Source organism: Achroia grisella, unplaced genomic scaffold (genome assembly GCF_030625045.1).
Source record: "Achroia grisella isolate CSIRO2021 unplaced genomic scaffold, CSIRO_AGI_Agris_v1 utg8677, whole genome shotgun sequence".
Lineage (NCBI taxonomy): Eukaryota > Metazoa > Arthropoda > Insecta > Lepidoptera > Pyralidae > Achroia > Achroia grisella.
In genome coordinates this window covers 2635-74723 of record NW_026713048.1, presented here as the reverse complement: position 1 = coordinate 74723, position 72089 = coordinate 2635, and the positions used below count along the sequence as shown (strand labels likewise).

At 34.6% G+C, this 72089-nt stretch overlaps 3 protein-coding genes across 3 annotated transcripts; 1 reads left to right on the top strand and 2 right to left on the bottom strand.

Moving 5' to 3' along the window:
* The first annotated feature begins 34292 nt into the window (after window positions 1-34292).
* On the top strand, window positions 34293-35789 carry LOC131852836 (uncharacterized). The gene has a single exon (XM_059203570.1). The coding sequence runs from the start codon at window positions 34293-34295 to the stop codon at window positions 35787-35789; it is 1497 nt and encodes a 498-aa protein (XP_059059553.1).
* A 441-nt stretch (window positions 35790-36230) lies between these two features.
* Window positions 36231-36749, bottom strand: LOC131852835 (uncharacterized). The gene has a single exon (XM_059203569.1). The coding sequence runs from the start codon at window positions 36747-36749 to the stop codon at window positions 36231-36233; it is 519 nt and encodes a 172-aa protein (XP_059059552.1).
* Window positions 36750-59751: 23002 nt separating this feature from the next.
* Window positions 59752-71074, bottom strand: LOC131852834 (eukaryotic translation initiation factor 4 gamma 3-like). Its single transcript, XM_059203568.1, has 8 exons — window positions 71065-71074; window positions 70858-70942; window positions 70090-70373; window positions 66743-66896; window positions 64519-64702; window positions 64152-64338; window positions 63523-63698; window positions 59752-59821 (listed from the first exon to the last, which is right to left on the bottom strand). Exons 2-8 carry the CDS (start codon window positions 70916-70918, stop codon window positions 59752-59754), a joined length of 1116 nt encoding a protein of 371 aa, XP_059059551.1. The 5' UTR covers window positions 70919-70942; window positions 71065-71074.
* Window positions 71075-72089: the final 1015 nt, after the last annotated feature.

The window sequence follows — 72089 nt, the reverse complement described above, 5'->3', positions numbered from 1 at the left end:
AAGGAGTCTGGCCCTAGATACAGGTGCATCTATCCCACTCGAATTCCCGTCCGTGGGCGCAGAAGGGGGTCAGAAAATGTCTGTTTAATTGAACAAAACAAATCTTCAATTGAGTCATTTACATGAAAATTAGGTACGGCAGAAGGATTTTCATCAAGCATCTTCTCATTATATTCATCGAGTACGTCTTGAAACTTATTACGAACGTCATTGATGGTTATACATGAACTAAGAAACATACATCTTATTTCTTCCCTTAGCCAACTTCGACTTATCGTAAATACTTTGTATTCGTTGAAAACATCAAGCATCTTCTCATTATATTCATCGAATTCGTTTCGCGAAAATATAGTTTTTGACAATTTTTTATGATAAAAGAGTATACAGTTATGTGTTTTTTCTTTAAATTGGCCAATTGCGAGACAAATTTGACAATATTTTTTTTATTCATTTGTTTCACGGCTCTGGATACAATCCTTTTTAGCCCAACTTAAAGTTTTACAATATAAATTACAAAAATTAAAGTCATTGTCCAATATCAAATAATAATAAATATCAAATGTTGTTTCTCTGTTCTGACGAACTTATTAAAAAAAAACTTAATAACAATCACAATTTCTTCACATTTCATTATTTACATTTTTTAAATAATGTTGTGGTGTGGCACTATCCGAAATTAAATTATTTACCCATTTGTGTAGGTTATACAGATATAATGTGTGGGTGTTTATTTAAAAACCATTAACACAAAATTTTTATAGAATAAATGACCTTTTCTTTTTTATATTATGAAACTATTTAAATTATTTAGCTGATTGTAAGAAACAAAAGAGTGGTAGTAAGATAAAATAAGGAACGAAAGTTATTGTGGAAATAATAATAGATAAACTAGATACTGAGAAAGGACATAGGTTACTTTTTAATGTGAAAAAGGGTTGCAAGAGGATTGAAAGGGTAGATCCAAGGTTATATAGATGTATCGTCACGTTTATTTATTTTTTAGCCTATTGATTAAATATTTATTTTTATTTTTTATCTATTTTGAAGCTAAAACGATGAAACTTATTTATTTGACTTATATTGTGTTAATTGAGTTAAATATTTTTTCATTATTTACGCCGATGAAGTCGCGGGTACAGCTAGTGGTATTATAAAGCCTTATATAATAAATATATTTTTAAATAATAAACTACTACACATATAGGTGCTTAGTTGCGGTATAATATAAAGAAGTAACATGGCAATCCTATAGGGCTGCGCGGCTATGTCTGAGAAACAAATGAGTAATATAAGACTAAATAAGCGGATTTTATATTGGACCTTGCGAATAAATAGCAAAAGGGGTACGTTATTAAGTGTAACTCAATTTAAAGATAGTAAAATATCCGGTTCGTAATGGGCCAAAAAATGTTAAAGCGGTTCTCTGGGGATATGTATCCCGAGAGATATTTTCTTCGACAAGACTATGACAGTCTTGACTATCACAGCTCACGGGCAAAAGTAAGGAGTTACGAGCATACCTGGCTTTCTGCTATGGTGTCTTTGTGCGGGAATCGATGATCGACGATGATGACGATCGATGTACCGATCACACACACAACACGCGCGGCAGAAATTAGTGTATATACACCTTGAATATTGCACACTATCTATATACACCTTGACAATTCAATAGTATATTAAATCTTAGTGATTCAATTATTATAAAACGTAATTATGTGCAAGCGGCATTTCTCAGACAACGGGCGGGGACGAACAGACATCGCCATCTTTTTTCCCAGTGGTGGCGCGGGTGTGCTCGGCTCCTTTCCGCCCTAGATCATGAGTATGTCTGTCCTTGTCTATTTCACGAGATGTGCATTTAAACTAGTTGTGGCGCAAACATAAGCTTTAGCTAGCTTAACTTGGGTCTGAGATGGCGCTGTGTGAATTGTCCTGAGATTATTATTATTATACAATTAGGGACATGTAATAAAAATAAATCAGTATTTATAATTGCAGAAGAAACTGGAAAATAATTTTGACGATTGAACTTGTTTTTGTAACGGAAAATGGAACTATATCTTTACATAGAGAGACTAGACGATCGATAGCGTTGATGCATTAGTAGTTATACATTTTTAGTTAACCGTCAGTTTCTAGGTATAAACCTAATCGAAACGAGTTAATTCAAAATTTATTATGCTTTTCATACGACCCGTTTCACTGATAACATTATTTCAATGATTATTAGAATTTTGTTAATACCATACCAAATTTGAAACTCAGTTTCAAACTTGAACAAAAATTAAAAATTAACCCTATAAAAGCCTTTTTACAAAGGCGTTACATATATTACAACACTATTATCACGTCTCTAATACAAGATGGGGTAGCTTGAAACACTCAGTTATGGACCTGGTAATGAATGTGACTATCTTAATACATATGTACCAACATTTACAGGAATTGAACAAGTCAGAGCTCGATCTTAACCTAACTGCTGCCGCGTCGTTGCAATATTTGTGTTGGTTAAATATCGATTACTTCCATGAGCAAATAGTTAATTACAATAATATTATTATTATATGTATGTATTTTACTAATAACCTCACGATACGTCAAATACGTTTCGGTAATTTCCTTCTGTTGTCTAGTATTCGCCTGCTATTTTACAAATCTCATCTAACCTGTCCTTTGGTGTTCCTCTATTTCTTTTATTAAGCGATCCTAACCTGAACAAGTAGTATCCTTCTTTGTCTATTTATTACCGTTCATACACGCTACGTGATCGGCCGACTTCCATTTTAGTTACAAATATATACCTTTATTAAATATTTCTTTTATAAGATTAGAACACTAGCTGACGGCATAATCGTTGTGTTTGTAACCGTCGCTTATATCAATTGTCGTCACAAAGTCTGCTGCCACATTGGTTATACCGAGATCTTCGTACCCAGTAATTTAAATACCATATTACATCTTCACTTGATACCTACATACAGTGACAACATATGTAGGGTTGCGTGTAATAACTTGACTAGAACAGCTGAAGATCGTGCCCAGTATCGTGCCTTGGGAGAGCACCAGGCCCAGCAGACTGCAGTGGGCTGATAATGATGATAATTCTCCCTAAGGACTTTAGACCTATTTCAATCCTGCCCTTCCTCTCAAAAATTTTAGAAGCTGTTGTCCACAAACAATTATCTGCTTTTGTATTGACTAACAAACTGTTGAGTCCTTACCAATCAGGGTTTCGTCCTGGACACAGCACTACTACTGCTCTACTGAAAATCACCGAGGATGTGAGGGAGGGCATGGAACAATCCAAACTAACTGTTCTGGTCTTGGTTGATTTTTCCAACGCATTTAACACGGTTGATCACGACATCCTACTCGCCATCCTTGCACATCTTGGGATTTCATCATCAGTCGTGAAATGGTTTGCCTCTTATCTTCGTGGTCGTCAGCAAGCAGTCCGTGTAAACCAGTCTTTTTCTGACTGGTGTGAGCTTGTCGCTGGCGTTCCGCAAGGCGGAATTTTGTCTCCTTTACTTTTTTCTATCTTTATTGATTTTATCACTACAAATCTCAAATGCTCTTACCATCTATATGCGGATGATCTTCAGGTATACTCTCAAGCTGTAGCTTCTGAGCTTGGTGAGGCCATCGATCATCTGAATATTGATCTCGATCATATTCTCAAATGGTCCAAAAAGTTTGGTGTTTCTATTAATCCTTCCAAGTGTCAGGCTATAATCCTTGGAAGCAAACAACAACTTAGCAAAATTGAGTTTGGCACTTTGCCTCCAGTTCTCTTCGGCAATCAAACTATTACCTACAGTGCGCATGTTAAAAATCTCGGCTTGTTGATGGACAGTACTCTTAGCTGGAACAAACATGTTAACGAGATCAGTCGTAAAACTACAGTGACACTACGTAACTTATACAGGCTTAAAAATTTCCTCCCCATAAGTACCAAAATCCTGCTTATCCAATCCTTAGTCCTTCCCACCATTGATTACGCCGATGTGTGTTGCTCTGACATGAATGTAGATCTTTTAAACAAATTGGATCGTCTTATCAACAACTCTATCCGGTTTATTTTTAATCTCCGCAAATTCGATCATATCTCTTCTTATCGTTCTCAGCTTAAATGGCTACCTATCCGCTATCGTAGGAATGTCCGTATGCTTTGTACTCTCTATTCCATTCTATACGATCCAAATTCTCCTGATTATATTAAGAATAAATTTCATTTCCATGGGGACAACACCAATCACTGTATTCGTACATCCAGAAAATTTTTACTTCATATCCCGGCTCATTTGTCCGGTTTCGTCCACTATTCTTTCGCCATTCAGGCAATCAAACTTTGGAATGACTTACCTCTTGATATCAAAACTACTACGAATAAATTTTCTTTTAAACGTAAACTACGGGAATATTATTTGAATTTATAACTTTCTCTCTTCTCTGAATTCACTTTTTTTCCATTTAACTCTCTTTAGTTCTGTGACTGTCAGACTATTTGGTATTTATTTAAGTTTATTGCATATATATGTGTGTATTTGTGTATATAGGTATCATATTTGTATATATTTATGTTATATATTATTGTATCTCTTAAGTATATATATATATATTGTATATATATTTATATTTTGTTGCATTTTGTTTATGTTTATAATTTTGCACCGCCAACAATTATTCTCTGCACCACCAATGGTTGACTGGTAGAAAATGCCGCATGGTGTTAAGTCCGCCAAATGTACTATACTATATTTAATATTGTGTGCATTAAAGTTAAATAAAATAAATAAAAAAAATAAAATAATTACACCTTCCATTGCGAAACAAACCAAACTGCTGGGGGCATGACACAGACAACGTTGTACAAAGTCTTATTCCGCTAATAATGGTGTTTACTTAATGATTTTACAATGATGATAAAAATGATCGCCGTTTCTAGCATTTGAAACTATTTTTGACTAGTTTTATACATTCTGACATGATCACAAAGATAAAATATCAATAATGTTGAATACTTACTCCGTTTCTCATAATCCGGTTTTTCTTGGCACGTTATTTTCTTGTAGCTTGATGTCGGAAAAATAAGGTATCAGTAAATGTATTTAATATCAAATTATATACAATCAAAGTATATATAAATAATATAAATAAAACAAAAACTATCTAATGTATGAAGTATATCAATAACACAATGTGACAGGTAGGTACAGTCAGTTTCTTAAATTCAGTATTACTTAATATTTTGAGATTAATTATGTTTTTTTAAAGTTGTCAATACATTTTATAATTTTAAGTAAAGCGCTAGAATACATTTTTTTAAATCGATGTGTTCGAAGAATTTAAGTATTACTGACTCTAATTCATGTCAATAGTGAAATATTTTTGCTAGATCGTATCACCATATTATTGGCAACTAATATAGTGTATTTTTCAGAAGAAGTTGTACTAGAAGTTGATAAGACGCTTATATTAATGCCATAAATTAAAGTATGGTATGATCAAACTGAAATACGCACAAACATGCTTGTATTCTTTCACAAAATACTTCCTATAGTTTATTCAAGAAATATAAATTACAAATAATAAGACTGTTGAAAATAGTAAAACAAAAACAAGTAGATAAGCTGTTTAAAAATTGAAAACAAATTTACTTAAACAGAAGACTAATTAAAAATAGAATATAACTTTCATAGAATATAATGTATTATTAACAATTTGTACAAATGTGTCAGTGCTTAAGAATATGAGTATATATACCTATGAATCTGACGTTTTACTTGTATTACATATAAAAAACATAAATGAAAGAATATTTATGACAAAATAATATTTAATTTAATATGATCAAATTTATAAATTTGAATTTGTTTTGAAAATTAAAACTAATGTCATGGAAAAGCTCCTAGTGATTGCAAAGAGAATCTTTATTTTTTTAGGGAATATTGCATAATACAATACTTGTCAAAATACGATCGAATTGGAGTTTTCACTACAATCGAATTAAATATTTTCTTCTATTCGGTTGGGTGAAAAATAGTTACTTCCGGCATTGGAAACTATTTACGAAATTTAGTTATTAATTAACTGAATCCTGTTTATTTTTTTGAATGATGGAAACTAAAAAAACAATTTTATTTTTATAGAAAAATATCTGGATTAATATAAAAAATATAAGAAAAAGATTAAATTTTTTGCGCCATATATTATTCAAATTTAATTTGTCACTTATCACATATTTTTTGTTTATCTCTAACAATCCGAATGAAATAATAAAAATAATATCTCTAACACTTTGAATGAAATAATAAAAATAATATGAAATTGTAGTTCAATTATTTAGAAAGTAGATTCTATTTTTTTGGTCTTTTATAAAATAATCTACATTCTTTGTGTTTATACTGCACTTTGTATTTTTGCAAAAATAAAATGTAAACAGTTCGCCACCGGCGCTGCAGTGCTGTGGATTAATTTGTCTTATTAATGCATTACTTATTTAAATACATAGGTATAATTCGGCGGCTGAGCCAGTACCCAGAACAGATTATAATGATAATTTATTTTAAACAAATCAAAATTATTTTTTTCTGCACTTTACCTCGAACGAGGCGTAAAAAAACTGTATGGAGTAGAATGATGAGTTTTACAAGAAATTTAACTAGAATATATACCTACAACAAAAAAAATATGTCATTTTTTAAAATGCATAAAAATTTAATAATAACCAGTTTGTAATAAATATTAAGTTTAACGATATTTTTACGAAAAATAGTTTATAAATATTTTTATTGCTGAACTACTTACTTTATTAGTGTTCGTACGACCCTTTTGAGACTTGGCTTAGATAATAATCCATAGCTACCTTTTTAGTTTTATTCACAAAAACTATTAACTTTTTATTGTAGATAATATTTACTACTCACTACAATTTATATTACTGATTTTTATAATTTTTAAGTATCACAAAAATTTGACGCGTAAAAATATCAAAATCGCACGTAAACATCACAACTGATTGATAAATTTCTCATTTTATAATTTAAAAAACCAAAAAATATTTTATGGTATGATCGTGAAAAATGGAAAATTAAATTATAGATAAATATTTGTGCAGTATATATTACATGAAATAATATTATATAAATATATTATACGAAAATTAATTAATAAATCAATTTACAGTGTAACGCAGCAATCCGGGCAAGAAGCCCTCTCCACTGGCTGTTTAGGCTTCATGATTTATTTTTTTAAGAACCACAATATAAGTTTATATTAACGCGGCTAGAGTTGAAGTGTCGACAGCGGGAAGCGAGTTACGTTGTGTCTCAACCGCATGTCAACTAGTTATAAAGGTAACAGGTACAGGCAGTGTTCGACAGATGTAGTTGCCGTGCGACGGGACTGGACTGGATGGGACGGGGGCGACACGACGCATAGTGGGCAAATATCGAAAATTAGCGGACAGAGGCAACAAAGTTCTAATATCGATGCGATTTTTTTTATATGACGTGTTATGACATTCCTGACAACTTTTACTCTAGTAAAATTTCTTATAAAGTTGATAGTTTGTCTGAAAAAAAAAAAATTTTTTTTGTATGGAGCGAATCACGTTTTATTTTTTTTCAATTGTACAAATACGTTAGGTATATGACGTGAGTATATGATAGTTAGGGTCATTCTCTATCCACGAAAAAATAAATCAGCGCCGGCCATCCGCAGCCGCGCGAGTAATCATTCGGTAAAAAAATAATATTTTGTATGAAATTTTTTGCCATTTAAAATAAATTCAAAGCATATTTTTTGTCTCATTTGGCTGTTTTCACCTTCTTTTTAATTAAATATATAGTTTTAATAGCACATAGGTACTTACAACTAGTAATTCTGGTAGAGGTTTAGTTATTATAGCATGTTATCGGTGGCACCTGCATTGTGATTGATGACCCATTTGTTTGTGCGCTAGGATAAGCGCATAACAAACGAGTCACTGAAAAATAATTGTCTCTGATTGACTGAATAATTTTCAGTCACTGTTATGTCCACTACTTGAGTAATTAACACTGACTATAAATAAAAAGACATTCATTAAGTCCATTTAGTTTCGCTCTTGTCGCTTATTTGTGAACACAGTGAAATACTTTTATTTTTATATTTATATTAGAACTATGGCTGGATTTTGTACCAACCTAGATCTTTTTGTGAAATTAAGAAGTAACGGTGATCTGAAAAATTATATATTTCTATATGAATGTATAATTTCTGTTGTGAATACCGCAGTTTCTGTAGAAGACAAGAACGTAATCAAGGAGTTCTGTCGACTTTTTTGTGTCTAAATCTAAATAAAAAGTGGACAGAGTTTAATAGAACTGTAAGAAAGAAAGTTAAGAAGTGTAAGTAATGGCAAGTGGTTGAAAAAAATATCAACTGGCATGTTTGTGACAGTGTTGATCTGAGAAATGAATTGGGCTTTTCGGACGCAGCCTTATTTGAGCCAGTAGATACGGATTCCCATGTTTCTAATCTTGCAGTATATACTACGGAAGCGGGAACATCTACAGAAAAGGAGCACAGGAAACCGTTCCAAGACTTAAGTAATAAGCAAAAAAAAGACGTTCTACTCCCATAGTAGAAGAAAGTTCGTAGGAAGAGTTGCAGCACTGATACTTAACAATATTGAAAGACAACGGGAAAACGAATTTGGCAAAAGTGGTCGAATACCTTACCAGTATTCGACCACTTTTGCCTAGAAACGCTATCTGAAGTACACGAGCGACTATTCAAAAAACAGAGCTTAAGTACTGTCTCTGAAGATAAGTGTTTAGCTCTTTATGCATCGCTTGCGCTCTCGAAATGGAAGTATGGAAGTAGCTTTTCAACAATTTCTGATAGAAGAAAACCTTGCTGCTTTTTCATCATATCCAAAGCTCGTAAATTCCAAGAAAAGATGTTCATCGATGTTCATCCACTACAAGAGAGTATAGAGATTACCGAAAAAGGAACTCAAATTAAATTGTAAGCGCTTTTGGAGCACACTGTGGAGAAGATTTTATTAGATGTGAATTCTGTGAATAGGTCTCAAAATGAAGAACTCAAGTTGACCTGGACCATCAAGCCCCCATTGGCTTGATGGTTCTTCGTCGCAGAATAACTATAAACAGAAAACGTCAAACACAGCTACAGAGTTCGACTAGTGTCTGGAAATGAAAATATAGTTTGGGAGAACCCCACACCTTGCTCAACTCTGTATTGTCAATTAGTGAAGTTCACTTTCACTTCGCAGACAGATTTTATAAAGTCTGAAAAGTCTAAGATGAAAAAACAAATTGATGAACGAAAATCTACACAGTATGGAAATATGATCGTATCACATGAAATTGCATACGACCATGATTGGTGGAAAAGTGGCCAATATTATTGCTCAAGTACCATCATATGCAATGTGTACCATTTGCTTGGCAAAACCGAGCGAGATGAATAATTTAGACACTTTGACTTCCAGACCACTTCGTGAAGAAATTTACAAACAAGGAATTTCTTCACTGCATATGAAGATTCGGTGTATGGAATGTCTTCTCCATATATCTTATAATCTGGATTTTCAACGATGGAATGCTCGAGGCGAACCAAAGGCTTTGAAACAAGCTAAAAAAAATACCACACAACAAGAGTTTCGTGAGTAAATTGGAATGCGGATTGCTTTTTATGTTATTTGTGTATTATATCTCTGTGTATCGAATATTACAGTATTCCCTTTTAAGGGTTATGGAACTACAAATGACAAGAATACTGTGAGGCGCTTTTTCCAAGATTACAAAATATCATCCAAATTAACGGGAATTGACGAAAATCTGATTTTCAGATTTTCCGTTACCCTAGAAGCTAAATCATCAGGTAAAAACATTGACTGTGAAAAGTTTAAAAGATACTGTAGAGAAACAGCTGATGTATACATGCAACACTATTTGTGGTACTCCATGCCAGTTAGTGTACATAAACTTCTAATGCACGGTGCATCTGTGACCACTTTGGTGTTTTGCCAATCGGTAAGTAAAAAATAAATAGAGTTGGATGTATTATTTGACTCGATGGCTTTTTGACATTAAAATTATACATTTTAATGTCAAAAAGCCATTGAGTACTTATTCATTTTAGATACCTCATCAGAAAAAGCTTCGGAAGCCCGTAATAACGACTTCTAAAACGTCAGGAAGAGGCACACTCGTAAAAGGGGCAAACGAAGACATCCACTATGGACTTATAATAAGCTCTGATACCCACATATCCTACATAAGGTCTAAAATAACGAAACAGTTTCATAATGGGTTGTTGCCTGAAGCAACTCAGTTGTTACAGACTACCGAGCCTCCCTGTGACAGTGACATTATGGAGGAAGAAAAATGCCTCGTAGCAGAGTCCGAAAATTTGCCGGACCCACTTCTGGAACCAGAAATAAAGTGATCCGGCTCTAGATTATTCCCACAAAAACCCATCAGGGCTGGGAATATGATAAACAGCCCGTTTCAGGGCTACAATTACTTTCCAATTTCCTATTGATCATACGAAAGATAACTTATACTATAATATACATACGTTGGATCATGTAGATAATCATTATCAACGTCATGCCCGTACAAATTCAAACTATTTCACCTATCATTAACAAAATTAGTATAACCAAAAACTTATTACGATATTTTCAACAATAGATAAAGTGCAGGTAGTTAAAAAGTTTACAGCCAATCAGAGACAAACGTTTCTCGTTGACTCGTTTGTTATGCACTTAGCCGAGCGCGCAAACAAATGAGTCATCAATCACAATGCAGGTGCCACCGATAACATGCAAAAATAACTAAAATTCTACCAGAATTACTAGTTGTAAGTACCTATGTGGTATTATAACTATATATTTAACTAAAAAGAAGGTAAAAATAGCTAAATGAGACAAAAAATATGCTTTGAATTTATTTTAAATGGCAAAAAAATTCATACAAAATATTATTTTTTTACCGAATGATTACTCGCGCGGTTGCGGATGGCCGGCGCTGATTTATTTTTTCGTGGATAGAGAATGACCCTAACTATCACATACTCACGCCATACACTCAACATATTTGTATAATTGAGAAAAATAAAACGATTCGCTCCATACAAAAAAAAACAAATTTTTTTTTAGACAAACTATCAACTTCAGAAGATTTTACAAGAGTAAAAGTTGTCAGAAATGTCATATCACGTCATATAAAAAAAATCGCATCGATATTGGAACTTTGTTGCCTATGTCCACCAATTTTCAATATGGGTCCACTGTGCGACGGTGCGCCACGCGCAACAGAGAGGCGCGACTTTTCACGACAGGCACCCTATGCACCGGCTGCATCCTAGCTGAGCTCACTTTACCAACACAACGCTATCGGCTCAAACGGCCAAATTTCGTGCTTTTATATTTTCAGAACTATACGAAATGAAATGTCACAATCATCTTATTGAGTTTCTATTCGCATTTTGTTATTGAAAATGTTTTTTTTCCTACCTATCTGTCTGCGTGGCGTCATTACTAACGAGTACGAGTATTTAATTATAATTGGTTGATAGTCAATTACTAAGCAACGAGTTAGTTAAATTATAGTTAGCTAGCTTTACCCTGTGACTTCGTCCGCATAAAAATATTTATTGACTTAATCCAATAAAAGCCAAATAAAAAAAATTCATCGTTTACGCTTTAAAAATGACGATACAAAATTCCATACAGTTCAATCAACGACATAAAAATAAGTTTCAAACATCTGGCTTTGAAAATGACGACACTTCTATACAATCCGTCATATCTCTTTCAACCCCTTATAACCCTTTTTGTTCATATATATTTTATAGATGGGCTAAGAATTAAATTTCAAGCTTCTAGCTTTAAAAATGATTTAAATATTTCCATATCAATATTTAACTCTCCTTAAAATCCCTTACAACCCATTTTTTTTTATACTTAATTTTTATTATATTTAATCAACAGCCTCTAGTTAGTTTAGTTTAGTTTTAGTTAGTTTTTAGCCTATAGTTAATTAGTTTATATAGTTTTTTTTCGACTAGCAACACCAACGACAGTTGTCATTTTCAGCTGGCCGTAATAAATGAATAATTTTTAATAGTCTATCACACGAATATTATATTTTCGACATCGTTATTAGTGATATAATAGTGCAATAAGTGTCGATTATTGTTTGTGTACAATTTGGTAGTGTATTATATTATATTTGCAAAAATCGACATTAAAATAGTGTACCGGCCATCTGTCAAACTTCTTTCGTTGGTAAACAACTAATTTTAAAACTATTTGTTGAACTTATTCAAAGAATTTCATAATATATACAAGTTTTATAGAAAATATTCACATCAAGTTAAATTGATATTAATAATTGTGAAGTTCAGTTGTTGCGTACGTCGAAGGAACAAAATATATTGTAAGTAATTTTATGTTTTATCCTTACTTCCTTACTAATATTATAAATGCGAAAGTAACTCTGTCTGTCTATCTGTCTGTCTGTCTGTTGTCTGATGTCTCGCTTTTACGCCAACACTACTGAACCGTTTTAAATGAAATTTAGTACGCAGATAGTCTAGACGCTGAGGAAGGACATAAGCTACTTTTTAATGCGAAAAAGGGGTTGTAAGGGGTTCAACATGGAAATACAAGGTTATCTTTATGCGGCTGAATACATCGCACACTTATTCGTCATCTTTTCACTTCACTAGCTAACAACCAATCAACACATCGCGTGCGTTTGGCGCATTCGCCATCTTTTCATTTCACTAGCTAACAACCAATCAACACATCGCGTGCGTGTGCGCCAATAAAGTATCCATCAGGGAACAAAACCACAGATAACATAATGTAAAACATGACGTTGATGTTTAGCGAAAATATTGTTTTTGACACTTTTTTATGATAAAATCGTATATCGTGTGTATGTGTTTTTTCTTTAAAAATTAAATTTTAATATTGCGAGACAAATTTGGCAATTTTTTTTATTAATTTGTTTTATTTTAGCCCAACAAGTTTTACAATATAAATTACAAAAATTAAAGTCAATGTCCAATGTCAAATAATAATAAATGTCAAATGTTGTTTCTCTGTTCTGACGAAACTTATTAAAAAAAAACCTAATAACAATCACAATTTCTTCACATTTCATTATTTACATTTTTTAAATAATGTTGTAGTGTAGCACTATCCGAAATTAAATTATTTACCCATTTTTGTAGGTTATACAGAAATAATGTGTGGGTGTTTATTTAGAAAGCATTAACACAAAATTAATAAAGTATAGGTATTACTAAATATATGGTTGTTGTATCAAAATAGAATTTTCTTATTTTTCATTTTTTATAAAATAAATTACTTTTTCATTGTGTCATATATTGTGAAACTATTTAAATTATTTTGCTCATTGTAAGAAACAAAATGTTGGTTTGTAGATTAATACTGTAAAATTACTATTTGTACGGAAACGACTAAAGTATATTTTTGTGCTGCGACAAAAATTCCTACTAATATTATAAATGCGAAAGTAACTCTGTCTGCCTGTCTCGCTTTCACGCCAAAACTTCTGAATTGATGTTAATGAAATTTGTACTCAGGACCCTGAGAACGGACATAGGCTACTTTTTAATGCGAAAAAAGGGTTGTAAGGGGTTAAAAGGGGGGATGAAAGATTGTATGGAAGAATCGTCATTTTTTAATCTAGAAGCTTGAAACTTATTTTTGAGGCTGTTGATTAAATATAAATAAATATGACATTCATTGTTTGTAAAAAAATTACCCTTAAGGGGGTAAAATAAAATAGGGGATGATAGGTATTATGTAAATTCGTAATTTTTGAAACTAGAACGATGAAACTATTTTCATTGGTTCTTTTGGGGTATATTTTTAAATACCCCACTAATGTTATAACTGTGAAAGTAACTCTGTTTGTCTTTCTGTCAGTCTTACTGTTGTTTTCAATAAATATGATATTCAATGTTTGTAGAATTTTTACTCTAGGGGGGGGGGGGGGGGTATTAAAATAAAATAGGGAATGAAAGTTATTGTGGAAATTTGCTGTTTGTGTGGTTGTGGAAGCTAGAACGATTTTTAGAGGTAGTTTATTAAATACCTTACTGATATTATAAATATGAAAGCAACTTTGTCTGTCTCACTTACACGCCAAAAATACTGAACCGATTTAAATTGAAATTTGAAACAGACATAGATAGATTAGATCTTGGGAAAAGACATAGGTTACTTTTTAATGTGAAAAAGGGTTGCAAGAGGATTGAAAGGGTAGATCCAAGGTTGTATAGATATATCGTCATGTTTAAAGCTAGAAGCTTGAAATATATTTTTTAGCCTATTGTTTAAATATTTATTTTTATTTTTTATCATTTTTGAAGCTAAATCAATGAAACTTATTTATTTGACTTATATTGTTTTAATTGAGTTAAATATTTTTTCATTATTTACGCGGACGAAGTCGCGGGTACAGCTAGTATTAATATAATTTGAAGGAAAGGAGCACAATCTAATTTCATTTATTTAATCTTGTAAAATATAGGTTGTATAAATATACGTAACAGAAATTATTCAAAATTTTAATACTTAAAATAAGTAAGGTTCAGTTGCTTTTCTCGTTGTGATACTTGTTTGTTTTAGAAGCTTAAACTGGCCCAACTTCAGGCATCCAAAGATCTCAGTGACAAGTTGGCCAGGGAGAGAGAAGAGAGTGAAGATGAAATTTTTAAAATTATAAATAAAAATACCCAATTAAAATCAAAATTATCAGAACTTAATAATAGTCATCAGGAACTTATTGAATAGAAAAGAATAGAATAGAAAATCATTTATTCAAATAAACTTAATTTAAGCACTTTTGAATAGTCATAACAATTTGTTTTTCATCTACCACTCGTTCGGAAAGCTGTCTCATCACAAGAAGAACGAGCAAGAAACTTGTGTGTTGCTCTTTTAAATAATCCTTGTAAATTTACATTTACAAGTCGAAACGTGTAAATACAAACTACCAACAAGCACAAATTTTTTGGGTCAAATATAATCATGCAATAAGATTAAATCAGTCGTAGTGATAAGAGCAGACCAGTCCCTACAAGCAGCACTTGTTCACGAGTATGACGGATGAGCCAGCCATCATTGCGCTCGACCATATTTTAGGGAGCCCAATGACCCGGCCCACCACGCCGCCACATGTCTGGACATTTTAGTGAGCATGACTACTCATTCCACACGACCACGTCACAGCTACAAAAATTACTATATGGCAGTTATAGTATTCGCACTTTACATGAGGATGCATGCGGCAATCAATACAAAAGCCGCTACGCTATAATATATCAAGAAAGCAGTATGAAAAATAAATTATAACGTTGTCCGCAAACAAACTTATACTTGCTATATATTTCTATCATCTATAAATTCATCTATCCTATAATAGGCTTTTTTACATAACATTTGTTTAATATAAAATTTGAATTGCCTCTCTGTAAGATTTAGCGTAGACTCTGGCAGTTTATTATAGAATCTTACGTAATTACCATAAAATGAATTACTAGATTTGTGTAGACACACTGTAACATTTAGGTAAAATTAGCTCATTTTTATTGCGTAAGTTTCTACTTGTACAGTCTTTAAGTTTCTTGAAACTATCTAAGTTTTTCCTTGTATACATAATATTTTCATAAATGTACTGTGAGGCAACGGTGAGGATATTTGATTGTTTAAAGCATTGACGTAATGACTCTCTAGAACCCATACTATAAATAGAACGTATGGCTCTCTTTTGTAAAATAAATATAGTATATACATCGGCAGCTTTACCTCATAGCAGTATGCCATATGACATAATGCTATGGAAATAACTAAAATATACAAGTTTTGCCGTCGCCACGTCTGTTAATTGCCTTATCCTTCTAATTGCATAAGCAGCAGAAATAAGTCTACTGGCTAATTTTGAAATATGGGGCCCCCATTGTAACTTCGAGTCCACTGTTATTCCTAAAAAAACTGTATCATTAACAAAATTTACTATTTCAACATTAAGCAATAGTTTCGTATTTACTTGTTTTACATTAGGAAGCGTGAATTTAATACACTTGTTTTGCTGGAGTTCAACAATAGATTATTACATGTGAACTAATTTAATATAGCAGAGATAGCATAATTTACATCGTCTAATTAATTACATTGGTGACCAATTTTAAACACTAACGAAGTATCATCCGCAAATAACACTATATCTGCAACTTTCTCTACCATGTAGGGAAGGTTATTTATATAAATTAAAAAGATAAATTGCCCTAAGATTGAACCTTGAGGAACGCCCTTTTTATATTAGTTCCCTTAGACTTTACACCATCAATATCTACAGTTTGCACCCTATCCTCTAGATAAGTTTTCATTAGACTTAGGTCATTATCTCTAATAGCATAATGTTCGAGCTTGTACAAAAGTGTTTTATGATCTACGCAATCAAACGCCTTCGATAAGTCACAAAAAATGCCGAGAGCATCCTGTGAGTTTTCTCATGATTTGGATATATGTGTAATAAGCGCTACACCTGCATCAATAGTAGACTTACCGGCAGTGAAACCATATTGCTAACTGTGAAGTAGTCCGTTATCCCTGAAGTATTTTAACATTTAGTTAAACATAATCTTTTCAAATACTTTACTTAGAACTAGCAAAATAGAAATTGGTCTATAGTTGCCTAGCTCAAATCTATCTCCAGATTTAAAGAGTGGAATTAATTTGCTAAATTTCATTGATTGAGGGAACACGCCATTATCAACACATTTATTGAAAATAGTAGCTAGATAAGGAGCAACAATATCTGTTAAGAAAAGCTCTGCTACCATAGATGTTGAAAATAAATATGGTAGTGGGTGAGGGACAAGTCAGTCGTACTTTTTCGATGCGCCGAGGTTTTCGTTGATCTTCAGCTCGTATTAGGGTCCAGGGTGTAACAGCACTATATCACCTTGTTCAGTTCGTATCAAAGTCCGGGATAGGTAATAGCACTATATCACTGTTCAGGAACTTGCACTCGTTAGGTTTATAACACGTTATTACTTTTAGGTTAGGAACGTCTCCCGCGTGTCAGCTTGGTAAGGAGTTCTTTTCAACAGTCCACGTCATGGTAGGGAAAAAAGGAGGAAAAAAGAGGGTAGGCCAAATATGCCTACCTACATTTGCCGCCATTGTAAGGGGGGAACGTTATCTTCCTTAATAAGGACTAATTCGCCTACGGTAGGAGGAGTGTTAGGAGAGGTCCACTTGTGTCTTGATTGTAAGGTATTAAGGTACTCAAGGTGCCATCGAGACCAGAAATATTGAGTCATTTGCTGCACTAATTGAAATCTAGTAAGGCGATTCGTATTAATATTAAGGGTTAAGGGTTGCCCAATTAGGAAATGACCTGGAGTTAGAACTTCAAAGTCATTAGGATCAGAGGATACGGTACACAAGGGGCGTGAGTTGAGAACTGCTTCGATCTTAGTGAAAACAGTTGTCAACTCCTCGAAAGTGAGAGGTGTTTCTCCAATAACACGCTTCAAGTGCGACTTAGCTGATTTTACAGCGGCTTCGAACAAGCCACCCCAGTGGGGACAAGCAGGAGGGTCAAATACCCAATTAATGTTCCGTTTGGACAATTCAGAACCAATCGAGGTATGATTCTCAACAAGGAAAGTCTCCAACTCCTTTAAATAATTTTTCGCACCTATATAGTTTCTCCCACAATCGGAACGAATAAGGCTAGGAACACCACGTCGGAAAGCAAAACGGGAAAAGGCAGCGACAAAGGCTTCAGTACTTAGATCAGAAACGACCTCTAAATGTACAGATTTAGTACACAAACATACAAATAGGACCAACCCATAGGAGGTTGAGAAACAGTTGCCCTTAGGCGATAACACGGTAAGCACTTAAATATTACACGATGAATAGCTCTGCGTGCAGAAAGTATCCAAAACTCACGATTTAAGATAGCAAGGAGAGCATTAGCACCCGCATGTGTATTTTCACGATGGTGGTGAGAGATGAGAAGATATACAAAATGACCGTTCCTAGGTAGAAGGAGAGGATGACGCACTCCATAAGGAAGACCAGAATGACGGAGTCGTCCCCCAACATGTATCAATCTGTTATCATCGAGAAACAGATTAAGCCGTCTTAATGAATTTATAATTAAATCATTACGTTGAAGTCGATCTAACTCATCAGGAAAGGAAAGGGACTCTACCAATTTCACTAAAAATGTCAAGGCATTCTTTCGCTCAACAGGATCTAGAAATAGGGAACACATTCGAGAGTTAGGATTTTTTGCATTATAAATGAACCGACGTAAATAGCAATTACATTTATCAATTTATTTAAGGAACTATATCTCTCTAATATAAATGATGAATCAGAGGCAGGAGGAGAAGTATTCAACAATAAACAGCGCAGACCTGGATTTGGTGAGGGAAGATCTGAAGTAACAGGCCATTGACTAGGAGATTGCTCTAATCAAGTAGGGGAAAACCAAAGGCTATGGTTAAGCAATCGGGAAGCAGTGATACCACGAGAAGCACAATCACTCGGATTCATAGAACCAGGGACGTGTCGCCAAACAGATTTGGTTTCACAATTTATAATTTGTGATACGCGATTTGACTCAAATGCTAGTAACGTATGAGAAGGAGTATTAATCCAGGCCAGAACAATCCTGCTATCCGTCCAACTATTTAAATATTCCATCACCATCGACCTTTGTAAGCAAAGGTGGACGTGATGGAGTAATTCGGATAAGAGCGTTGCTCCTAGCAATTCCAACTTAGGAATTGTTAGGCGAGTCCGAACAGGTGCAACCTTTGTTTTGGCTAATACAAGGTGGACAGAGCAGATTCCATGTGGTTGCTCTGCACGTAGGTATACGGCAGCTGCATAACCTGTCTCTGAAGCATCGCAGAAACCATGAAGGGAAACAAGTAGGGGAAGGGAAGTAAACAAGTGCCATTCAGCTTCTGAAGTAGGAGTCAATGGTTGGTCCCAAGACAAACCTGATAACCACAAATGTTGGATAAAGGTCTTAGCTGTGAACACCACAGGACTAATCCAACCACAAGGATCATACATACGGGCAATTAGGGACAAGGCCTTACGTTTGGTGACAGTAGTTTCAGCGGTATAAGTGGAAGTATAGGTAAAGTATCACTAATAGGGTTGTACTGCACACCAAGGATAGGAATGGTCTGAGGATTAGACAAATCAGGAATTGCGTGAGGAATCTGCAAATGATCTAGAGGTATGTCATGGAGGAGCTCTGGTCTGTTACTGATCCACTTGCGCAGTTCATAACCATCTGAAGTCAGGATACCTTCCAACTCAATTTTAAGGAAACGAGCAGATTCAATTGAGCCTGCACTAGTGAGGCAGTCATCTACATAGACGTCATTCTCCAATATTTCAGCACTCTTAGGGAAATTTTCACGTTCTCGAGAGGCGAGTTCAAGTAAGGCACGTATGGCTATAAAGGGACTGGAACGAAGGTCATATGTATTAGTGTTAAGTTCATACGTGCGAAGAGGTTGGGAAGGATCCTCACGCCAGAGGATAAGTTGGTATCGTCTATCATCGGGATGGACCCAGATCATACGGAACATCATACGAATATCGGCTACGAACACTACTTCATGACGACGAAAGTTTAAGAAAATATGCGAGATATCTTTTTGCAATTTAGGTCCAGAGTAAAGACATTGGTTAAGGGAAACACTACTAGTAGTTGTACTACTACCATCAAACACTACACGTATTTTATCTCTAACAATTTTAAATAGACCGTGGTGAGGGATAAAATAATGTTCATGGGAAGGATTATATGAGGATAAGGACATGTGATTAAGGTCAAGATACTCCTTCATAAATGCAATATACTTGTCACGAAATGAGGAATTTGACCGCATTCGTTTCTCGAGGTTATGGAATCTATGCAACGCGTTGGAAAAGGAATCACCAAGGAGAGGACGGTTTTCAAGGAAGGGAAGTCTTACCATAAAACGACCATCACTTTCGCGAGTGGTAGTCGTTTGGAAAATAAACTCGCATTCTTTATCAAGAGGATTAGAGGAAGGTAACTGAGGGGGTTCTTCTATTTTCCAAAACTTCTCTACAATTTGAGATAAGGAGACACCAGTCATAGGAGAATCAGAATAAAAAAATAAGACAGGTACGGAACCAGATAACAAACAACCAAGGACAGTATTCGTGGCTGTGAGGCCGCAAGGTAAGATACTACTTTCAGGTTTCAGGTGACCTAGGACATCAGAGGATAGGAGAACAGTAATAGAACTTGGCATGTAAAATAAGGGATCCGCGAGTGGCAAGTGAATAACAGAATTAATAATTGATTTAGGCAACTCAATTACAGGGTGCGCATGGGCAATAGTATTTACCACCTTGGCAGTAGTATGAATTTCAGGGATGGCTGAATTAACAGGTTTAAATTTAAGTTGAATTTTACCACAGGATAGGGCTGCCTGCACATCACCTAATCCTAAAACAGGAAGGGGGAGGGTTTTATAGGAACATTTAATCTATCTACCACGAAATTAGTAGTAATAAGGCAGCATTGGGCACCTGAATCAAATAAGGCTCTTGCTTCGACATAATACCCCGCGGGGGTTTTTACATGTATAACTGCAGTAGGTAGGAGTACATAGGAATTAGAAGGAATTGTAATTACAGTAGGAGTCCGGTGGGTATATGGTAGTAGGGAAGGGGAAGAATCTCGTTATGCTCTATTATTATTCCAATTAGATCCTGGATCTCTAGGAGATATGTCTCGTCTGACACCGTGAGAATCGCATGAAGTTGAGGAGTTATGGTAATTATCACTGCGATTAGGAGGGGCATTTTGGGAATTACCACCAGGGGAGGTACGATCATTTACAGGGAAAACACGATTATCACGAGGGGGTGAGCTTCGGGCATCAGCACAAGCACCATGACGCAGAGAGGGTCGCCCGCCCGTGCGAGAAGGTAAGGGTCGCCCGCCCGTGCGGGGAGGTAAGGAACGCCTGCGATCAAATACTCTGTCACGATGGGTAACAATAGGATCACGTGGGCTAGGACGCACAACATTACGGGAATCATTAAAACAGAGTAGGGTATTATGAGAGGAGCGGCTACAGGTAAAACACACGTAATCACGAGGACAATAAGCTATAGGATGCTTGTCCAGACACCGATAATACAAACGAGTGTCCTTCACAAAATTCGATCGGTCCTTTACCGATAGCTGACGGACCTCGGGACATTGGCGTAAATAATGTGTGATACTGTCACACATAAAATACTTAGGCTGTGGTGGTGTAGTCATAGACACATAGGCTCTAGGAATAGGTGGGAAGGGTCGTGACTTCGCCCTAAAGGGTATGGAACGGGAGGTAGTACTAGACGGCATATCAACAATATCAGTATTACCAACATTGTCAAAATGGTCGACATTCGTCCTCCAAAAAAGTAATAAGATCCTCAAAGGTAGGTAAACAGCTCGGATTTTCACCATAACGGCGTTCAAATCGTGACTTTAGGTCTGCAGGCAATTTCGCTAAACATATGTGTACCAGCATATAGGACCAGTGACCAACAGGCAAATCCAATCTCTTTAAACATCGATAGGAAGTTAGGAGTGGATTGAGAAAGGCTACTCTCAAACCATTCAGTTTAGGGGATATTGCAGGTAAAGGGGTGATCTGAGCTATATGAGCATCAGTTAGGACACGAAGGTTATGGTACCTTCTTTTCAAGAGGTCTCGAGCCACCTCATATTTGCCACCTTGTGAACACATGTTAAAGAGCAAGGGCTGACATTAGCCTCTAGTAATGTTTTTGCTCGAATTGGAGATGAGTCTAGAGAAGATGTAATATCAATCGGAATATTAGCGGAATATTATTAATAAAAAAATCTTGAAAACTATGAACTATATCTTTTGTTTCTGTTATTAACTTATTGTCATAATTTAATGAGAATTGATTGCAGACTTTTTCAGACCTTCCAGTTTCTTTGTTTATAATTCCCCAGATGGTCTTAATTTTGTCAGAAGACTGATTAATTTGTATATTTATATAACTAGCTGTACCCGCGACTTCGTCCGCGTAAATAATGAAAAAATATTTAACTCAATTAACACAATATAAGTCAAATAAATAAGTTTCATTGATTTAGCTTCAAAAATGATAAAAAATAAAAATAAATATTTAAACAATAGGCTAAAAAATATATTTCAAGCTTCTAGCTTTAAACATGACGATATATCTATATAACCTTGGATCTACCCTTTTAATCCTCTTGCATCATCCCCTATTTTATTTTACCCCCTTAAGGGTAATTTTTTTACAAACAATGAATGTCTTGTTTATTCATATTTAATTAACAGTCCCAAAAATAAGTTTCAAGCTTTTAGCTTCAAAAATGACGATTCTTCCATACAACTTTCATCCCCCCTCTTAACCCCTTACAACCCTTTTTTCGCATTAAAAAGTAGCCTATGTCCGTTCTCAGGGTCTAGACTATCTGTATACCAAATTTCATTCAAATCGGTTCAGTAGTTTTGGCGTGAAAGCGAGACAGACAGACAGACAGAGTTACTTTCGCATTTATTTTATTTTATTTATTTAATTCAGGCTACATGGCCCATATTATAAATACCTTATAGACTAACATACATAAGAAATAATAATAAAATATGTAAATAAAATTGTCTCTATGGTCACGGCACTGACGACGGCAATCTGCCACGGTAGCGCCGATAGACCACCCCCTTCGGCCAGTAGTCCTCCTTCATAAAGGTGGGCAGGATGTTGGTGGGGACCAGGGCCACGAACGCTTTGAAGCTCGCGTTATGGCTCGATTCCAACTGCGTCACCCTCAATGTCAGGTTGCTTTTAGTCCGGATGTAGTCAACAATGTCCTGTTCCTTGGTAGCGTAGTGTAGGCGGGATAGGTACATTGCCGTGGTCGGTGTTGCGGCACGTAACAAGAAGTTGGGCCCTGTCAGTGCTGTGCCACAATGGTTTCGATTGACCCTCTTTGTACGCCTCTTCTTTCGTACCGTGACAAAATCATCATTGTCACGGTCAGCAGACTTTGTACACATAGGGGTAATTTCAGAGTCACTTTAGGCTCATTCCGCTGAGCAGTTGGTTTTTCAGCGGCGACGGTGGCAAAATCTTGGCGCTTTGATAGCACCGCGGACTTTGCTGGTGCTGCTTCCACTTGCAGCGGTGCGGGCGTTCGCGGTGTGCGGGCAGGGGGCGCGGGACGAGGAACGACGTCGGCTCTCGGCGTCACCGCATCGGTCGTAGGTAAAAACGCTGACTCGATAGTCGCAGCGGACACATCGAGGCATGCTCCACGACGCGTGTTTACATTTCTAGCGTCATCAGGTGACCTAGATAATTTTCGTGAATCACGCAAACTATCTACTTCCTTGCGCAACTCAATAATGGTTCCCTCGGACACGTTTAATCATAGCGTCACATCGGCCAGGCTCTTTTTCAAGGAGACGATGTCCTTGAGTAGGCAAGTAACGTCGACGTGGTCGAAAGTGACGGGAGGAAGCTTGTTAATATCCTTCGCCACAAAAGTCGGCACGTCATCAGGATCGGTCACCTTCAGCAGCGCTATGATATCTTCTAGACTTTTATGAGTGCCGTCGCGTCTACGAGACACCATCTGTTCGCTCTTGTTGAGAGACTCATAGAGCAGGACCTTCGCCTTCGCGATGTCGTCCTGGCTGAAGTTGGACGCACATATCTGTACTGCACTAATCTCATCCATTACGTCCAGTTTTTGCTGCAGGAACGCGAGGAGCTCGTTAACCACAAGTTTATCACACATGGCCTTAGCAAACTAGACGGCTTGCGCCGCGCGGATTAATCCGTATATATTTAATTAAAACAATACGTGCACATCTGAACGCGCATACTGTCAGACTGTATACTACTATATTTAAGTCTTTAATTCAGCTATAGCAAAATATAATGTTTGCTGTTCTGGAAAGCAAACCAAAATACAGCATTTCGAGTAGAATAACTAAACTCCATATCGATGCGTGTAAAATACCCGTTCCTGGTATTCGTCTGCAATGTAACGAATCCGGACTGCTTAGCCCTGTACCTTAGCGAACATGCCACCCCTGAGGGATTATACTAGTCATCATATGACCTCAAGCAATCATATACACTACAGTAATTGAGAATGTACATTAATAGTATAAAAGTTAAAATAATTACGGACCAATTTTTTATGTGCAACTATTTAGAGAGATATAAAGAATTGATGAAAGTCTTTAAAGGATCTTAAAGACTTTAACACGTTACTCTTGATAATGTTTGTAGTTGGCCCAAAAGGCAAGATTGAAATTTATTTATTAGTTATTTTAGTTACATCGCATTAATGAGCATGATTGTTTGGAATTGTTTTATATGTATTTATGTAGTTAAAACAAAATCATCGACTTCTATAAGTTATCTAGTAGCCATAATCACAAGCTCTGATTAGCTTGGGATTAAAAGGCGCCATGCGAGTCATTATTACTTATGTTATATACATAAGTAATAATCCAGAGTGATTATTGGTATTCTCTATATTTGTTAGGTCGAAAGAATTGTCTTCGAAAATAAAAAGCGCCATTATTATTATTATATTATTTTGATTAGTATATGTATTATATATCTCCCCTTTCGCGGAACACAGTGGTGGTGGCGGTGGTTAGTGTCTGAGGGTAGCGAGTGATTCATTTCAATCACTATAGTATTGGTCATTTTGGTCGATAAGACCATTAAGCGTCACATCACCTTATTTTTTTTTACGGGACAAACGAGCATGCGGCTCACCTGATGGTAAGTGATTACCGCCGCCCATGAGCACCCGCAACACCAGGGGAATCGGTTCGGAAATACCATTGCTGGAAGGTGATTCCACAATGTGGTTGTGCGGGGCAAAAAGTTTCTAGAAAACCGTACTGTGCAAGACCGCCATTCATACAGATGATCAGGATGGTATTTCAGTTTCTAGCGGGTGGTACGGTGGTGAAACTCAGCAGCTGGTATTCATCCGAACAATTCCTCAGAATACTCCCCGGGATATATGCGGTAAAAAATGCACAGAGATGCAATATCTTGCCGCAAAGCCAATGGGTCGAGTCTGTCACATAGACGTTGATTACCAATGATTCTGGCTGCTCGGTTCTGAATGCGGTCAAATGGAAGTAGCTGGTATTGTGGTGCTCCCGCCCAGAGATGAGAACAGTATTCCATATGCGGCCGGATCTGCGCCTTGTATAATTGCAAGCGATAGGCCGCCGTGAAATACCGTCTCACTGAGTACACCAAGCTTTTTTGAGGCTATTTTAGCCTTGTCTTCCAAATGACCGCAAAACTGAACGTCACTGGATATATCAACGCCAAGGACCTCGAGATTTGGCTTCACATCAAGGAGAGTGTCTTGAAACTGAGGAGATATGATAAATGGAATCTTTTTAGCGGTAAACGCGCAAACTTGTGTCTTCTTGGGGTTGAATTGAACACAATTTTTCAGACCCCAAACCGAAACTTGATGGAGTGAAGTTTCGATTTCAGACACAAGTTTGTTCCGGTACTCTATAACTTTTGCCTGCGACATATTAGCATGGCCGCTGTACAAGGCATCTCCGGTACTGTCATCCGCACAGCAATGAATGTTGTTGATTTGTAACATGTCATTGATATGCAGAAGGAACAAAGTCGGAGACAGCACACAGCCTTTTGGAACACCAGCATTCACAGAGTGTGGGTCGGAGCAAGCACCATCGACAACGATCTTGATGCTCCGACCAGCGAGAAAGCTGGCGACCCATTTGCATAACTTCGCAGGCAACCCGGAGGATGGTAGCTTTGAAAGAAGAACCTTGTGCCAAACCCGATCAAAGGCCTTCGCAATATCCAGACTATATACAGATAGAGCCTCCCCCTTACTCTCAATAGCCTCTGCCCATCGATGTGTCAAATACGCTAGAAGATCACCAGCCGACCGACCCTGAGTATATTGAAAAATTAATAATAAATAAACTTCCTTCGGATCACTGTGGTCAAGTTGTTAAGTTTAGTAATCAGACTAAAAAAAATACCAATAATAAAAGATCAAAAAGACAAATAAATGCTTACAATATTAATAAATACAAAAGCACGGTTTAATATAAATTAGACTTAGAGTTACAATCTATCAGTCTTAATAATCCTGATATTCTTTACACCAAGTTACTTAGTCTTTTGTCAAAAGAATACCAGAATATTTTCAAGAAAAAAGAATATTGTGTTAAATCTAAATTTACAGAATGGGCAACAGTAGGAATACTTAAAAGTAGAAACATTTTATTTGATTTATATGATAAAAAAAATATAGATTTGATGACAAATTTACGACTTATGTGAGAAATTATTCTAAAATTTTCAAACAAGTTTGTATTGCAGCTAAATCTAATTATATAAATGAACAAATTAATCAGTCTTCTGACAAAATTAAGACCATCTGGGGAATTATAAACAAAGAAACTGGAAGGTCTGAAAAAGCCTGCAATCAATTCTCATTAAATTATGACAATAAGTTAATAACAGCAACAAAAGATATAGTTCATATTTTCCAAGATTTTTTTGCTAATATTCCGATTGATATTACATCTTCTCTAGACTCATCTCCAATTCGAGCAAAAACATTACTGGAGGCTAATGCCAGCCCTTGCTCTTTAACATTTAAATTTTCACATGTCAGCCCTTTTCATGTCATAAAAATATTCAAACAGTTAAATTTAAAAAATACGGAAGATCTCTGGGACATGTCAGTAAAAGTAGTTAGTTCATTCATAGATATTGTTGCTCCTTATCTAGCTACTATTTTCAATAAATGTGTTGATAATGGCGTGTTTCCTCAACTAACTTTTTATAAATCTCGGGCAACACCGCGGCCGGCTGTCAAAACAAACAGCTGATACATTATTTATATTTTAATTTAAGTTTACTAATAAATAATCGTGTATTTTAATAAAATTTAATATAATAAGTGATAATTAATAAGTACCAGTGTTTGTTAAAGACTTCATCAAGAGTTAATTTGTGAAATTCTTGCCCGTTTGTCATCTTGTCAAACGGGATCAACGGCAGCAAAATTCGAAAAACTTTGGATAAACCGGGGAAGTATTGTTTTTATTTATATGTTTACCTTTGATTGAGTAATCTATTTAATCAATAAATTACCTCTTAATACTTAAATACTTTCTTGCTAATCTAAATAATTAGATTGTCATCAACTCATCACATGCTATAGATCGTTTGTTATATACAAATTCCTTGAATTTTGTTTTATTTATAGGAAAATAACTATCTAGATTTAACTATTTTTTTTACTCCTTGTGTTCCTAAAGTAATATTAGAAGTAAATATTGGAAATATTTAACAATAATTGCGACATACAAAATACACTCCGAACTACCTACATAATAGTACTAACGATTCGTTTATTTTGTCTTTACTGTAGTCCCTGACAATTTCTAGTATATTTTCTTAATTAATAATTAATACATAAATATAAAAAAATAATATATAAAAATAAATAGTACACAACTACAAAATTGCTTTATAAATTATTAAATTGTCAGGTAATCTTTATATTTTAACTCCCTAATCAGCCTTACTAAATTGTATATTTTCAATACTCATCTGTTTTATCCTTACTATGTTTCCAGTAAAAATGGTCACTCGCAGTAAGGACTTGGATGTGAAATTGAAGAAGGCTTTACAGGAGTTAAAAGACAAGAAGGAACTATGTGACAAATTAATTCAGGAACGGGATGAGGGAGAGGTAGAAATATCAAATATAGTACATAAAAATACTATATTGAAGAAAAACTTGGCTGAATTAGACTGTAAATTTCAAAATTTACAAAAAGAACGGGATCAACTGCAGTTTCTTGTCGACTCCTTTGACCAGTGCCGGAATGCTCATGACTGTGCACTCAACCGCATCCATGAATTAGAATATGAATTGTCCGAAGCATATAATAAAATTAACACATTGACCACAAAAATGGGAGACCAAGAAGCTGAAAAGACTATGACATTATATGCCGAGTTGATCGAGCAAAGTGTATGTGATGAGCCTGACCCTGTCCACTCTATCTCCGACACACAGAAGCCTTTTGTACAACAGAAGCGAGTAAAGTATCCTCTAACTAATTACAATAGTAAGAACTATAGAAAAATAAGTAGACAAATTAAAAGATTAAGAAAATCTTTCAAAATTAATCAAATTGCCTTATCAAAATTAGTAAAAGAAAAAGAATTTAATTTTGAAAAACAATTAGAATATTATGAAAATCAGTTCTGGACCCATAAATTACAGTTTGATACAAATACTACAAGGTTATTATTGCATATAAAAGAACTGGAAACATCATTGGATGCTATTACTGACAAGTACTCACATGCTCAGTTTCAAATATCAAAACATAATGTTGTGATGAAGGAATTGCTTGAATTTAACTCAAGAAGTGAATGTGGAACATCAGAACAACTGTCACAGCAACATGCAGACTGCAACACTTTGTCGGGCAATTACACATCACATACATCAACATCCATTGTCACTCCGGAACAAACAAATATACTACCCAATGTTGTTAGTAGTCACCACACATGTAAGAATAACACTGTAATATATTCAGATAGTATAGGAATAAATCTAGGATCACTCATGAATAACTGTTTGAGCGAACATATCCAAAACAATTGTATGCCGAATGCCCCATTTAATTATATAGTTGAGAAAATGTTAAAAAATCAAAATAGTTATACTGAATACACAACTATTGTGTTATTCATTGGAAATAGTTTAGGTATCACTCAAAATGATTTGATGAACTTATTTGAATCTGTCTTAAATATGAAAATTAAAAAATTTGTAATATGTACATTTCCATACTCAAAATCATTATCAAAGAATAGAAATAATTATATCTTTAAACTTAACACTCATATATATAACATGAGCTGTTATAATGACAACATTCATTGTTTTGATACAAATAAATTTGTAAAAAAATTTACATTGACTAAAAATACTCTGTATTTGTCATATTTTGATAAAAGACATATAGCTACTTTGTTAGCTTATAATATACATAATCCTGTTATAAGTAGTATAACGGGTACTTATCCTGACTGCACAGTTTTTAGTAGTTTTACTAATGTTTCTGTGCATGAATCTTTAAACTTAAGTTACAGACAAAGAGAAAGCCATCACAACTAAATTTAGTACATCAAAATATTCAAGGCTTTCTTGGCAAAGAATTAGAGATAGAATTATTTATAAGTAAATTTAATATTGACATTGTATGCCTCACAGAACATTGGTTAAAACAGTCCAATATGATATTTCAGTTACCAAATTATGAAATATTGAGTACATTTACTCGGCAAATTTCAATTAGAGGTGGTTCAATTATTTTATTAAAAAATAACATTAAAGGGAAAAAACGTAAAGATATTGTAGCACCTTCAAATGAATGCATTATAGAATTATCATGTGCAGAACTAGAGAAACACATAATTATATGTGTGTATAGGCCTCCTAACTCAGACTATGAAAAATTTGAGTCTACCATGGAAGATGTACTGAAGTTAGCATTCAAAAGTAACAAATTTATTTTGGTATGTGGGGATTTCAATATAGATCTTCTTGTTGATAGTCCTATAAGTAATAAAATTAGAAACCTTTTTAAAAGTTTTGATCTTGATCATATTTTCTTTGAACCTACAAGGATTACGTCCACTACAGCAACATGTATTGATAATATATATTGTAATTTTAGTATTTTAAATAAATCTATAATAAATACATTGCCGTCAGACCATTGCGGACAAATAGCAACATTCGCATGTAATGAAAAAAACGAGATTATATATAAATTCTACAGACCAACAACAGCATTTAAATTACAGAAATTTAAAATCAAATTAAATGAAAGTTTACAGTTTTTAAAATTTGACAATATTGATCCAAATATATCATATAGTCGTTTTTTCAATATAATAAAAAATCATTTTGATAAAAATTTTACAGTAAAGAAATTTAAAGTCCATAATTCTAAGTATGCTGAATGGTCAACGTTAGGTATTTATATAAGTAGGAAAAATATGTATCAACTATATGATATTAGGTCCTATTTGCGTGATCCTATATTCGACGAATATGTTAAAAACTATTCAAAGATATTCAAAAAAGTATGTAAGGCTGCAAAGGCACTTCATTTAAAAAATAAAATAAAGTCTTCTAAAAATAAAATAAAAGCTACCTAAAATATAATAAATACGGAAACAAATATATTCACTAAGTCTTTAGAGAGCATCAGCTCTGCTATAAATATAATAAATAAAGACAGTGCCAATCTTTTGGATTGATTGTTAATCCCTCAAAAATGATTATCATCGGTAGTCACTATGTCTCTAAAATTGGAGTTCTATTCCTGCATTGTTTTTAACGGAGAACCTATAGACTATAGCGAAAATGTTAAGAACTTGGGGATTCAATTTGACCAAACACTTTCTTGGACGACTCAAATTACTGAGCTCAGTAAAAGGATTTTTGCTGTAGCGGGTTCACTGAAGCGGTTACGTAATTTCTTACCATAACACCAAAATTACGCTAGCACACACCTTGTTCCTTCCTATCCTGGATTACGCAGATACGTGTTATTTTCACCATATTAAACAAGCTTGAGCGCCTCAAAATATATGCATTAGATATTTGGAAAATATGAACCACGTTCTCAATTTCGTTCTCAGCTCAAGTGGCTCCCGATTCGTCTTCGTCGTGACTGGCACATTCTGTTTACTCTACTCTATCCTATTTAATCCTGTTACTCCGCCTATCTTAAAGAACGTTTTTTATTTCTCGGTGAGGTAAAATAACCTTCGGCTGAAGACTCCTACTTACTACATAAAATCCTTCACTGTAATACGTTTGTGGAACTCGCAATGCTCAGTCTTTTTTAAGCATCTAGTCAAAGTATTTTCTCTCTTTGTAAATATGTTTCCTTCTTCTACACTGTTACCTGTACTTTTTAACTAGTATGATATATTTATTTTATTTTATTTTTTTCTGGTTTATATGTGTAATATTTGATTATGTATAATTATTTGATTATTATATTATATTATTGTGTATTCGTATGTATGTATATATATGTAAATTTGTGTATGTACTATATTTTATTTTGTTTACATAAGTGTATACAATTTTTATGTTTCCACTAATGCGCCACCTACTCTATTTTTTTTTTTTTGTAAATACCTACTCTCTTTCCAAAGTTTGTCTGTAAGAGATTGCATTAGCGATAAGACCGCCTTTTGTACTTAGTTTTTTTTTTGTTTTTAATTTGTTCATGTCCTTTATATGTTGGTGCAATAAAGTGTCTACCCGGAATATAATAAATACGGAAACAGGTAAGTCTAAGTCGCGAAAGAATATGAGGTAAAAGCAGAAAATGGCGTCGTTATTGATAAAAACGAACTTGTTGCTCAAACTTTTGATAATTTCTTTTCCACAATACCTCTCAAAGCTACGGAAAGGTTAAACTCGTCACCTAGTCTAGCAGAAACATTATTAAAAAATACTGTAAGTCCATGCGTTTATGACTCACCATATCAGCTGCTCCTGTATAATAAAAACATTCAACGCTCTCAATCTAAAGGGCACTGATATCTGGGGTAATTAGAGTAATAAACGAAGTTGCTTCACATTTAACTGAAATATTTAATATGAGCATTGATCAAGGTATCTTTCCAGATCTAATGAAAGTGAGTAAAATAATACCTCTATTTAAATCCGGTGACAAAGACAATATATCAAATTTTAGACCTATCTCAATTTTACCAGTATTTAGTAAGATTTTTGAAAAGATATTACTTACACAAATGTTAGCTCATTTTAATACACATGATTTACTTCATAAACAGCAATTTGGATTTACGAGAGGACGGTCTACCACTGATGCAAGCATTAACTTAGTACAAAGTATTTTCGGTGCCTGGGAAGATTCACAGGATGCCATTGGTGTCTTCTGTGATCTCTCAAAAGCGTTTGATTGCGTCGACCATAGGACTTTATTGCTTAAACTAGAACATTCCGGAATTAGAGAAAAGTCCTTAGAACTCATTGGATCATATCTGTGCGATAGAATTCAAGTAGTAGACATTAAAGGAAGCAAATCTAAGGGGTCATATATAAAAATGGGTGTACCCCAGGGTTCTGTCCTCGGCCCATTTCTTTTTCTTGTTTACATAAACGACTTACCATACCAGTTTCAAAATATACTTGACATTGTATTGTTTGCTGATGACACATCACTTATTTTCAAAGTGAAAAGAAATAATAAGGATTTTAGTAATATAAATAATGCTCTTGAAGATATTCTTAACTGGTTTACATCAAATAATCTAGCGCTTAATTCAATGAAAACAAAATGTGTTAAATTCTCTTTACCAAATGTAAAACAAGTAATGACAAATGTTAGTTTGAATGGTCATGTTTTGGACTTTGTTGATGAGACTTTTTTCTTGGTATTGTAATAGATAATAAATTGCAGTGGGGACCACATATATTCACACTGGCCAAAAGACTAAGCTCGGCTGCTTTTGCTTTCAGAAAAATTAGACAGTTAACTGATACTGCAACAGCGAAGCTAGTGTATTTTAGTTACTTCCATAGTATAATGTCGTATGGTATTATATTGTGGGGCAGGGCGGCTGATGTAGAATCAATTTTTATATTACAAAAAAGAGCAGTTCGTTCAATATATAATTTACCGTGTCGCGAATCTCTTAGAGAACGCTTTAAAGAAACAGGTATCCTTACTGTTCCCTCTCAATATATATATGAAAATATAATGTACGTACGTAAAAACTTAAATTTATTTACAAAGAATAGTCACTTACACGGTTTTAATACAAGGAATAAAAATAAATTAAATATGCCTAGTTTTCGTCTCAAAAAAGTAAGTACATCTTTCATGGGACATTGTATACGTTTTTATAATAAATTGCCCGATAATGTTTTGAATTTAAATGAAGGGAAATTTAAGATACATGTAAAAAATACACTTTGCGCTAAAGCTTATTATAAAATAAACGACTACTTGAATGACTACAATGCGTGGACTTAATTACTTACTTATTTTAACTTTGAACTTAATTATTTTAACATTTGTTATGAGGTATATAACTTTCTCATTGACATAGATAATGTAATAAACACTAAAGAAACTTATCCTAAATTTAGTAATGACATATTAAATTTAAATAATGTAAATTAAATATTGTAATGGGTGAAAACTGTGATTGGTACAGTTTATGCTGTAAATAATATAAATGACGTAGTGGAGTAACTTGAAACAGTCATGCTCGCTATAAAGTTCAAACTTGTGGCGGCGTGGTGGGCCGGGTCGATGTGCTCCCTCTAATATGGTTGAGTGCAATGATGGCTGGCTCATCCGTCATACTCGTGTACGGGTGCTGCTTGTGGGGACTGGTCTGTTCAGGTTGCGAACACTGATTAGATTTTTGATTTTTTTGATTTTTTTTTTATATAGCATATGCTGGTGGTCACTCTATTCTCCCAAATTTGAATTTAAATGAAATAGTATTATTGTAAATATGTACAACTTTAAAATAAATACGAGCTGAGTTTCTTGTCAGTTCTTCTCATCTCGAAATCATTCCGAACTGACGGTAGATTTGACATATCATAAGAGTCTGTAATAGACCTACATGAATAAAGATATTTTGAATTTGAATTTGAATTTGAATAATCTTCATCCCAAAACCAGGCAGAGGTGATTATACACAGGCCAAATCCTTTCGACCAATTAGTCTCACATCGTTTTTACTAAAAACTCTGGAGAGACTATGCGACAAAGAAATCAGAGACCTTGTGTCCACAAACAAACTACTCCACCCTAACCAACATGCCTACAGCGAAGGCAAATCAACGGAATCAGCACTCCACAGCGTAGTAACCTGAATTGGTAACTCGTTACACTCAAAGCAGCCAACACTAGGTGCCTTTACAGACATCGAAGGGGCCTTTGATAAAACAAATTTTACCAGCATAAACCGGGCTCTCGCCATACATGGAGTACCTTTAACTATCATAGAATGGATAAGCAACATGCTAAAGAACCGTGCAATTCAGTTTACCGTAAACACTACCACACGAGGTATCGTGAGCAGAGGATGTCCACAAGGAGGGGTCCTATCACCTCTTCTTTGGAACCTAGTTGTTAACGAACTCATTGAGGAGCTCAACGACAACGACCTCTACACGGTAGGGTATGCTGACGATATTGCTATACTTATAACAGGAAACTTTGAGGGAACTTTATGCGACCGCATGAGAGAAGCCTTCAGAACTGTAGAGAGATGGTGTAAAAACCACGAACTCTCGGTAAATCCTTCCAAAACAGAACTAATCATGTTTACTAACAAAAGAGCTCCTGGTATCTTCAGGACACCGAAACTCTTTAACACAGACCTTAGTCTAAAAGAAGAAGTCAAGTACCTGGGAGTTATACTGGACAGTAAACTCCTATGGAACAAACATCTTGACCACAAAATTAACAAAAGTACCATAGCATTTTATCAATGTCGAAAGATGCTAGGAAACAAGTGGGGTATTACACCAAAAATAACACTCTGGCTATACACAGCAGTGATAAGACCAATGCTAGTGTACGGGGCCTTGGTTTGGTGGACAAGGTCGAAACTCACGACCACAGTCAACAAACTAAGGTCCTTTCAAAGACTTGCATGCTCTTCAATCACGGGATGTATGAAAACTACCCCAACAACAGCAATTGAAATAGCCCTCAATATAACACCCCTCGATTTGTACATACAACAGGAGGCAGCCATAGCTGCCATAAGACTATACCATCTTGGTCTATGGGGCAAAAACCATAATAGTTCTCACACTCACATCCTGAACCAAGCAATCGAACACGAACCTTTGATTGCAGCTCCGTGTGACAGAACTCAAACATATCACTCATTTAACAGGAAATACCAGATACAAATGATTCAGGAGGAACAAGTTCAATCTGCTGTAAATGAACTACGCATATACACAGATGGCTCCAAAACACATAACGGTCCAGGAGCAGGAGCACACTCCCTTGACCTCAACATGAACTTATACATACCACTCGGCCCACATAGTTCGATTTTCCAATGTGAATGCGTTGCCCTGACTGAGGCAGCACGAACAGTGCAAAAGTTAGGTGTCAATAATTTCAACATAAAATTTATATCGGACAGTGCAGCCGTGCTAAAAGCACTACAGAACAGGAAATCAAACAACAGATTAATAATCGAATGTCACAATATCATGGACAAAGTGGCAGAGCACAACGGTGTAACCATCCAGTGGATAAAAGGGCATAGCGGATCATATGGAAATGATGCCGCGGACGAATTGGCAAGAAGAGGATCAGGCATGACGATACCAGGCCCCCCCCCCCCCCCCCCCCCCCGTTTCTGCCAATACCATTCTCACAATTTCGATCCTGGATTCGCCAAAGATCCACTGAGATACAAAACAAAAGATGGAAACAAACCACCGATTGCAAACAATCGAAAGTGGCAATTCCTAGAACAAATCAAAGAATGACAAAACGCTTAATAAATCTGGACAGGCATAACATTTATAAGTTTTTACTAACACAATATGGATGTAATCCGAATTAAAATCAAATAAATAAATAAATAAATAACATAAAAACAATGATTAGGGACAATGACGGGCCACTGTCCCTTAAACAGACATTTGTACAAAATAGGTGCTACAGACAGTCCCCTATGCCGGGGCTGCTTTGTAGCCGAGGAAACGGCCGCTCACGTAATCCTGGAGTGCGAAGCAGTGACCACACAACGAAATCAAATCCTCGGAACGGTGAGGTCGCTCCGAGAAGCCTGCGAAGACACCAGGAGATTTCTGCGCTTCAGGGAGGAGCTTGGCTGGCTACGTTAGTAGCCTGGCTCTACACGCACAACGGCCCGAATGAGAGGCCAATTGCAGAAAATGGAGTCCAACCTACATCTACATCTACATCTATCTTCCGAATGCACGGTCTCGCTTTCTCATTGCCATGCGTACTCCTCTAGTTATCAAGGGAGCTGGTTGCCTTTTTACTTTAACAAGGTGGGCCGGAACATGTTTGTCAAAGATTTTGAGTACGGCTTTGTTGAAAATGGACACCTTGTCATTAACAGAAGAGGCAGAAAGTACAGATGACCAATCGAAGTCAGTTACATCTTTACCTAAAATGGATGTATCGATTCTCGCAAAATTACGCAGACGAACAATAGCAGGTTTAGGCTTAAAGGTTTTAATGTTATAGGAAGTGTAGATAAGGTCGTATTTGGAAAAACCAGGTGCAGGAAACTGACCATGTTTTAAAACACAATCAGGTGAGGAGACATAAATATGGTCAAGCCAAGTGTCCGGACAATCCCGGTTGGTATGTGTAGGACTAAGGGATAACACTTGAAGACCTACCGATCGTGTAATGTCGCGTAGTTTGCGAGATCTATAGGTGTCTTGAAGCAAATCGGTGTTAAAATCACCCATGATAATTGTAATATATGTAGGTAAATAAGTGAATCACAAATACAATTGTTGTAGGGTAGGTTGCACTCTCTCGAATTAAATGTTATATAGTGAACGGACGTATTCTATTGTGCTCCTCAAATAACTGATATCAGTACATATTTTACAGTGGCGACGAGGAATAAAGTGCTTATGAGCGTGTACTTAAAGGTCGTAATAGTGATTTATAGTAAAAGTATAAAATGTTTGTGGGCAAAATCGAACCTTTCGACCTTGACAAAGACAACTGGGAAACGTATGTCGACCGGCTAGAACAATATTTTGTGGCGAATGCTGTGAAAACGGAACTACAAGTGGCTACCTTAATAACAGTTATCGGAGGTGATGCGTAATGACCTTAGGGTTAATCTGTGTACGCCGACGAAACCCGCAAATAAAAGTTATGCTGACTTAGTGACACTCATGAAGGGACACTTGAATCCTAAACCCAGTATGTTAGCGGAAAGATTTAAATTTAGGCAGCGTATACAAAAGTCAGAAGAAACCATATCTAATTTTGTGGCGGAATTAAAAAAAAATAGCAAACAATGCGGATATATTAAGAGAAAATCTAAGAGATCAATTCGTGTGCGGATTAATCAATGATGATATCAGGCAGAGGTTATTTACTGAGGATGACACGATCACGTTCGAGCGAGCAAGTATAAGATCACGTTCGAGTATAAGATTGCTGTGTCGATGGAGGCAGCCGAGACGAACGCGGCCTTGATAGAAGACTGTACCAGGAGCAGACCAAGTGACAGTAGGCAAGGAGCGGCGCGCTCAGCGGCGGCCGAGCTGCATCACATCGGACATGCGGCGGGCGCGGGCGGCGCGGGCGGCGGGGGCAGAGCACGCGGCCGGTCGGCCGCCGACCATTATCGCCGGCGAGCTACGCAGCAATACGAACACGGTCCAAGCGGCACGAGCGGAGCGGACGGGGGCACGAGCGGAGCTGATAGGAGACAATATACACACACCAGATCGAACAGAAACCAGAATTGTAGCTGGAAAAATAGATGTAACGTATGTGGGGGGGAACATGAGTCTGTTCCATGTAAATTTAAGGCTTATGTTTGTAGAGTGTGTAATCGAAGTGGACACTTAAAGAAGATGTGCCCAAGAATACAGAGTCATAAATCGCTGTACAATTTACAAGAAGAACAGGTGCGGTATTTGGATAAATCGGACAGTGATAATAGTGACGAGGTAAATAATTATTCATTACACACAAATTTGAAATGCTTTGGACCATACACCGTCAATATAAATATTGAAGGTGTATGGTTAAAAATGGAAATAGATACTGGGAGTTCTATATCATGTATAAATGTGGATTGTTACAATAATTATTTCAAATATTGTAAGTTAAAACCTTGTAATTTAGTGTTAAGGTACTATACAGGGGAAACTGTATCCCCATTGGGCAAAATTACACCGGTAGTAAAGTACAACGAGTTATGCAAAAAATTTGATTTGTACATAATAGATAAGGGGAAAACTTGCCTATTGGGTAGAAATTGGTTAGAAAAATTAGAAATAGATAAATTATTGTCTGCATTGTCATGTTACAGAATAGGTACTTCGACGGATACCTTTAATATTAAGGAATTCAGTTCCAGATACTGTGAGGTGTTCGAGGACAAGTTGGGACGGTTCACCGGAGGCACGGTAGGGTTCCGGCTGCGTCCGGACGCGCGGCCGGTGTTCATGCGGGCGCGGCCGCTCGCGTACGGGCTGCGCGAGCCCGTGGGCCGCGCGCTCGACCAGATGCTGAGAGACGGAATCATCACGCCGGTCACTACCTCCGACTGGGCCACGCCCATCGTACCGGTAATGAAGAAGGACGGCACCATACGGGTATGCGCAGATTTTAAGATCACTCTCAATAAATGTCTCGAGGTGGACCACTATCCCCTTCCGAAGGTAGAATACTTACTTACAAAATTGCACGGCGGGGATAAATTTACAAAATTAGATTTATCGCAAGCGTACGCACAGTTTGAGCTAGACGAATCAAAAAAATACACGGTAATTAATACACATAAGGGATTATTTATGTACAAGAGACTGATCTACGGGTTAGCTCGAGTCCTGGAATTTTTCAAAGAAAACTGGAGCAACTTTTTGCAGATATACCGACAGTAGGGGTGTTTTTAGACGACATAATTATTACAGGCAGGGATGACGAGTCACACATACAGACATTACATAAAGTTTTTGAAAGGTTACAAAAATATGGGTTAAAGATAAAAAAAGAGAAATGCACATTTTTTGCAGACTCGGTAACATATCTAGGGTTTGTTATAAGTAAAAAAGGGGTTCATACCTGTCCTGAGAAGATCGAAGCAATAAGAAAAGCCCCTATACCAAACAATATTACGGAGTTACGTTCCTTTTTGGGATTTGTAATGTATTATGCTAAATTTGTGCCTAATCTAAGTACAGTATTGAGCCCACTATATCACTTATTAAAAAAGAAGTTAAGTATGAGTGGAACGTGCAATGTATGAATGCATTTAATAAAATAAAATGTATGTTAATTTCTGGTGCAGTATTAGCCCATTATTCGTCGGAGCTGCCTATAGTGCTGACGACGGACGCCAGCAGTACGGGAATAGGAGCCGTTATTTCACATATTATGACTGGAGGACAGGAGAGGCCAATAGCGTACGCATCCCGAGTTCTCAATGCAGCCGAGAGATCCTATTCTCAGATTGATAGAGAAGCCCTGGCTATAATTTACGGGGTCCGTAAGTTTCATCAATATCTGTATGGCCGGAGATTTACGCTCCGAACAGATCATAAACCGCTTCTATCGGTTTTTGGAGATAAAACTGGTATACCGATAATGGCAGCTAGCAGGTTGCAGCGCTGCGCTGTAATTTTAGCGGGATATGACTATGCCATAGAATACGTACGAAGCCAGAACAATGCAGCAGATGCATTATCTCGGTTACCGATAGGAAAAGAAAAATTAAAGGGCAAAGAAATAACTTATTTAAATTTTATTCAAATTTTTTTACCAATAACAAGGAAAGTAGTACAAAATAGTATTATGAAGGATGATATATTAATGAAAATAGTATATTTTTTACAATCAGGGTGGCCGAACGATTGTAAAGATGAAACCCTAAAGCCTTTTTTTTATTCGCAGAAATGAGTTGTATCTCGATAGGGGTTGTATAATCTGGGGCTATCGGTTGGTGATACCTAATGCATTGAGAGCGGAGTTACTGAAAGAACTACATGTTGGACATTTAGGAATTGTTAAAATGAAGAGTATAGCACGCGGTATTATTTGGTGGCCAGGTATAGATTTAGACATCGAGAACACATGTAAGCAGTGCATCACGTGTGCGGTAGAGGGCACTGCACCACCGCATGTACCACCGCAACCGTGGCCCTATATTGAAGAGCCGTGGTCGCGTTTGCACATTGATTTCCTAGAACCATTTCAAGGTAAAATGTATTTAGTAATTATAGATGCTACAAGTAAATGGCTAGAAATATTCCTAATGGCGAGAACCACGGGAACAGCTGTTATAAAAGTACTCCGTGAGACTTTTGCACGGTTTGGGCTTCCCAAGGAAGTTGTTTCTGATAATGGACCGCCATTCAGTAGTCGAGAGTATGCTGAATTTATGGCAAACAATGGTATTAAAACGACGTCTACCCCTGTGTATCACCCCTCGTCGAACGGAGCAGCGGAGAACGCGGTCAAACTGCAAACGCGCGATTAAGAAATCATTAAGAGATGGTAGTGATTTAGATGCATCATTACAAACTTATCTGTTGATGTATAGAAATGTAGAACACAGTACCACTGGAGCACCGCCTGCGATGCTATTACAGCGTAGAAAGTTAAGGTGTAGGCTGGATTTACTACGAGAAGATAGGCAGGTAGAAATAAAAGTACAGGAATCGCAACAAAGACAAGTACATAACGCATGCGGTACACCAAAAACTATTAATGTAGGGGAAACCGTATGGGCGCGAGACTATACAGGAAAAAAGTGGATAGAAGGTATAATTAATGATTAAACGAACTTACCTAAGTGAAGTTCTATCATAATTATACGAAGCGCTTCGTCCGAAGAGATTAGTACTAAATATATATAACAACATGTAGTAACGCACAAGTGACACCGCTTTTGCAATATTGTTGAGAGGGTACTTCCTTTTTTTTTTTTTTTGTAGGTGGATTGTTAACTTGGTTACTTCATTTAAGTTTCCGTTCATTAAGTTTAGAGTGAAATATCCTTTGAAGATTTAATTTGCTCATTGAAATATTTTTTGGTGTTATTATGATGGGCACAAAAATTACATTGGGTAGGGCGGGAATATATACTAATCTCTTCGACGAAGCGCTTCGTATAATTATGATAGAACTTCACTTAGGTAAGTTCGTTTAATCATTAATTATACTTTGCGCTTCGTCCTCGAGATTAGTACTAAATATATATAACAACATGTAGACTTTGAGAGTTCGACCAGAAAAATATTCAATGAGAAAACTATTATAACATTCTGTGTGCATAATTGATTGAATTGCAGATTAAATAAAACAAGAAACGATCACAAAGTTTCAAAATAACTGATGATAATTATTATTATTTTAAAAGCTTACGTATATTTAATAGCTTAAGATATACTTATGTATATAACAAAATAAAAACCAAACTATTATATAATTGGTTTACGATACGTTCAACTGTGATTTTATTATTATTTATAGCTCTATATATTTATTTGAATTGGTACTTCAGTCTGCAGGATTATGTTTATATACTGATACTATGTGTGTGCAAACAATAACACATCTAGCCCACATTTGTCGACCGTCAGTTTTATGCAATGGCTAATAGTTTGCTTGCCAAATGGTATGTAGGGTCGACTGAGACCAATGAAGAGGTTGTCAAGTTTTATTAAATCATAAGTTCTATTTAGATAACATTCTAAAATCTTGGCTGGACAGATGGAGGATTTTTCTAGAAAGAAGTGGTCAAATAATTGGTTGTATAACACCTATGCGTAACGTTTTAATTAAATCAAGAATTTTAATTATTACCTGATCATCAGAAATGTACCTATATGTTCTTTATGCTAATATTAAAAAGGGTTTGCATTCTATATGCGATGTTAATACTAGCAGTTAATTATCTTTTAATCTCTGTAAGTTTAATTATTCGTTAGGCCACCATGTACTTAAACGTCTTAAAGCAATATTGGTATCCAACGTGACCTACTTTGAATGTGATATACTCCCTTAAAAATCTCTCCATTCTGACAATTTTCGATAAACTAGATCCAAACGGATAATGCAGACCTTATTGAATTTAATGTGCCATGTTGACCATTGTGTCTTCATTAAATGTCTGTGTAAGGAAATAAATTATAATGGGAATTGATGCTCCATAAAAGTTTATATTTGCATATATAATATGAATTATTTATGCAAAATTACGACTCTCTTAAGCAATTATCATACTGTCTAATACTACTATCGAATAGGAATGCCTACATAATATCTAGATATGCACTTGGCAAATTTCCTCTTGATAATACTTCCCTGATAGCACTCCTGCAACCAGGGTAAGAGATGAGGTTAAGCGGCATGAACTAAAATTAAATAATAAAACGTTATGCTCAGGTAAGAAAGTTATTAGTTCTGAAACAAAGAAAGCTTATAAATAATGGATACCACGGTTTTGTGAGCTACAATGGGACAATCATAACATTCAAATATCAAACAGACAAATATCTTTCTAAGGGTTTTATGAATAACTGCAAATGGTGGAAATGTATGGAAATAGAATAGAGACAAAAGTAAATAAAGTGAATAAGTGAATTGTAAATGTATCCAGATCCCTATGTCATGAAACATATTTTTTATATTTCTTTTAACGCGACTTGTAAAAGGAACAATTTCGTGTAGATGAATGTCATTATTAATGACCCAGTTGGCTATTTCCCACTCTATATCTGGATGGATTTTACAATATTCAGATAAGATTTTTCGATGCTCAAACCATTACTATAACATTCTAGTTATTCTATTAAAATGAGGAAATTGGATACCGTCCATACAATTCATGTAAAATATTATGGTAAGTAAAATATTAAGGTAGTATTGCCTATACGCAGCAAAATTCTTAATTTATATGTCGAATTTCTTCGGCATGGGACCACATACCACTTGCAATTTTACGTGCCTTGCTCTCCACCCAGTAGTTGAGGCGTCAGATAAAAATTTGGTGGCAAAAGTGTCAGCTCTGATGAGATGTACAAAATTATTTTTCTTTCTCAGCCACCATTGAATGACTGAAATTACAAAACTAGGCATATTCATATACCTTTCATAGTAGTAATGATTTTTTAAATTAAGGAATTAAGGTGTTTACCAAGCTAAGCTTATTATTATTATTAATAGCTGACCCGCCCAGCGACACAAGTAAGCTTACAAGTTGAGCAAATTTTATAATCTTATCATGTTTAGAATGTGAAAGGGTTTCTAATAGGACTCGAATTCTTAATCTCTTTTCGATTGATAGGTTTAATTGAAAATGATGTGAATGTATTATAATCCAAAAAAATTACATGATAATGAAGGTTCAGAAACATTTTTCTCCCAATTAATTATTTAATTATAAAAGAGTACAATAGGTTCGAAGTCTGTCGACAATCTTTTTTTTTTTTTTATTTAATTTTTTTTTTTTTTATATTTTTTATAAGAAAGACACAGTAGAAATCAGTCATTGTAATAAAGAATGGATAAAAAACCAGCGGTATTTATTAGCTTCATTATGTTTGTAAAATATAGGGCTCGGTAGCTAAACTAAATGGCAACACATTTTTGATAAAGATTATTACCAAAAATAAATCTGAGATATTTTTAAACTTATTATAAATCTTATTTAAAAATATGCATCTTAAGATCAAGTGTTACCTAAACAATTGTATTCTACTTTAAAGTTATCTGTAGGTATATATGTAATTATTATTATTTTTTTTTTGTAACTTATTATTGCCTACCTCGCCTTGCCATCTGATTTAGGGACCAGAAAAATATTTGATAAAAGCTGTCCTTTTCTAGGTTTACATTCAGAAACAGCACATATTGCATTAGGTTATTAATTGTATTAACAATTTTTAACATTCCATAATCTTTTTAAAATCACTAGTATCCTGACGACTCAGGCGTAATGCCGGTTAGTCAGGGAGAGAAACACCTCAATGCCTACAATATTCACAATTACCTATCTCTTATTTGTTTTTATAATAATATAAACACTCGCTCCAAAACTCCCGCTGCCTACGTTCAATCATCCGTCATCCACTTGTCAATGTCACATAGATTACTTTGGCTCTGGCCTCTGACGTTCCGTTTCAGGTTACATGATTATTGACTTTACCATTTTTAATTAATGGTGCGTCACACGATAGTTAACAGTCGGCCATCCTGCAATAGTGTCTGGCCCAGACACATAGGTAACTGATGAGCGTAGTCATGCTTATCAAAGGATATAGTGTCTACAGGATCATATAACAAATACTAAACTAAATAAACTAAAGATACACATTACTTTCATAACATTGACTATCTTAGTATACTGTCAAAGGTTTACAATCTAAAATCAATACTAACAGAGCTAAGTTTCGGCATGCATTCAGAATGCACAAAATATAACATAACATATATTAATTTACATAATCCAAATCACCCAAAAACATGAACAACCTTTTAGAGTAACAAACAATTATTTGGCGGTGATTGACTTCTATGAGTCAGACTGTAACATATCACCATCACAATGTAAGTTTCCGATCTTATGAACATTGCATTTTTTTTTATACCTCCAAAATAGAACTTGACATTTCTCGTCATGAATGTTTTAACGGATAAATTTAACATATCACATTACAAAAGGTAAAACTTAATTACCTACATATATAGAGAAAAAAAATATAAAGAGAAAGTAATATTCTCGTGACATAAAATTAGAACAAAATCGCTGCCTGCCTTCACCTAACCAATAGAAAATAACAGGTCAATATTATTCAAGTGGTTCTAATACCCTCTGTAGTGTATGTGGAAACACTAGCAGTTTATTATCTATCGTCTCGAGCCGAGCGTACACGGACCGCCGTGCGCAAGAGGGACGAGAGTCCCTGCGCAAGCGCCGCGGAGTAAAGACGTGGAGCTATGGCTAACGAGCCGATATTACGTCGATAACAACTTACATACAAGAAGACATAAATAACAAATAAGTGAACACTATATGTGGCGACGAGGCAAAATGGATATATATAAAGATAAGTACAAAATCATTTAATAAGATATACATATACCTACGGGTACGGAGTAATTACAAATTTAGAAGGATTATGGTGGGGCCGCACGGGGAGCGAATTATATAGACCTATACAGAAAAAACAATAGCTGGGTAACATCGGTTTACGATCGATTTGCGCAAGTAAGTAGGTACCTAATAATAAATTGTACTTGCTATACCTATAGTGTCTCTAGCTGGTAGGAATAGTCGTATTAATAATCATTGTAGTAATATGTTTACGTATATCCGTGATTTATTATTTTTAATGTATGATAATGGTGTACTGCCTGCGCTGGCGTGGCACTGATGGAGTATGGTAGAATGAGCGGAGGGGGGGATAGGATCGGTTGGCCCGTCGTAGTGGGTTCGTATTGATTTGTCGCGATGGTTTCTGGGGGAGCCGCGTGGAGGTCCCTCTGGCGTGATACATTGTTAGCAGTGGGATTATTTTAATAATCCCATTACCCTTCCGTATTTCCGTGTTGAAATAAAAAATCGGTAATGATTGTAGTTGCCGCTGCATGTTCGTTTCATGAGGGGACGGTGACGGTGAGATGTTTGGTGGGACATCATATTACGTGATGCAATAGACCTGTTGTTATGAAGTATAATAGAGCACTGTGCGGACGACACGTTTGTTTTGCTTTATCTTTTCTAGGTGTCGATGCACTTTAATTACTTTTGGCAATAGGGCCGCCTTATTGTATTTATGCAGAGGTGGTGACTAGTGTTCAAATGTCACTATTTTCTTTTAGAGTATTGCTGCAAATGGAAGTGGTCTAAAGTTCCTCTTTCTAACTGTAATGATCACATGATAACCTAATATTACATTTTGTACGGGATAATATTACGATGTTGTCGGGTGATACGATATTATTACAAATGATGGTGAGCTGACAATTGTATCTGCATTATATGTAGTACTGTTGTTGGGTATTATATACAAAACAACAATAGTATAATCTAAGGTGGGGTGACACACACGGTTTGAGCAGTGCTTGGTGGACAATATTTATATTTGCCTTAATTGATTTCAATTGTTGAAGTATCTGGGTAACAGTGTCCCATACCTGCAGACTATTTTATTCTGGTATTCGATAAAACAAATCGAAAAAAAAATATATATATATATATATATAGTATATCAAGTAATTCGTTGAACTGAGATTTATTATGTTGAAGGTACGTTGGTCTAAACTTCGTTATAAAAAGGTAAAAAACCTGTCTAAGCCATTTCAACTTGAATCTTTAACAATAGTGACGAGCAGCAGTGTTTCCAAAACTTTACATTACTTACCATCGAACACCAATTATTGGTCTACGAACAAAAGTACGTCGAAAAATGTCCTGACATGAATCACATTTTAAGAGATAAGAGATAAGTAGAGTTAGAGTCATACCATTGGTGGGAACATTATATAAAGGTTTTGGGTTAAGAAAATTCCTTATAAAGAGGTGTTTTTCCAAATTAAAAAAAAAAAAAGTAATGTCGCAATGTAAAGGTATATTTTACATCGATTCTTATGGAAAATCCAAGGGATTACAAAGAATTAGTTAAATCAAGGAAGTCGTTATATACGAGGTATATTATTGTGAATGAGGTGCGTTATATTATGGCTGCACAATTATTATTATTATTACTAGATAATAATGTAAACCATGATGCATGATAGTAACAATTACTGACGATACATTATTGGAAAAAAAAATAGTTCTGAGGATACTATTAGTATTCCTATACTTTAGATTAGAATTATTTACTGGACATTCTTGTGGAGTAAATTAATATGGAATATGTGTTGTGGTAGTTGTCGTAAATGTATATATTGTGAAAATTAAATGGATACGAGTGGCGTTTAATTGTGCTATAATTATAAAATTTGGTGTTTTGCAGGAGTTCATGATTTGCTTATAAAGTGACTATTGGCTCAGATGACCTTAAAGAAATTAGCAAAGGAAGAAAAACTATGAGCATAATACTAATAACCAATACTTAAAGAGGATGAATTAAGAAGTTCAATGGAATTATAATGACGGTGACAATGGCATTGATATTCTAAAAAAGGAGCTACAGAGGTAAGGTAGACTGGGCCGTCAAGCATTAAATTGCGTATTGACGGACAGGTTGCATTAAATTGCGTTGGCTGGGCCATCAGGCATTAAATTGCGAACTGATGGACAGATTGCATTAAATTGCGTTGGCTGGGCCATCAGGCATTAAATTGCGAACTGATGGACAGATTGCATTAAATTGCGTTGGACTGGGCCGTCAAGCATTAAATTGCGTATTGGCGGACAGGTTGCATTAAATTGCGTTGGCTGGGTAGTTAAGCATTAAATTGCGTATTAACGTCCAGTTTGTGTTAAATTGTCTTTGGCGGGGTCATCAAGCATTGTATTGTGTATTGATGAATGGTGTCCTATTCATTAAAGTGTAAATTGATAGAATGTTGCATTAAATTGCGGTTGAATATAAGTAATAAAAAAAATGCCAGTTTTAATACATATTAATTATCGGAGTGAAATGAAGCGGATTCAGTAAAATATAATAAATCAAAAGTCATAGGACACAAATTAATTTTAGTTGAAAATATAATTTCTATAACTAATATAATTGACTATTGCTGGAGTACGTAGAGTAGCTGTGGTGATATATTTGGTATATGTCGATCGCTCAAAGACTGGTCTGACAACCTAATATTTTAGCACTGAATTAATGCAGGTGATAAGAGAGATAATTTTGGTACGATGAAGAATGGTTATAGTTATACCCAATTAATGCTACATGGACTGATATCAGATGTGTAGACAGAATATAGTGGAAAGTCGTTTGCAATTGTTGATGCAACTCTTGATATAATAATAATATTCTGGTATACCACCACAAGACCCATCAATATTTTATGGAATGATAATAATAAATAGTGGGGAGTTTTGAAGAAATTCCAGATTATGTTTTAGAGAATCAGTTTTCAAATGTACATGATAAAGAAAAATACTACATGTAAATAACACATTGCATGAGACAGATAGAATGGAAAAAAATATAAGTATTTACCTTAAACCTACAAAATATAAAGTAGTGACTACTATGATAGAGATATTCTGGTCATAAACATACAACATTTTTTCAGAAGTGCTTTATACTAATCTTACATAATATTACACAATAACAAAGTGGAATAACGATTATATGAAAACAAATATAAAAGAAGAAAGGTGAAGTATGTGAAACACAGAGTAAATTGGAGTTAATATATAAATGTAATTGATATTAAAAAGTGGAGGAAAAATCACGGTGGTGGTTACGCTGGAAAGGCCAATCGCACTAGAGGCATTCGGCTTATGTGTGGCAGTATAGTGTCAAAATGAGTCCACCATCGTTGTAACGTAGCACACATGCCTCCAAGGAACAAATACCTAATAGAGTGGATTGATTCATGCTTGAAAAGAAAATAAACTTAAAAAGGAGAGAGATGTAATGTATGTGGAAACACTAGCAGTTTATTATCTATCGTCTCGAGCCGAGCGTACACGGACCGCCGTGCGCAAGAGGGAAGGGATTCCCTGCGCAAGCGCCGCGGAGTAAAGACGTGGAGCTATGGCTAACGAGCCGATATTACGTCGATAACAACTTACATACAAGAAGACATAAATAACAAATAAGTGAACACTATACCCTCAATACTACTACTACTATTTTACTTCGACGATACTCTTGATTTACCAGAGAATTATTTTAATTTAACATAATTCATTGAATTTCAGTTATGATTTACTTAATAATACCATCAGCTCACTGGTCAAGTAATCTATTGCACCCTTTGAATCCTGTACATTTAGGGGACTATAAATGATTGTAGATACCTGATCTCAATTTTCTTTACAACACCAGTTTAACGTAAACCAAAACCCACTGTTCCAGATTAATGTGAAATAGAAATAATCTTTATTCAAACTTAATATAAGCACTTTTGAGTAGTCAAGATTTTTGAATCTATCGCTTATTCGGAACGCAGATTCATCACAAGAAGAATAAACAAGAAACCTGTGTGTTGCTCTTTTAAATAAATATTGATTTACTTATATTTAATTAACAACAAGGATTAGGCATGCGGCAATCAATATAAAAACCGCTACGCACTTAATCTCCGTTCAATCAGAACATTGACAGCACTATGAATTTCAAGTTAGATATTTTCTAAAAAACACTGATTTATACATGATGACATTTATAAATTCTTCAATTTTATAATAAGCTTTTTTACAAAGAAAATATTTTATGACACATTTGAATTTTCTTTTGGCAAATTGAGTACAGAATCTGGCAGTTTGTTGTAAACCCTTACGCAATTTCCATAAAACGAATTACTAACTTTCGTCAAACGAACGTGAGTTTAGTAAGCCTACTATTCACTTTATATTTTATCGATGGTATTCGTAGCCACTTCGGCCATCCAACGTTATCGAAGGGCCTCATTCGATATTATCATAACAGTTAACATCGGGTAATATAATAAAATTAAAATCATATAAAATTTAGTTTGAGATAATTTACATACTTAAAATATGAAAGTTGCCACTGACAACTACACATTACATTTCAACATCATGAATTCAGTCTTTGTTATATTTTTCCGCCTTAAGTTGTATCACTTAATTTTTCACACCAGGTACTAGTCAGCATCTCTGCAAACACGGCTGCCTAGCTAATTAGTGAAATACCTGTTAAAACAAAACATTAAAAAAATGCCACCGCTTGCCCACTATGGCTACGGTCTCAACAGATCTGGATTTTATTAGACTCAGCCACCGCTTGCCCGCACAAGGAGCTACGGCCTCAAACTGGTCAAATTCTCATTAGACTCAGCCACCGCTTGCCCACACAAGGAGCTACGGCCTCAAACTGGTCAGATTCTCATTAGACTCAGCCACCGCTTGCCGCCACAAGGAACTACGGCCTCCAACTGAAACACATCAAATATTTAACAACTGGTCATTTTCTCAATGAGGCATTCACCGCTTGCGCACGCAAGGAGTTACGGCCTCCAACTAGTCATATTCTTTATGGTACTATGCTATTTTTACTTCAGCCTCAAGTGCTCTACATTGCAACTCAACTATGGGTTATATGCACTCCCATCAAATTTTACTATTACTTTTTATTCTATTACATTTCTTTAAGAACTGGATTTCCTGGTTCCATTTTACTATTTCTCCAACGCTTTAAAGGACTTTATAACATTTAATCATAAGTTAATTCAATTTAATTATGTACCAAATTCGAATTATATATCTGGTTGATATATATCTACCAATTTCTGAACGAACTTGCAATATATTACTACCACATACCCTACTCCTATTATTATCTACCAAATCTTGAGTAGCATCAACAAAAAGCGAGTCGTTCGTTGTACGTCGCATTGAGCACACGCGGATCCCCATTTTCTCCGTGAACTAACGTATACGGAACCATCAGCCGCGATCTCAGCGCCATCATCTCATCAGTATATCATCAAATCTAAATCACCATCATTTACCTTAAAATCCATAAATCGTATTCATAGTCATATGATTATTATATTAATCTCATAATTTCATCAAAGTATTGCAAATCATTTTTCATTGTCATATCAACCGCCCGTTCTATTAGCCATTTTGCTCATCATTCAGCTTGTCATCGATTGTAACTCATCATTGTATCACTAGCATTCCTTAATCTTTCAGATCTATTCGTTCATGTACAACTCTTCACCGCGTATATTTACCGACTATTTTCCATCGAGGTGTATCAAATTTTACCTTGTGATCGTCCTTACTACAATCTTGCAGTGTAACTATCTTGTACACCTCGAGCGCTTTATTCATAATATTTCTAAAGTGTCTGTATACGGTGTCTGGGTTCTATAAATTAGCACCTCTTCTAATTTCCCATTAATTACAACAGACACATAAAATCAATTCTGAAAGGATTAATTTCAATTTAAACTATTTAGTTAGTACAATAGTCAATCCGATTTCTCCAAAGGGCGTTCAGCCACACATACAAGTGCATATAGGTGCTCAGACTAATCTATGGAATCAAATACCCAGAATTTGATTGCGTTGATCATTACTTATAAAAATTTTAACTTCCGTCGTCGTCAAAGACAACGCTTTAAATTTAATTCAATCTTATTTATCTGATGAATATCAACCAAATATTTGAAAACAACATCACCGTTATTATTATAAACTTCCAATATCTCTACACCTGTAATTTTGTACAATTCAACATTAAAACACCCTCACTTATTTAATACATCCTGTTGGCGACAGCTCCTCAGGGAGAGCAGTGGACTGTATCGATGGTGGGGTTTGAAAGAAACGGTTGTCTCTTGAAGCCTGTTTATTCTCTCCACAGAAGTTTCACAATTGAGTTATAACCGTATTCGATGTTACATTCAAGTTTCAGCCGCTGTAGCTCAGACTGTATGGCGTCTATAGGAAACTACCGCGACTGACTTTACAATAATAACGGACTATAACTGCCGTCCGTACTGTGTTCGATTATGACAGCCATCGGCATATAACAATCCGACTATGACTGTCTGAGTCCCTCTATTATAACTGTATTATGACTAACCCCGATACAAAAATTCCTCGCCTTATATATGGGAGGTATAGACTGTAGTGGGGACTACAGTCCTTACAAAATTCTTACTGGCAATAAACCAAACCTTATTTCTATCAGACAATGCACAACGTTATACAACTTCATAACAATATCTTTGCACATTGCCGAAATTCCCTTTCTTCTTTATTCTCACAAACTAACAGTTACTCATAAAGAGTGCATTGCATTTTACAACTCTACCCAAGAATATTTAACATTGGTGCAATAACCAATTTCCTTGTCTAATTACAATGCTCTGTAAACACGGATTGGACAATATTCATAAAGACATGAATTACCGTGTTCCGTCCGTTAGTCTACAATAAGAATATGTTTACAATAAGAAACCCTACGGTCATCATAAACCCAATGGGTTGAAAATAGTAACGGTGTTATCTTATCACAAAAGGCCAACAAATATTCATTGTGTTTATAAACAATGAATGCCAAATGAACGCTGGTACCCAAACAGATGTTCAACCGTTATCGTAGTTTTAAACAGTGAATCAATGTTTATTCTAAAACAGCACTTTTAAAAACTAATATTATTTCTAAGTTATTGTCCAATTTCAACACACAACTTATTGTCTACATAATCTACACAAATATTATAGGTGCGTCGCGACGCCGCTTATACGTGTCGCCTGTCGTCAATACATCCGTTCTCGTATGCTATGCAAGTGACAACATCAATTCTTATATGTTGATGAGTTCACTATTAAAAGCCTTAGTTAACACTTTTATTTTACTTCAACTCAACAATTATGTCAAAAGTTACAATGGTCTAAATACAACAATTGGATGTGTTGTACTCATATTCAAGTCAATTGAGTCAACATGTATACCAACAATTCTTACATGCTCGTTAATTTAGCATTATACGCTTCGATTATTCTCTTTTTTTTTTTAATCAATTAAAATCTTAATAGATACAATCATTATTTAACAAAGGTTAACTAGAAATTAATAAATATGGCAAAACCATCTACAACAGTAATTTATAACTGTAAACTGTAATCCTTAACAATATTTAACTTTCTTATATCTTAACTTTCATTTATATCCTCTAGTAACTTTTCTTATATATTCCTGGGATTAAATTGACAGATATAGCCTTACTTCCACAACTTATATTCTCTCTCATTTTATTTGCATTGGATATAAAGGTCTCTTAAAACAGTTATAGGTTCAATAGGATCCTTTCAACTTAAATCTAGTATACCCATGTACACTTTTCAAAACTTGAATGCTCATACATTTAACAACAATCAATTGTCCTTTTGTTTTTTTTTTTTTCTTTTAACTACCTGTGCTTCTTAAATTTGTATTCACTATAATACCATTATAATTAAAGAACAATGGCTCAGCTCGCAAACATTTTCTCAACAAATAATTCTCTATAACATGTAAAACTTACAACTTAGACCACGCAGTATTTATTTTTCATTCTACATATATGCTATTCATAAAGTAGTTTATTATCCATCAGTAAACCATATAAAAATCTCATAAATTACGCCAGTATCCATATTCATAAACCAGCTCGTCCATACTGACTATCCACGTCTCTCTCTATGGAAGTTTGCATCCAGTCTTTTCCTGCTGTTTCCCTTTTTTTTTCTTATGTCATCTGCTTATCTTTTTTTCTGCTGTCCTACTTTTCTTTTGTCTGTCGTCTCTGCCATTTTCTTATATATATATATATATATATATATATATATATATATATATATATATACCTAAACACTTGCTGATTCCACCTTTTGCACTGAATAACTTGACTCCTATCGCGTATATCTCAGGCGGTATGGCAACGTCGCATTCTATTTTGCGATGTGGCCATATATATTCGTCGATAGTACGATATACTCGATACATTTTTTACTAATAATTCGTGCATGACTGGCTCCAAACGGCTACATTTTTGAATACACAAAGACTTTTTGGCTCTGAATATATTTTAAAAATCAATTAATTATGTTGATCACTTTATATACTGGTCCTTACTGCGATACTTATTTTGATCCGAATATATATAGATACCGTAACGGTCTATCAATTATGAATTTATTAATTTACTAATCTAGATATTTTATATTCGCAATGCTCCATACATGCAAGCTCCAGCAACGGTGGAGGCAGGGTCCCCCCTGCACCGTACACCGCACCCCGCGCACACAAACAAATTAGATATTTTTTGAATACACAAAGACTTTTTGGCTCTGAATATATTTCAAAAATCAATTAATTATGTTGATCACTTTATATACTCGTCCTTACTGCGATACTTATTTTAATCCGAATATATATAGATACCGTAACGGTCTATCAATTATGAATTTATTAATTTACTAATCTAGATATTTTATATTCGCAATGCTCCATACATGCAAGCTCCAGCAACGGTGGAGGCAGGGGGGAGCACCGTACACCGCACCCCGCGCACACAAACAAATTAGAATAAATTAAATTCATAAGATTATTCATATATTTCGACTGCCTCGGTGGTCACACCGCTTTACATCCGATGGTCGCGGGTTCGATTTCTCGCACGGTGCAAACATTTGTACTCATCGGTCATCGATTGTTTTCATCGGTCTGGGTGTTTTATATGTATATTATATATGTATTTACAAAATAAAAATATCTATTTATATCAGTTCAGTATCAGTCTGTGTTAATTGTCCAGGGCTATTTATTATATTTTTATAAACGGTTATCTTTTTCCATCGCACCGCTCGCTATCGACAGTGAATTCATAGAAATCTCACTCTAAAAACAAAAATAGTTTTGTGTTTTGTATTTCAAATACTAAATGCAAAATAGGTATTTTCAAAATACTTTTTCAAAATAAAGTACCTTTTGAATTTTTGTCCAAACCTCAGATATTTTATTTATTTTAGGTATATCAATCATTACATAGTGTAGTATAAAACAAAGTCGCTGTCGCATCTAACAGTACATAAACACAGAAAGAAGACTTTTTGGCTCTGATACCGTAACGGCCTATCAATTATGAATTTATTATACCTAATCTAGATATTTTATATTCGCAATGCTACATACATTGTAATATCCGCCTCCATTCATTGTAACGGTGGAGGGACTAAATAGTTGAATAAAACTGAATAAGCAGTTGCTCCACTCTATAGGTACTGCGTCGTCGTCGTATGCTGTTCATTTTTTCACTCGTTTTGGCGCCAAGAGAGGGTCACATAGTCGATGTCAAGTTAAGAACTTATAATTTAATTTTGATGACAATAGATACAAGTAAAAAGTAGGTATTATATTAATGTACGTAAGTACTGTACTTAAAAATATTTATTCTTTACTGTTGATTGAAATGACCCTTCCTTTCCTCTCGGTATCGTTTATTATTTTTATATTTTATAATTTTGTTACAATGGTACAAACTATGATGTTGCGTTTATTTGAATTGTGTCGAAGTGAAGCCGTTTGTTGCCAACATCACGCCGTTAACTTTATTTGCGCCCAGTCGTCAATAGATGGCGCGAACATACCGCCCGCCTTGGAAGCCGCTGCTTTCAATTCATTATTGAAATATATATCCATTATCAGAATTTGTCGTATAGGTTGTAGACGATGTTGTAGGAGCTGATGATTTATTTTCATCAGTAGATAGTGGCAGCGGGCAAATTTTTGTAAATGCACGCTGTATTTGGCCAGTCGCCGTGCGAATGTCAGCAACTCGTGAGATTCCGTCTTTGCCTGGATAAACTCGTATAATCCTTCCCAAACGCCATTTAAGAGGGGGTTGATTATCTTCCTTCACTAAGATAAGAGTTCCCAATTTTATATCGCCTTTATTTTCTTTCCATTTGATTCTGTTCTGTAGCTGTGTCACATACTCCGTCGACCACCTTCTCCAGAAATGTTGTCTCATCTGTTCCACCCGGTTGTATCGAATGAGTTGACTGCTCTGTGTGTTGGTGAAGTCGTGGCAAGCAGGAGCGGTCAGAGGTCGGCCGATGAGGAAATGAGCAGGAGTTAAAGGTGAATAATCGGCGGGATCTGTGGACATAGCTGAGAGGGGACGGGAGTTCAGGACGGCCTCTATTTGTGTCAATACCGTGCTGAACTCCTCATAATTTAAATTAGCATTGCCTACTATTCGTCTAAGGTGATTCTTACACAATTTGACGCAAATTTCCCAACAACCCCGAAATGTGCATATGCGCCACTTCAACTTCACCTTCATCCCTCCATATGCACCTATGGAGGGATGAAGGTGAAGTTTATACTATCATTAGCTAAAATTAGTTATCGTATCTAATCCGTTTTGTAAAATTGAAGAAAATTTTCTCTCAGTGCCTACAATTTTCATGTTATCGGAAAATATTTCCAATAAAACGTTTAAATACTAAAATATAATCGTTTATTTAAATGAATTAATTTTAATTCTAAATGAATAATTAACATTAAATCTAAATGAATGCATCGCGTAGCAAGACATGTAAATAAACAAATATAACCTTTAATTAATTTAGCACCCCTAAGATTTAATATGAAAACTGGTCCAGTTACTTACTGACTTATGTTTCTGTTCGAATAATAAATTGTGTATCTACTTTTACTACACAACAATATTTTATAAATTTTATTATAGTTAAAATTAAAATGATTAAGTCTCTCGCCAATATTAATTAATTTATTACTATCTACAAATACGTTTAACCTAAACCTTATTTGTTTCATTACACTTTTTTATAGAAATCGCATTAACTAAACTATTATATAAAGATGAGAATGAATGCATCTGTGCAATCTGCGATAACACCTGTACTGACGACATCAGTTTATCAGCTGTGAGAGAACCGGATTTACGTTGTTGTTTAGTACGAATATTATGAATGAACGTAAGTGCATACGTTCCCGTTCGCTTTAATTTATTACATGTCGAAAACCTATTAAAAATTATATATTTTCTTTCGAATTTACGCAAACTATATTTATCATTTTATTTCTCAATTCAGGTAAAGCATTTGAAATACCTAAATTTTGTTTGTTTAATTATTTATTACAATGTTAAAAATGTCGAACCGTCCCAACATAGACGATTGTCCCTAAGCGCGTTTATATAAAGACCGCTCGACACTAGGTCCGCTGGATTATTATTACCGTCTATATGTAACCACAATAAATCACCTATTAATTCGTTTATTTATTATAATACTCGGTTCTGTATAACGGTTTTTAATAAATGTGGAGACATACGTAACTAACCCATCACGATTGTCGAGTCTGTCTAAAGTAATTGCAATAAATTTTAACCTAATCGAATAAATTATTTTTTATATAATCGCACACCTATTAAAGTATTAAATTATTTATTTAATGAATTTAAAGGGGGTACTTTGCCTTTTACACAAAATAATTTAACTGAAACTACTGAATTATATATTACATGAATCAGAATTAATTAATGTTTATCGAAAGAAATACGAACGCTACGAACTGATATTGCCTAAAAACCAGCATCAAACATATCTCATAATTTAGTTGTGGTACTATCCTCACGGAATACCCCGTGATGTGGAAGGAAATAATATGGCCAACTGTACCTTTTTATTTGAGACATGTGACCCGACTCGCGATATACCCGCCTGAAGTCACTGCAAGGGCACATACGTTTATAAAGTGGCATACGCTTTAATCTACGTTCTAAAGGAATAGAACGTTTATAAGCTGCCGTATATGAGTCACCTAATAAATCAGCTGATTCCTTTAACGGTCTATGAACTGAAAATCTACTATCACATTCACGTTTTGTCGTGCTGGTAAATATTTTTTCGCATTTACGGTCGTCAGAAGTAAGAATATTCCGACGTGAGGAGTCTCTTCTACCACCCAATTTTTTAAATTTTGTATCGTTTAAAGTTTGTGTAAAATTACACAAAACATTATTGTTATAATGCGGATTATTATAATTAATAGGACCGGATATCAACCATCCTAATTGCGAATTTTGTAAATAAGGACCGCATTTTAATTTAATTTTATTATCGATTAATAATTCCCAAAATATCTCCGCGCCTATTAATAAATCGATTTCGGAGGGTGTATTATAAGTCGGATCGGCCAGTTGAATATTATTCGGAATCGATATGCAACCAACGTCGATACTCACAGACGGTAAGTTTGAAGTGATGCAAGGTAAAACATAACATTTAATATTCGTATAATAATCGTTTAATTTAGATCGTATAGTTAAATCGCATAATTTATTAGAGTGTGAGACCGATTGTCCTACACCTAATATTTGAATAGTGGACTGTATAAAATTCGTATAATTTAATCGTTTACATAACGCTTCGGACATAAAACAATGTTGACTGCCGTTGTCTAAGAGAGCGCGAACCGTATGTAGTCTGTTATTACTATCGAGTACTTCGACTTGTGCAGTAGATAGCAAAACCGGTCGCGCGGTCAGCTGAGCCCGTGACGTACTCGTGAAGTTGTTATCGCTGCTATGTATATCTATAGATAGCGATGAATGCAACACAGTAGATGTTGTATGGTGCGTATTATTTACTGCGGAGAGCTCATTATTACTCGGCAACGATTCGCCGTTAGAGTGCACATCGGTGTGCAACAAACTATTATGTTTGCGTTTACATTGCTGGCAAGGGCCAAAGAAACAATCACTGACCGAGTGTCCAGCACGCAAGCAATTACAACAAAGATTGTTATCGTTTACTAATTTAATGCGATCTTTGACAGGTAGATTTAAAAACATACTACATAAGTACAATGCATGATTTGAATTGCACAAAATACAAGATCGTATACGTTTAATAGGCTTACTTTTATTAGCTAAATAACTATGTGTGTGTGTTTGTAACCTTTGAATTTTACTGTCGTGAACATATTTATTATTTAATTTAGTGACATTAGTATTTTTATTCGAATTATTTGCGTTTATCATTTCTAATAGATCTGCACGGTTTTTAAGAAAAGTTAACAAATCATCCAGTTTTAATTTACGTTTATTGCAGTCATCATTACGTATATTAGAAATAAGAGAACCTTTGTAATTCTCCCACTCGCGTTCGGTACAAGGATCGAGTTTTGATACTATTAAGTACATTATAAGTGTATCCCATGATTCGGTCGGCTCATCTAACGTCTTTAAAGCGCGTAAATTACGTAATATGCAATCTATTAATTTTCTGATTTGCGAAGGCGACTCTTTATTAATAGATGGCATACAAAATAAAGACTTAACATGGTTGTGTACTAAAAGTCGATCATTTTGAAATCGATTAAGAAGCAATTCCCACGCATGTGTGTAATTTTCAGCTGTGAATTCTAATGCACTGATCACCTGCAATGCACTACCGCTGAGTGACGACCGCAAGTAATGGAATTTTTGTATAGGATCCAAATCAGTACGTTTATGAATCATAGTACAGTAGGAATTTTTGAATTCTAGCCACTGATCATAAAATCCTTCAAAGGATACTAATTTTAGGTCGGGTAATTTTATTTGGGAGCCTTCTCGGTTACGATGTAAATGAGAATCACAACTATGACTATCATCAACAACTAAAGACTTAGCTACCGCAATGCATCCATAATACTGTTCATCAAAATTCTCACGATATGTTATTTGATTAGAAAGATCATCATCATCTGTTAATTGTTCGATTTTACTTTGAATGTCATCAAAATCTTTATATACCGATTCTAATGTGGATATCCTTAAGTTTAATTCTATTTTAAGAGTTTTATCTAAAGGAATATTATCGAATTTGGATATATATTTTTCAAATGATGTTAATCTAGCCTTTAAAATACCTCTTTGTTTGTTAAGGTTCGAAATACTAGCAGTTTTAAATTCAAAATTACCGTTACTTTTTTTGGATGGCGATCTACTACCACCCTGAATTTCAGACGAAACACGCATTTTTAAAGTATCACCTTTATCTTTATCACTCATTTCGGAAAGTAAATGGAAAATAAAGCGTACTTACAATCGTTTAAGATCACCCCGACCTTTGAACCCTGACTCGGTAATAGCACTGTGACCGCTTTTGCAACTGGAATTTCACACAAATAACACAGTATTAACACAAATAGAATAGTCGTATAGGAGAGGAATGGAACGAATAGGCCTGACCGTATAATCTGAGCTGATTCTTCTTCTCGATATCGTCTTCTTGATACACACCGGCGATCGACTTCCGTGGTATCTTGAAGAATTATTGTAGTCGATTTTATTATTTCTTGATATCTTGAAGTATTATTCCGGCGAAGAAGGTCCAAATGATTGAAATGACCCTTCCTTTCCTCTCGGTATCGTTTATTATTTTTATATTTTATAATTTTGTTACAATGGTACAAACTATGATGTTGCGTTTATTTGAATTGTGTCGAAGTGAAGCCGTTTGTTGCCAACATCACGCCGTTAACTTTATTTGCGCCCAGTCGTCAATAGGCGCGAACAATAAGTTACATACACCAAAAAACCACTTTTACAATTTTTTGTCTGTCGGTCTGTCGGTCCGTTTGTTCTGGCTAATCTCTTGAAAACTGGCTGGACCCATTTTAACGGGGCTTTTTTTGGCAGGTGGATAATGTAATAAGGAGTAACTTAGGCTACTTTTATTTTAGAAAAAAAAAATTATTTTAGAAAATTAAGTCTATTTGCAATTTCCGAGTACTGTACAATATCGCGCGCAACTCACGCGCATGCGACCGCTTGGCCATTATTAAAAAAACCTCTTCAAAATCCGGTACGTAGTTTTAAAGATTTAAGCATACATAGGGACGGACAGACAGCGACAGCGACTTTGTTTTATACTATGTCATGATTTTATTTAGTAAGTAACATAAATAGTTGTATTTTCCTAAAATAAATATTTTTAAGTTGGATATTTCGTTTTTTAAATGCATACTCTACATATACACATACATCTATACACACATATAAATAAAATTGAGTGTCTGTTTGTAATCCTGCAATAACCAACTTTTTACCTGTCTGTCTGCTAATCTCTGAAATGGCTGGACCGATTTTGACCGGACTTTTATTGGCAGGTAGCTGATGTAATAATGATGGAGTAACTTAGGCTACTTTTATTTTAGAAAAATAAAGTTTAATTCCACACGGTCGAAATCGCGTGTGCAGCTAGTCTATCTTATAATAAACTTTTTTTACACAAAATTTGTGCTGCTTCTGGCAGTTTATTATAAAATCTTACGCAGTTACCATAGAATGAAATACTGACTTTGTGTAGACGATATTTACGTAACATTAGCTTATTTTTATTACCTAAGATTGAATCCTAAGGAATGTTCGTTTTAATATTAATTTCCTCAAACTTTAATCTAAAACTAATATCATAGAGTTCGAGCTTGCACAAAAGTGTTTTATGATCTACGCAATCAAACGTCTTAGGTCACAAAAAACCCCGAGTGCTTCCTGTGACTTCTCCCATGATTCGAATATATGTGTAATAAGCGCTACACCTGCGTCAGTAGTTTTTCCGGCGGTATAAACATATTGCTGGCTAATTGGCGGTGAAGTCTATCAAGAGTTAACAATGCTTCAACCCTTGGAAGAATACTGTTATCAACGGTGACAGGAGGCGAAGAGAAATGCTTGTTAAGCGCATTATAGTCCACATTAGAACGACAAGTTGAAGAAGAAAATTTGCCAATAAATAGCAAGTGACTTAAAATTTTCCAAATATGAACTGAATTACTATGAATGGATTCATGAATCTGATGTCTTTGTAGCCCTACATACCCGATTACACTGATTCCGCAGTTTTTTATAGCATAGTAAGTTCTTCTCAGATGAAAAACGCTTGTATAACCGTTTAGCCTTATCCCACTTTGGCATCATATACCTAATATTTTGAGATGACCACAGAGCAGGCAGATGTTTGACATTAACTTTTCTGATAGGAGCCTGTTTGTTGTACAGTTGAAGTTTGAGTGAATTAAAGTTTTCAATGATATCATCCATCGAGTTACAATTTAACACACAGGGCCATTCAACGTCATTATTTAGCATTTACAACTCAATTCCCTTAATTACGAAGGCCAAGAAATATAAGTTTAATTTTCAGAGATGTGGTGAGATATGTTCGATTAAATTTATATTTAATCGTAAGGTCATAGTAAGAAAGGAGCCGTAAGTATCCAAAATTACAGACTTTATCAGAGTTTGAGACGAGAGAGAGATAAGATGTAAAAGGGTGGGTGTGCTGTTATACCGAAATGTATAGGATATGGGTAGGGACGATTGTCTTAACAGCCTTTGATTGATACAGCCGTCTCTCCATTACCAATTTTCGACCTAGACTCAGATCTTCATATGCCTTATTCAAAGGCATACCAGGCATCTTTTGCTGACGTTGCTGTCCTCACATGCGTCATTGCGGCACCATCCACACAAAGACAAACTTTTGAAAATGCCTTCTTACGTTTCCGCACATGCATAGGTGTATCATCACTGGATTCATAACCATCTACTACATTTCACAGCTCTTCGTGTTCCAACAGCATCTTCATTTTGAACGTCCATGCCGTATAATCTTCACTACTAATATTTTAATATCACAAAAATTCATCCCAGCCATTATACGTAAGCTAAATCGTCTTTAAAATTTATTTATTCTTCGTGCTGATAACGTATGTTGTAGAAATATGTAGTAAAACTATTTATGACTGAAAAAATGTATTTAATGGTAAGATGGTAGATAGTGAAGTGACATAATATAATTTTGTTTTTATATTTTTATTATAGAATAAAAAAAACCTTTAAATATATTAATATCAAAAGAGCTTTCTCAACACCAGTGACGTCCCTACATCACATTTGGTTTATTGCTAACAGAGGAGTAGGTTTTTTTTAATACTTACATTGTTAAATACGTGATATCTTTCGAATGGAATGTCCGAATTGAATAATTCAAAAAGTTATATACAGGTATTGAAGCAGTCGATAATATGAATATTTATTTTGATAAAGACCATAGATATGTCATAGGCTATATTAAATTTTTTTGGAAATATAATATAGCCTATGACACTCAGGGATAGTGTAGCTTCCTAATGATGAAATAATTTATCAAATCGGTCCAGTAGTTTAGGGGCCTATTCAATACAAACAAACTTTTTCCTCTTTATAATATTAGTATGATTATGGATAGTATAAAAATTATCCTACCTTTAATGCGACTAGAACCATTTGGCTGCATTTCTAAAACACTATACTTGTTGTTAGTAAGACCAACCACGCTGTTACTACTAATTTGTGCTGCAGTTTTAGCACTGTTTGCAGGGCTCCATGCAGGAGGAGCCAATTTAACAGTACTTAATTTCTGAAACATAATATCACATAGATGTAAGGCAGACAACTGTATTATATTTTCCAATTATCAAAGCTTAACTTGCAGTAATAATGATTATTACTATTGTGTTATTTATTTTATATATGGCCCGAGTTGATATCTCCTATAATAATTATTGAACAAATTAAAACAATATAAATAATTAAACATACTGTTAATTCATAATACTAATATAGTGGTACTACCTTTTTTACATATACCTACGTGATACAAAATTAGGACGATGTAAAAGTCAATACATTATAATGTGATAAATAAGAAGAAAGAGATTCTTGACGTTACCTAAAAATGTTACAATTATTAGCATATTTTAGATCATATCATATAACTTTCAATCAATACTGGAGTAACTATGAAATTATTTAGTTATGCCATACCTGGTCATCATGCATCCATTGATTAAACTGAAGATTGATTCCAGCCATTTACTTTTTGCAAAAGTAGGTCCCATGCTATCTCTTAACTCTCTTATTATTGCTTTTAGTAGTAAATGTCCTTGTTTCGCAGATTTAATATTTTCAGAAAGCCTAAACACTTGAAGTAGTGTGATGTGCTGTAAGAAAATCCATTCCCGTGACAATTACATATGAATTTCTAAAACGTCAGATTTTAAAAAACAATTGGGTTACAAAAATAGGACTTTTTTTAAATTATCCTACCATCATTATTCTCTTCTCGGGTCTTGAAACAAAAGAATTTTATACATTACACTATTGGAGCCTTATTTAAAGTAATTTAATTATAATACTAAAAGTAATAAAATAATTCACATATTCAATACGAATTACTATAATGTCATAGGTATACCTTTTACCATAAAAGGTTAAGTTCTATTGGAACAGCATAATGTGTGAATGAAGCACTGAATATTACACTCAAATCGATTCAGGAATAGCTAAAGCTATATCTGAATATGAAAATTAAAAGAAAGGGCAAAGTGTTTTTTTTTTTTAATATTTCACTGGCAAACCTTGGTTTTATTTTGTATGATTAAATATTTACATACCCTCTTTTCAATATGCGGCGCAATGATCACTCCTAAATATTCATATAACATGGGTATATCAATATACAAATCAGGCGCAAATTCTAAAGTTTCTGTTATGCCCAATTCAAAATGAACTGGTAAGATAGTATTTGTTGAAACCAAATGTAAGAGTAACTTCGCTATAGTGTTTATTTCTTTCTGGGATCTGAAATATACATACTTTTAATTATCAAATACACTAAATATTAGATTTTATATATAAGAATTAAGAAACTATAATACAATCAAATATTCTTTTGTAAAGAAAATTTATTCATTTCCCAAGAAACATATGTTGTAGTTTTGATACTGGGATCAAAAATTAATGTGATATGAACTAGCTTACTTCTCCAGTGCCATGTTGAGTATTTCCGTAACAACTGCAGCATGATTTCTTGTATCAAATCTTTGTATTTCATGTATCAACTCATCGTCAACAGGGTTCAAAAGAGCGAGGTTAATCATTGCATGAACAGACTTCTTCTTGTTTTCTGGCAGTGGATCCTGTGGAACAGCTGCTGTAACAGGGCCTGAATCTCAGCAATGACTGGTGGGGTAGGAGGTGCAGCGCTTACGCTGCGACTACCCGAGCTGGATCGAGCTGTACCACTAAACCTGGACGGCCACCGCTGCCGCTGCCTAAAAAAAATTAAATTCTAATAGTATCATGACTATTCTATTTGAATGATGTCGTAAGAATCCATTAAAGTTATCAAATCAAGTTTAACTAACTAACTAAAACTTAAGTATAATATAACAAACCAATTCGCCAGTGATAATGGTTGTACAGATATATATAAAATCCTTTATTTCCGGGAAAACAATTATACATCATTACATAGTATAAAAGAAAAGTTGCTGTCGCTGTCTGTTCCTATGTATGCTTAAATATTTAAAACTACGCAACGGATTTTGACACGGTTTTTTTTAATAGATAATATTATATAACCGGGCGAAGGCGGGCCGAGTAGTTAGTTACTTCATAATAAAAAATTATTAAATCTCATTTCCTTGTCTTAGTTATAAGTAAGAGCAATTCTGATAAGGAATTAATGATTTTCAAACAATTACGTTTCAAATTTAGTTATGCATCTATGATAATATTTCATTATAGGCTCCATTGGTGAGAGATATTTAGTCTAAACCAGGGATTCACAAAAAAATATTTATTAATATCAATAACTATTAAATAATACAACAGTTACAAATATTATTTTGGAATATCGCAAAATATATGACTAGACTCCTTACTTTTATGTAAATAGATAGGTAGTTAGCAAGCATTCAGCTCTGAATTATGTGCGGTTTTCAATAATAGATGGACGTAATACCGAACTATGATATAATTATTGATAAAACAGTAAAAAACTGATTCTTCACAATTAACATTTTAAATTAAGACTAATGTTCATAACGACCTTAGTTTCTCTTCATACAAAATTATTATTAAATTACATCTTAGTCCTTAAGAAACCCAGTCGATAAAACAAACTAAGATGTTTACTAGTAGATTTCCTACTATACTATATACACATTTATGATATCGACTAGGAAGTGTCACCTCATGATTTATCTCTGACCGAAAGAATATGGAGTCTCTATCAGGTACATTTAGCGACTATGATTAGTGACTAAGTAGCCACCGAGAGCCCTGCCGTCCGTGTTCTTGTTGATATACTCAGATGGGGTAGTGATATTAAAGACATGACACGTACACACTATGCATACAGAATACACCTACTCCTACTGTATATATTCTGTAAAGCACTAGTGGTATGGAATGGTGCACACCATTCAGGATGCTATTAATTATAATAACACTGACGTATTTCAAATAGAGCCTAACACGTATTTTGTAATGACTAATATAAGGATAATTAATTAATTACTTACTGAAATCACTTCTAGTAAATGTCGACCTCTCAATGGAAGCACCTTTTGCCTGATAGGTTGGGAATGTATCTTTTTCCTAAAAAAATTATAATGTAGTCAATTTGAATGAAAATATTGTGATATAATTTTGAAAACATACATTCAAGAATCACAACTGACTGACTAGATTTCACGTATTGTTTAATATAAAGTATTAAGTCATGGTTAACCAACCACATTTTCCGGAGTTATTACAATTAATAGCCACATCCCTCCCATAATTGCAATAACCTCCTTTTATATTCACCAACATAATTATTCACTTCCAGTTTATAACAAACCTAGTTACTTTATGCCTACCCTAGAATATTGAAACATTTTAATCGCCATAAATGTACAAAAAGGGCCGACGTCAATCAGAAAGTCGACTACAAAAACATATATATTATAAAGAGAATTTGAAGCCATGAATTTTTTTATTTAGTATACAAACCCAAATTCTTTAAGACTAGGGATAATTCTACTGCATTGATTATTTTAATGGGCTAAACCTAGTTTCTTTCGAATTAAATGAGCATATAGCCACTATGAATACATATTCTTGATCTAAACGAATATAAAAAAATGTATTTATTTTGCTTTCTTGTTATTTGAAGAATGACAAAGTGTCATTATGGATAGTACAAAAAATAACTTACCTTTGATGGGACTAGAATCGTTTGGCTGCATTTCTAAAACACTATACTTGTTGTTAGTAAGACCAACCATGCTGTTACTACTAATTTGTGCTGCAGTTTTAGTACTGAATGCAGGGCTCCATGCAGGAGGAGCCAATTTAACAGTACTTAAATTCTGAAATATAATATCACATAGATGTAAAACAGCAGCCTGTATTGTATATTCCAATTACAGTCATAATAATGATTACCACTGTATAACACAGTTAGTATATGTTTATCATGTCTGGTCTGACATCTACAATAATTATTTAACAAATTGAAACAATATAAAAAGAAAGATGTTCTTGCACTATAACATTAAAAGCATTAATTACAATTCACGAAAAATGTTTATAGGACTCTCCTTTTTGTCGTTTATTTGTCGATATATAGATTACAGTTAATTCTAATAATGACTATTATAATACCGTATTGATAAATCTGAATACCCAACGCCTTTTTTACTAGTGTCAATTAGTCCAAATTGAACTTAGCACAGCATGTAAAAAAAGAGGCTCCTTAATGCTATATACCGTAACAATCAAGAACAATTGTTGAGAATGAAACTTATGTTCAGTATATATGCTATTTATATAACATACACCGCAACGATTTTCGTTATGTGGCGCAGTGAAAATGACGCCATCTGTCAGTAATCCCATTTTATTGACGATATCAAATAGCATAGCGACGTAAACGTAACTTTACCTATAGATAAAAAATATTTCTATCGTATGTCGATTAAGTAACCTCGTTACAATGTCACGTTATCGCAATTTTGCCGAAATGACAGCATGGCATTGAAACGACGAACAACGCAATTAATATTATAATTGTTTGAAGGCATTAAAAATTCACAAGTATATCAAACCAATAAAGGTACCCTTATAAATATATAATCTAACTAGGACCATAATAAATAATGTTGTGTGTCTACGGTATTGTACTCACTTTTTAAATTGGTTGATTAACAATATTTGGAATGAATGTAACATAAATAATTTTGTTACTTTCATTAGATCCTACATTATCGCATTTTATTAATTGAAATTATTTGGTATTGCGTCATAACTTCAATTGACTACACAAATAGAAACGATTTCATACAATATTGCATAATTGGTATACAGTTCTTTATTTAATTTTAATTCTTTATAAAGAATTCAAATTTTAAATATTAACAAATATAATAGTATTTTTTATTGTATTTTTAATTTTGACATTCTATTCTTATTTTTGATAGCAATTGTTTTTACAGTGCCTTTTGATTCTACGATATTAGGAATATAGCAATATACCATACCAAGGAACGTGTCTAATTTTTAATCCATGTTAATAAAGTCCACCTTCACAATGTTAATCTTTGTGAAAGAGGTGGCTTACCGATTCAAGTATGTGTATAGCTTACAAAGACGTTAAAAATTGCAGTAACGGTGTGTGTAAACAAACAAAAGAACTTACTTTTATTACTTGTTAAATTAACAGCTTTTAACTTGGAAGTATCTATTGTATAACGTTTGTTATGTATCCAATTATTGCTATTATCCATTTGGAAGGAATTAGAGTTCTGTCTTCTGCCTTCACCACGTTTGCCACGACCACCTTCATCACGATTTCGAACCACCCATAGGATTGGCGTTTAATAACTGCAAATACAATAAACAAATAAGACATGAAAAATAATCAGGGCAATTCTTTTGTACCAGAATACCAGACCGAAAAGGTAAAACAGAACATTGTATACAGTATTAAAATTCAAATTCCATATGCTTCACGCAGCGTCCTCCAGCTCCAGGATTATGTAAGCGGCAGTGTCTGTAGCTTCTAATGTGTACTAGTGCAAAATAGAACCCATATGGTGCAACTTGTTCATCCGTATGTTACAATGATTTAATGTCGTATTATTTCATGTAACAAATCAATGATATCCCATTCATTTTTAAGTTTGTGTATCACACTCAATTTTAATATTCGACTTATCAATTTAGGTTTGACCAGTGTTGTATACCATTTACACATTAGACTTACCACAATGTGAAGGTCTAACCATAGCTCGATAAGTTAATGACACTTCAGTTCTAACTTGCAATACGTACCACAATTAAGCCTCACGAGCTTTACAAAATGACCATATTCTCATCAACCAGTGGCTCAAAAAATATAATATAGTTGCCAGCACATTCAAGTCACTTTATGTGATATTCAGTATGCGACCAGGAAACTGCCCCACAGTTACCCTAGATAGGAAAACTCTCCCCCAAAGTGATACAGTGAAGTATCTTGTAATGCAACTGGATCATCATCGGCCGACTTGAAGAAAGCACATTCAGATAAAAAGAGACCAAATATAAAATACAAGAGGATGTATTGGTTGCTAGGCAGAAAAGGAAAATTATCCCTTGACAACAAAGTTCTCTTCAACTCTATATAGAAACCAATCTGGACCAAAGCATTCAGTTATGGGGTTCTGTTGAAAACTCCAATCCAACAAGCATAATACTAAGGGCTGAAGACAATATTAAGAAACAGATTATAAATGCACATTTGTGTTTGCAAGAACATTGGAAGGTTCATAAGTATCTCACTTCATACACAGTGGCCGCAAAGATAAAACACTGCTGCTTCAAATAGATACAGTTAGTAAATCATCATAATGTGATGGCCAACCAACTAATAGTCCCCAACATACATATATGGGCTTAAAAGAGCATAGGTTACTGAAAACCCGATAACTAATCAGACATAAAGAGACGATGATTCTCCTGGTAATCAAACTCTACCCGCGACGTAACTTTTACTACATCTGTTAATACTTCGGCTGTTCAGAAAAAAAATAGTTTTGGTGATAAAATCAAGAGCAAATTCTATAGTAATTTGTTTTGTAAATTAAAACTAGACAATTTTAGGAGGTTGGAGGTTTGGTCATTAGTATTTCTTATATTATAAATAGACACACATTTACATCGTTGTTTGTCTTTTGTAAAGAAGAGTAAGAGACCCATTGCTAGCAATGTATGTAGCCATGTCATGTCACATGCGTGCGATCACACAGGTGTCCCTTGCATTTAATTCCTTGTGTATTGGCCGTTATGTGCTAACTGACCTGACTAATGTTCATCCTATCATTGCCTTAGTATCCTTGCCATCATCAGTCAGCCAGTGCACCGTTCCATATTCATATTTAAATACAGATACTTTAATGATTACAATGAATAATGACGAAGTGCCCAATATTCACACAAAAAACAAATATTTTGCAAAACGCACTGTAATAAATTTCTAACGGATTGTACTCAATTTGACGTTGCTGCTGGTGAATCTACTACACTCTTAACAACCCATCTTCGTTCCCTTAATTCAATTACATCCTGAATCATGAATCTAACACGACTACTAATTTTGTTGCTTTTACGGTCATAAATTATGTTCTGCATTTTCTCTAATACAGAATCCAATTGGGTTTTTGCTTCACTCTCGACTTGTTCCCTAATTGTAGTAAGCAGTATGCATAAACATTCAAGGTTTTCTTCCTCTAATACATCTTCTATCAAATGGTTCATACAGTATACCATTATTTTAGATGTAAGCATTTTTAATTTATATAATTCACCTGAAATAAAAAAATATCTTCAATAACCAATCGTATAAACAAAATAGAAAACATTTAGGTAAAGAATTAACTATATATATATATATATATGGAACATAACATATATGTTATATATATATATATATGACATACATTCGCAATTGCTATTGCCTTTTTCGCAAGTCGGCTTTTATCAGTAACTGGCTGAACCAAATTTTAAATTTATCAAATATTTATAAATGCTTGTTGTGGTACTTACTTTTCATTAGGTAAATATAATTCAGCACAGAAATGTAGCTTTATTATTTTTTAGTGGAAAAGCAAGTACTTAAAAAACTAAAACATGAATTTGAATGGTTATTGCTTGTATTCTAAATACGTAATATATGATAGTCTAGGTAGTAGTACTGTTAATAGTGCGTGCTCTTGTCTTAATAATAAAAAAAGATTAAAAACCTCAAGTATGTCCAAATGAGTTAATTGTAATTTGTTAATAAAAAATTACCAATGAATCTGACATTCCCAACTGAACGCATCCTGGCTCGCCTATTTTCTTCCTCAAGCATCAATTGCAGTTCCTTCTTTTTGTTCTAAATAAAAAGAATAATTTCAATATAAACAATACCATACTATTTTATTTAATCCAAGTTCTTAAATTATCCAATTTATATTTAAAGTATAACATGTTTGAATAGAATTGACTCTACTTTACAGGATCATTACATTCACTTATAAATCTTTTCTTTCTCTAATTTCAGAACTTGCTCATCTACTTTCTTAGTTACAAATTGATTCTGACATTTGCTGGTAATAAGTGCTCTAAAATTTACATATTGGTTAGGAGCACTTGCTTTATCTGCAGGTACCTGTAAATTTACATTGAGTTAAGATGACATATGAAATATATATGCAAATAGTAAATCTAATAAATCTAATTACCTTGAGCATTGAGAGTTTGTTACACATTGCTGCATAGGCTTCCGAGAAATTAGGTTCATCTATAGCCTTTTCAAAAACAAGGTCAGTGACACCCTCGAGACGTGTTTGTGTATCAATATTGAGAGTTTTCACTTTCTCTAATAAAGTGTCAAACTTAGAAGGGGTCAATTTATTAAGTATTCCTCTGAACTTCTTACTACAGATCCTAAAAAATTAAAATATAATGACTACTATAACACGTATTATCTTTTAATATTATAAATATATACCACGTATAAATATTAGAAGTAGGTATATGTACATTAAGGATATATATGCATAAGGAGTAACAGGCTACTTTTATTTTAGAAAAATAAAATGATATTTCACATGAAGTCGCGAGTGCAGCTAGTTTTTAATGTTAGTGAAATTCTTATATTTATTATATTAATATATTTATTAGTAATACACTATTAGTGGTTATAAGTTGTTACTTACTTACTACTAACAAGTATACTAACAAAATGCAGTGTAATCTTAATAGGTAGGTATTTTTTTTAATCAATGTTTAATTTTAATAAAGCTGCAATTTTTTTTTTTTTTTCTGATCATGGCATAAAAGTCGTGCAAGAGCGAACATGTCAGATGCACTACAGAAACACGATAGCCCCATCAATATCCTGATACAGTTGTTATAGTGTACACACAGGGGGTTGTAGGACGCTTGTGTAAAAAGTTTGGCAGTGTGCTTTAAACAATATTTTGATTCGTTACTACACCGCGAGAATGTATGCGCCAACATTAATCTCCCCGCCAACG

What these genes read in the sequence shown, in the direction of transcription:
- LOC131852836 (XM_059203570.1), top strand. Translation starts at nt 34,293, where the DNA reads ATGCTAAAGAACCGTGCAATTCAGTTTACCGTAAACACTACCACACGA.
- LOC131852835 (XM_059203569.1), bottom strand. Translation starts at nt 36,749, where the DNA reads ATGGGTGATTTTAACACCGATTTGCTTCAAGACACCTATAGATCTCGC.
- LOC131852834 (XM_059203568.1), bottom strand. Translation starts at nt 70,918, where the DNA reads ATGCTTGAGGAAGAAAATAGGCGAGCCAGGATGCGTTCAGTTGGGAAT. An exon ending in TGGGAATGTCAGATTCATTG is followed by an intron (nt 70,374 to 70,857) that starts GTAATTTTTTAT and finishes TTTTTATTTCAG; the next exon opens with GTGAATTATATAAATTAAAA. An exon ending in GAAGATGGGTTGTTAAGAGT is followed by an intron (nt 66,897 to 70,089) that starts GTAGTAGATTCA and finishes ATTATATTTCAG; the next exon opens with AATTTAAGTACTGTTAAATT.